The sequence below is a fragment of the Benincasa hispida genome, chromosome 6, assembly GCF_009727055.1.
Source record: "Benincasa hispida cultivar B227 chromosome 6, ASM972705v1, whole genome shotgun sequence".
Classification (NCBI taxonomy): domain Eukaryota; kingdom Viridiplantae; phylum Streptophyta; class Magnoliopsida; order Cucurbitales; family Cucurbitaceae; genus Benincasa; species Benincasa hispida.
In genome coordinates this window covers 12,488,632-12,560,720 of record NC_052354.1, presented here as the reverse complement: position 1 = coordinate 12,560,720, position 72,089 = coordinate 12,488,632, and the positions used below count along the sequence as shown (strand labels likewise).

At 35.5% G+C, this 72,089-nt stretch overlaps 2 protein-coding genes across 10 annotated transcripts; one reads left to right on the top strand and one right to left on the bottom strand.

Annotated features, from left to right (window-relative positions):
• Positions 1 to 18,553: 18,553 nt before the first annotated feature.
• LOC120080577 (ABC transporter B family member 26, chloroplastic-like) lies at positions 18,554 to 44,939 on the bottom strand. Of its 7 annotated transcripts, none has more exons than XM_039035290.1 (19): positions 44,345 to 44,935; positions 43,547 to 43,674; positions 43,174 to 43,216; positions 35,740 to 35,784; positions 29,912 to 30,037; positions 29,724 to 29,827; positions 24,291 to 24,345; positions 24,117 to 24,187; positions 23,750 to 23,852; positions 22,522 to 22,732; positions 22,276 to 22,343; positions 21,936 to 21,992; positions 21,752 to 21,826; positions 21,118 to 21,192; positions 20,762 to 21,043; positions 20,581 to 20,645; positions 20,449 to 20,509; positions 19,794 to 19,904; positions 18,554 to 19,223 (listed from the first exon to the last, which is right to left on the bottom strand). In XM_039035290.1, the coding sequence occupies exons 1-18, from the start codon at positions 44,783 to 44,785 to the stop codon at positions 19,800 to 19,802; spliced, it is 2,115 nt and encodes a 704-aa protein (XP_038891218.1). In that variant the 5' UTR covers positions 44,786 to 44,935; the 3' UTR covers positions 18,554 to 19,223; positions 19,794 to 19,799. The 7 variants fall into 7 exon arrangements, 6 of the variants coding, with proteins under 6 accessions (XP_038891218.1, XP_038891220.1, XP_038891223.1 ...); XM_039035292.1 differs by having other exon boundaries at positions 29,915 to 30,037; positions 44,345 to 44,934; XM_039035295.1 differs by having other exon boundaries at positions 43,547 to 43,682; positions 44,345 to 44,524.
• Positions 44,940 to 45,944: 1,005 nt separating this feature from the next.
• On the top strand, positions 45,945 to 54,510 carry LOC120080576 (glycosylphosphatidylinositol anchor attachment 1 protein). 3 transcript variants are annotated; one of them, XM_039035286.1, is made up of 6 exons: positions 45,945 to 46,160; positions 46,267 to 46,358; positions 46,625 to 46,724; positions 51,797 to 52,655; positions 52,794 to 52,927; positions 53,358 to 54,510. In XM_039035286.1, the coding sequence occupies exons 1-6, from the start codon at positions 46,075 to 46,077 to the stop codon at positions 54,229 to 54,231; spliced, it is 2,145 nt and encodes a 714-aa protein (XP_038891214.1). In that variant the 5' UTR covers positions 45,945 to 46,074; the 3' UTR covers positions 54,232 to 54,510. The 3 variants fall into 3 exon arrangements, with proteins under 3 accessions (XP_038891214.1, XP_038891215.1, XP_038891216.1); XM_039035287.1 differs by having other exon boundaries at positions 46,004 to 46,160; positions 46,287 to 46,358; XM_039035288.1 differs by lacking the exons at positions 45,945 to 46,160; positions 46,267 to 46,358; positions 46,625 to 46,724 and adding an exon at positions 50,278 to 51,386.
• Positions 54,511 to 72,089: the final 17,579 nt, after the last annotated feature.

The window sequence follows — 72,089 nt, the reverse complement described above, 5'->3', positions numbered from 1 at the left end:
GAATCCTACATCCTGTACCTGATCAACATTTGATCGATGTACGATGCTGAGACAGGGCTAACTGTTTGTTCTTATGATCCCGAATGATCTAGATCTCGAGAACATACTGTGCCTCACCTAAAACTTTCATTTGGAACTGGGTAGTTAGCCATTTCTTAATGTCAGTCAGATACTCTACATCATTCCCAATGAGTAGGATATCATCAACATTCTGATCAAAGCCAAATGATTTGACAGTAGTGTCAAATTTGATGTTCCATGATCTAGATGCTTGTTTCAGCCTATAAATGAATCTATTAAGCTTGCAAACTTTTTGCTCTTGATCTAGAACTATAAACCCCTCTGGTTGAGTCATATAAATGGTCTCTTCAAGATTACCATTAAGAAAGGAATTCTTGACGTCCATTTGCTATATTTCATAATCATAAAATGTGGCTGTGGACAGGAGAATCTGGATAGACTTGAGCATGACAACAGGTGAGAAAGTTTCCTCATAGTCAACTCCCTCGATCTGGGTATAACCCTTTGCCACGAATTTAGCCTTAAAGGTTTGCACCGTTCCATCTACACCTCTCTTTCGCTTATAGATCCACTTACACCTAATAGGTCTTACCCATCAAGTGGATCAACAAGCTCTCAGACGTTATTGAAGTACATAGACTCCATTTCCTAGTTCATGGCTTTAACCCATTCATCTTTGTCAACATCCTTCATTGTTTTCTTAAAAGACAATGGATCCTCGTCCAAATCATTCGTAATGACGTTTTGGGCTTCAGTAAAACCCATGTAGCGATCTGGTTTGTTAATAACCCTCCCACTATATCGAGGCAATCTCAACTCTTGAGTTGGTTAACTAGACGTTCTAACCTCAACAACTATTGTTGATCTGTCAGCCTGTTTAACAACTCTTGTTGAATCCTCAGCAGTCCCAGTCTCACTAGAAATCTCTCGCAAAACGAGCTTGCTTCGTGGCTTATGATTTCTCATGTGGCCTTCTTCCAAGAAGATAGCATTTTTTGCAACAAATACTTTGTTCTCACTTGGAACATAGAAGTATCCACCTCCTGTTTCCTTGGGGTAGCCTACAAAAAGGCAAACCTTCGAATGCAGTTCCAACTTCTTTGGGTTAGTCACTAGCACATGTGCCGGACAACCCTAAATCCTGATGGCGTAAACTACCTTTACGACCTCTCTATAACTCAAAAGGTGTTTTAGAAACACTTTTTGAGGGAACATTGTTCAGGATATAGCATGCAGTCTCCACTGCAAAATCCTAAAACGAGTTTAGAAGATGAGTATAATTCATCATAGACCGAACCATGTCCAACAAGGTTCTGTTTCTCCTTTCTGATACACCATTCTGTTGAGGTGTACCAGGGGCCGAAAGTTAGGACGTAATTCCATGTTCTATCATATAGTTCTGGAATTGGAGGTCCATATACTCTCCACCACGATCAGATCGTAGTTTTTTTATCTTCTTACCTAACAAGTTTTCAACTTCAACCTTATATTCCTTGAAGTTGTCAAGGGCTTCAAACTTACGTTGGATTAGGTACAGATACCCTAACCTTGAATAATCATCTATGAAAGAGATGAAATATTCATACCCACCTCAAACTCTAACATTCATCGAACAATAGAGGCCTAAATGTATAAGCTCCAAGGCTTCCTTGGCTCTGTAACATTTTCCAGTAAAAGGTTAATTGGTTATCTTACCTTCAAGACACGATTCACATACTGGCAAGAAGTTTTCTTCTAAACTCTTTCGAAGTCCACTGTTCACCAACTTCTCAATCCTATTGAGGTTGATTTGACCTAATCTTAGATGCCAAAGATGGGCGTTTTCCTTAGGAGAAACCTTTGGTCTTTTAGCTGTTGTTGCCGTACTGAACATTTCAGTGTTAAACAAGGCTTTTATGACTAACGGCCTTAGTACATATAAGTTACTTTCCATTGAAACATAACCAATATCCACTCCATTCTTGAAATAAACACTTTACTCTCAGAAAAAGAGACGGTATACCCTTGTTCAATGAGGGTGGGCTCTGTGTGGACATGGTTTGAAGCAGAAGATGGAGAAAACAAAATCGTGCAAACGATTGAGCAAGTGGGAGATGGAAGAATCTATCGTATAGGTCGATGTTCAATCATTTAGGAAAAGCTAAGCAATTGTCTAGCAAAAGCTATGCGATCATTTAGCTCATCGCTTAACTGAGTGTCTATCACCTACAAACACTTCACGATCGTTTAGCTCATCCAAACTGTAGCTTAGTAAATCCAATTTACTTGACAACTTCTCGTGAGATTTTTGCGAGATTGGAAATCTCAAATCATCAATTTTGAAAATCTTACTAAAATTAGGAAAACATTTTTCCTTTTATCTCACGGTTACCATGAAACTACTAATAACCTCCCACTCAATTGGTTATTAGAGAAAAAGAGATAATTATCTAATAATTAATATTATTATAAATATAAATGATAACTACTTATCATACTATATTTATAACCTATAGTTTTAATATTTCATCTCATGAAACACATAAACCATAGCTTTTTTTCTATTTCATTGTACTTAACGTAAATCTCATTTAAATTAATCCTCCACTAGATGTATCTCATACCTCATACTGATCATATCATATATAATCGAATTACCTCTTCTCGATTTGAACATTTCAAATCAACACCAAGAACTGATCCTTAACTGAATCCATTGAGCTACCAAGGGGACCTTATGGATCTGTAGCTCGAAGCTCCAATGGTACGTGAATAATTGATAAAACTCTTTAGTCACAGGATCCACCATCTGTTAACTACCAGACACTCCACTAAAGATCGACAATTGAGCTCTCCTTATCATAGATATATTATGTGTCAATCTTAACCAATCAGCAGTGCAATAACCTTTCACAGATCGCTTGTAAGTACAGTTCGGCCAATAACCGTTATGCCCCTATAGTTACATTTAACTCCTTAATTACCTCCGATCCCTCTAATGAACATAAGTCATAGTCCTACTATGACTGAGTCTTCTCTTCCAAAGAGAAGTTGTGGCCACCATGCTTAAGCCCCGGAATCAGTCTTTAAGGGAGCAATCTCTCTACTTACCCCTGCTTCAGGGAAAGAGTGAATTCCATCTTGTGTATTGAGTTCCCAGCTCTCAAATCAGACAAGTCCCCAAAAAGGTAGGCATATTGAGTTGGCAATCTGGCCACTCTCACCTATACTAATCAAAGGATCGCCTTCAAAGGCAAGAGTTCCCAAAACATTCAGGATTGAGGTCGTGTCACCAATGGTCGTTTAGGTGAGATGTAAATCTCTAGTATCAACGATGTTATATACAGAGTCTAGTCATCTCGTGCTCCGATCTTATACAAACTCTTTATATATGATACCCCCGCTCGCATGCCTCTACATGAATGGTCAAGATCTCCCATCTGTAGTAGTTTACAACATTTGCAAACCTCTAAAAACTGGGTCATATCTGTAGTGTCACCAGGATCAGGTATCCCATCTTAATCCTTATACTACAGACCTATTTAGGTTATCATTTAAGTCATGATCCACTTATATATCACATATGCATGATTAAGTTTACATAAGATAACCATGGAACTTTGTTTATTGGATATTGGTAAAAACCAGAATGAAATAACAATTATTTTATTCATTAAACAATGTGTATCATTACAAACAACGAGACTCCGGGAGAATTAGGACACCAATCCAACAGTTATAGAGTCTATAAATTCTTAGTCTCGAGTCATCGTGTTGTTCCTGACATTTTTCTGGTGAAAACGAGGCCCATATTGGAGAAGAATCAAAGCATTTCACGTCTATACAGTGGCTACTATACAGTAGCACTGCAACATTGTGCCCAAGTGATGCGTTATTTTATTAAGTGGAAATATGGATGATATGCATTGATGGATTGCGTTGTGCACTCAAGTTTCCCCAGCGAAATTCAAGTGTAAATTTCTCTGAATTTTCTGGTAAGTCCAGGGTCGAACACAGGGACTTGTGAAAATAGCTACGTTGTTAATGTTATAAAAACTTTGTGGTAACCGAGTAAATAAATAAAGTGTGGGTGTGTTGTTGCGTTGATGAAAAAGAAGTAAATAAAGGCGGTGGATTTGAGAAAGATAGTTGCGTTGATAGATGCAATGAGTATGCGATGAACGGTTTTGAGAAGGTCTTTTAGCTATCGTTACTCGAGGAATGCGTCAAACTTGCGATCATGTTACAACCATGCACAGCAAGTCATTTCCCAATGTAAATGCGATGCTTCTAAGTTTAGGGCACATGTGTTGAATGCAAAATGTCCATAGAGCTTTCCCTAAGTCTCTACTCTTGTCTATGCGTTGATGCAAAATGCATGAAAGCAAGGTGACCGCATACATCTACCATATTCGCTAGTGATGCGATGTATTACTAACAAATAGTGCTCATTCCTAAGCGCCTATCTCCCATTTATGCGTTCTAATCTGGTTCTTCCAAACCTAGATTCTGACCTGACCTTCCCAAGTCTAGATCCTGTCTTTAGACTACCCTTCCGAGTATCTCTAATAGACAAATGAAGCATACATAAACAAGATAATCACCAAGATGAAGATTCCCTCGTTATGCTAGGTAACTACTTCTCAACCCATTCAGCTAATTTAGCTACTCATGCTTAAATAACAGAAAGTGAACAAATATAGAGAAAGACATTCCATTCTTATAACTGAGTTGAGTACAAAATGATAATAGAAAATAAGGGTAGAGAGCCTGTTAGCAATTCCTTGCTGACCGAGGCTTTTTACACTGAATCTCTATTCTGATCTACAAATGTTCCCGCTTCCGTAGGCGTTGGCCCACTCTCTGTCTTGGAGCTCCTGGTACTTTCTCAAGCTTGCCGGAACAATCTATCGGCACACCTTCTTCCTCGCATCCGCCTTAAAATGGAAGAAAACTAAGGACAGAGGTGTGAACTTGTAAAGTGATGAATTAATCGACTGCTTAACCCCTTCTCTGAAGAATGCACTTGATATTTATAGAGTTTCCATGGTGAAAGGCGGCTTCTCTCTCTCGGTTGTACAGATGGGACAGCTTTAATTCCTGACTGATGCGCCAGATAATTGTCACCGATAAAGCTTAATTTACTTTGTGACCGTTATCGACTGTCAACTTAATTTGGATTAGATTGCCATCAGCTTTCTATCCCATCGATCTTAATTATCCTTTCACCCTGATGCGCCCACCATGTTGCGCCGACCAAGTTGCGGTGATTCTTCTTGGGCGAATGTTTGTGAGCACGATCAATGCAAAGTCTTGCGGTGAAGTTGCGCTCGACCAATGTATTCCTATGGTCGCAATCTCTGCATTGCGTTAACACATATTCTGCACAAAAATATAAAGATCAACTGCTCTAATGCATTGGACGCGTGCGACCGCAATATTATAGAATTTATGCTTAATGGACGCAATTTAACATATTTCATCAACGCAATCAACATTGTTTAAGAACTTAGTACTATGATAACGTGCATTTCTGCTCGTTATCACCAAGGCGGACGAAGAATTTTTCCGTAGCATTGCAACGCTCCGAGACAGAAAAATTTTCCCGGTTCGCGTGCAGTTCAGTTCATAGTTCAGCTGGTTCGCATCTGGTTCGCGTGCGGTTTGGGTTTTAGGCGAACCGGTTCGTGTGGTTCAAGGTTCGGTTCACCTATTTTGAATCGATTAAGCTATTATTTATGTAATAGTTAGTTTTTTTATTAATTTAAAATTAATTTAAATGTTATATTAATTTTATTAATGCTTTAGGAGTCCAATCATGGTTTATAAATTGTTGTTTAAATTATATATTTAATTTATTGTTTAATTTTAATTATATATGTCATAATGTATGTCATATAGTAAAATCCCACCATAGGTTATGCATTATTCAAGTATCATTTATATTATAAATGTTATAATATATAGTTGCATGATTTTATTTTATACCATGCTCATGTATCATAGAATATAAGTGTTATACTATATGTTTGCATGCACAATAACATTGTCATGCATCATTTATATTATAAGAGTTATAATATATAGTTGGATGAATGTATGAATGTTATTTTATTTCATTACTTTAGTATATATAAATGTTATGTATGTTAAGTTATGAAATGGAGATTGCATGAAACATGTCATTACTTTAGACAATTTTATAAATGTTATAAATTTACAAAGTATGATATCAAATGCAATGAATTATTTTAATTTGTTTCATTTATTTTATAATCGTTATAAATAAATAAAATTAGAAATTAAAAACAATAATTTATAATTGCATGCAAACTTTGGTTCAAATCATTTGTTAAAATAGTTTAAAAATATGATTCACATAGACCTAAGATCACAAAATTTCTAATGAGATTAGGAATTAGTTTAATCTTTTTAATCAGTTTAATAAGATTAAATTGGTTTTAATAAAAAAAAAAATTAAAATTATAGCAAAGTATCTATAAAGGACCTTTGTCTAAGGCTAGTTCTGTCTAGGCTGGAGTATTTAAGCTGACGGAAACAGAACACCCCTAACTAGGAACTGACCTGGAAGGTGAATTAGATAGATTTGTTACAAGTATGCAATTGTTGATTAAAGTTTGTTAAAATGTTTAATGAACATTAATCAAAATTGTTTAACTATCCAAAGTATGTGCTACTGTTGGGCAAACTTAAACAATCACTTAGTAAAAATAATTAGTTGTATTTTTCCTAAGTTAAATAAGGTTTTTAAAATACTCAGTGGGAGGAAAAAAGATGCATACGATACGTCAATCTTCCACTCGTTTTTCTCCCTTAATCTTGATACCGTAAGACTCATGCTTGGCCTCGAGGTGCCCTTGGAGCGTTCCCCTTCAAATGGTGTTTGCATGAGTCGATATCAAGGTGAATGGAAAGAGTATTTATAGTAAGTGGGAGAGGGACATGTGTCAACATGTCCTCCAGTCTCCTTCATTAGTTTGCAATATGAGATCTTCTTGCATGGCCTCGAGGCACCCTGAGAGCATCCCCCTTCGGATGGTTCGTGCATTAGGTCAATATCAAGGTGAACTCTAGAAATGGATAGGATCGCTTTAGTTTTTGCCTCAATCGATTTTTCTCTTCGGTTGGCTCATTAGGGTGGAACTCTAGAGTCTAAAATGAAGGGTCACACTTACGAGAAATTGTTAAGCTAGTTAATGATTTCTTGACCAAATAAATGATGACTAATTATTATAGGAATAAGAGTTATTCTGGTGTAATAATTGATTGAGAGTGTCTCAGTTCGGTGAAGGGACAATTGACTACCCTTCGGTGGCTTTTGTCCTAAATCACTGAAGCATCATTGCAAAAATTAGATGTTAAATGGGGTTCATTTAATTTGTCCTAAAATTGATTGGATGTTTTAGAGTTATGTTAAGATCTAAAGTAGATCAATTTGTTTCTTTTTAGCAAAAATGTCAAAATGTATTTTTCTGTTATTTGCCTCTACTTGTTTGACCGATTTTAATTATACAACTTGGAAAGATTCTATTAAAACTTTTTTTCGTGGTTCACGACCTTAACATCGTCTTGACTAAGGATTGTCCTTAAGTTCCAACTCCTGATGCAATACTAAATATTCGTGATGCATACGAAATGTGAACGAAGGCTAATAATAAGGCCTAAGTTTACATTTTGGCAAACATACTTGATGCCTTAGCCAAAATATTTGAGAGTATGGTCATTGCATATCAGATCATGCAATCAATGCAAGAATTGTTTGAGCAAAATTTCTCACAATTCAAGCAAAGTAGGGTTGATAATGACAAAACTAGTAATACCAGCTCCCTCGATAAACTCCAGTCTGTATTGAATGTCAAGGGACAAATAGAGAAAGCAAATGTTTTCGTATCTAGTGAAGTTAATCAACGAGGATTGTCTTCTGAGATGAAGCTTGAAGTTCATGATATGGGTTTTGAAGCTAATCCCACTACTCTCCTGAAAAGGAAGAACTTTGAAGAAAATAAATATAATTTATTTGTCTTGGAGACGTGCTTAGTAGAGAATAATGATTTTGCCTGGATAGTTGATTCAGAAGCTACTAATCACATATGTTCTTCCTATCAGGGATTTAATTCCTGGAGACAATTGGTAGTTGGAGAAATGACTCTTAGAGTCGATATTGGTGAGGTTGTTTCAGTTGTTGCCGTAGGCAGACTTAAGTTATTTTTGGACAAGAAATTATATATATTATTGGATGACGTATATGTAGTTCCTAATATCAAGAGGAACTTAATTTCTATTTTTTGTCTAATTGAACAAAAGTATTCCTTATCTTTATCCGAAAATAAAGTGTTTATTTTTTAGAATGGAATGGAAATATCTTTGATTCAATGGAAAGTAACTTGTATGTACTAAGGTCGTTCGTTACAAAAGCCGTGCTAAATATTGAAATATTCAAAATGACAACAACTGTTAAAAGACCGATAATTTCTCCTAAAGAAAATACCCACCTTTGGCATCTAAGGTTAGGTCACATTAATCTCAATAGGATTGAGAGATTGGTGAAAAGTAGACTTCTAAATGGTTTAAAAGAAAACTCTTTACATGTATGTGAGTCATGCCTTGAAGACAAAATGACAAAACGACCTTTTATTAGAAAAGGTTATAGAGCCAAAGAGACCTTAGAGCTTATACATTTAGATCTCTGCGGTCCGATGAATGTAAGAGCACGGGGAGGGTATGAATATTTCATCTCTTTCATATATGATTATTCTAGATATGGGTATTTATACCTAATGCAACACAAGTCTGAAGCACTTGAAAAGTTCAAGGATTACAAGACTAAGGTTGAAAACTTGTTAGGTAAAAAGATAAAAACACTATAATCTAATCGTGATGGAGAGTATATGGACTTAAGATTCTAGAACTATATGATAGAGCATGGAATTACGTTCCAACTCTCATCCCCAGATACACCTCAACATAATGATGTATCGAAAAGGAGAAATAGAACCCTATTGAACATGGTTAGGTCTATGATGAGTTATGCCCATCTTCCTGATTCGTTCTGGGGATATGTAGTAAAGACTGTCGTTTACATTTAGAACAATGTTCTCTCAAAGAGTTTCTGAAACACCTTTTGAGTTATGGAGAGGTCGTATAGGTAGTTTATGCCACTCCAAAATTTGGGGATGTCCAGCCTATGTATTAATGACAAATCCCAAAAGGTTGGAACCTCATTCAAAAGTATGCCTATTTGTAGGCTACCCTAAGGAAATGAGAGGATGATACTTCTTTGAACCAATTGAGAATAAAGTGTTTGTATCAACAAACGCTACCTTCTTGGAAGAAGACCACATAAGAGACCATACACCACGAAGTAAAATAGTTCTTAAGTGAAATTTCTAATGAATCTACTGAGACTTTAACAAGGGTTGTTGAAGGGGCTAATACATCAACAAGAGTTGTTATGTTAGTTCATCTAGTCATATACATCCATCTCAAGAGTTGAGATTATCTCAACGTAGTGGGAAGGTTATGAACCCACTTGTATGCTACATAGGTTTAATACAAGCCCAAGACATTATAGCTGATGATGGTGTTGAGGATCCATTATCTTATAAACAAGCAATGGGAGATGTTGGCAAGAATGAATAGATTAAAGCCATGAATCAAGAAATGGAGTCTATATACTTCAATTTTGTCTAAGAGCTTGTAGATCAACTTGATGGGGTAAAACCTATAGGTTGTAAGTGAAAGAACTCTAAAACTAGAGGACCGGTGAGCGGAAGTGGATCGTTCCAAACTCCATTGTGAAAGAACATAAACATTTACAATCAAACAGAATAGTTTATGCATTAAAGATAAATTACAACATGCTTCTTAAATTAAATACAAAGGATTGAGTGACAATACCTTTGAAGAATTCTCACTTCACGTATTTCCCTCGATCAGTCACGAACGAAACAATCAACTCGAACGCAATGAGCAACTGGAAAATCCTCGATCACCAGCGAGTTAAACTCGATCCTCGAACAGAACTCGACATCACCACAAGATTACCTTGGTACTCTCGATGTGAGATTCCAGGAGCTGTAGGCTATATACGATTTTGGACAGAGGGATGGAGAAAGTAAACGATCGAATAGACGATCGAGTATGCGATGAACAATCGTATAAAGGAAGAAGTTTATCGTATAGACTTGATACTAGATCGCATAGAGGAATAAGTCTATCGTATAGACTTGATACTCGATCGTATAGCCTTTGTTAAGCTATTGTGTAGTAAAACTCCTTTTACTCGATAGTGAATTCTATGAGATGATTCGACTTAATGATTTGAAAAACTATTTTTCTTTTTATCTCACAATTAACATAAAACCGTGTATAACCACCCACCAAGGTCGGTTATTTAGAAAAAGAAATATTAATTATCATATAATCAATAAATTATAAATAAATACAATAACCAACTTATCATATAATATTTATAACCTATAATTTTAATATTGAATCATATGCAACATAAAAACCATAGTTCTTTTCCTATATTATGGCATTTAATATAAATCATATTTATATTAATTCCTCCAATCAAATAATAATGTATCAAATACATCATATCAATTATAACATATATAATTTAATTAATTTAATTATATCATATATAATCAAATTCCCTTTGTTAATTTGAACATTTCAAACTAACCCAAAAACTTATTCTCAACTTAAATCCATTGAGCTACCAAGGGGACCTTATGGACCTGTAGCTTGAAGCTCCAACGGTACGTAAATAACTGACTAAACTCTTTAATCATGATATCCACCATTCGTTAACTGTCGGGCACTCCACTAAAGACCGACAGTTGCACTCTTCACACTACAGATATATTTCTGTGTCCATTGGATATAACCAACCAACAGTGCGATGACCCTTCACAAATCGCTCGTAAATACAACTAGGCCAAATTACCGTTTTTCCCATGTAGTTACATCTAACTCCTTAAGTGCCACTTATTTCTCTAATGAACAATAAGTCATAGTCTCATTATGACTGAGTCCTCTCTTCCCAAGAGAGGGAATGGCCACTATGTTCAAGACTCGGAATCAGCCCTTAAGGGAGCAATTTATCTACTTACTCCTGCATCGGGGAAGGAGTGAATTCTCTCTTGTGAAGCTGAGTTCCCAGCTCCCCAATCAGACGAATCCCCAAAATGGTAGGCTTGTTAAGTTGACAATTTGGCCACTCTAACCCATACAAATTAAAGGACCACCTTCATGAGTAAGAATTCACAACTCATTCAGGATTCAGGTCATGTCACCTATGGTCATCCTAGTGAAATGTAAGTCTCTATTATCAACGGCGTTATATAAAGAGACTAATCATTTCGTGGTCCGGTCTTATACAAACTCTTTGTATAAGATACCTTTGCTCGCATGTCTCCACATGAATGATTAGGATCAAATCATTTGTAGCACTTTACAACACTTGTAACACCTACACAGCGAGTCATATCCGTAGTGTCGCCAGGATAAGGTACCCAACCTTATCCATCTACTACAGACCATTTAGGTTATTATTTAAACAATATCCACCTGTATGTCTCTACATACTTGTTTAAATTTACATAAAATAACCTCGGATCTTAATTTATTGGATTGAGTAAATGCTTATAAAATAATGCTTATTTTATTAATAACAATATGTTTATACAGAGTTTACAAACTATGAGATTACAAGGAGGTTTAGGACACCATTCCCAACAGTAAGTGGATCTACAAGAGAAAAAGAGGTATAGATGGAAATGTACAGACCTTTAAAGCTAGACTTGTGGCAAAGGGTTATACCCAAGTTGAGGGAATGAACTATGAAGAAACTTTCTCATCTGTTGTCATGTTAAAGTCTATAGAACTCTCCTGTCCATAACCACATATTATGACTATGAAATATGACAAATGGACGTCAAACTGCCTTTTCAAATGACAATTTTGAAGAGACCATCTATATGAATCAACTAGAAGGATTCGTTGAACAAGATCAAGTGCAAAGGGTTTTCAAGATTAATCGGTCCATTTATGGACTGAAACAAGTATCTTGATCTTGGAATATAAGATTTGATATTGCGATCAAATCTTATGGCTTTGGTCAGAATGTTGATGAACCTTGTGTTTATAAGAAAATCATCAACAGCTCAGTAGCTTTCCTTGTGTTGTATGTGGATGATATCCTACTTAGTGAGAATGATGTAGGTTTTCTGACTGATGTAAAGAAATGGTTGGCCTCCTAATTCCAAATGAAAGATTTGAGGGAGGCACGATTTGTTCTAGGATTCTAGATCATCAGGGAACAAAAGAACAAAAAATTAGCCTTGTCTCAGGCATCATATATTGACAAGATGTTTTTCAGATATTCGATGCACAATTCCAAGATAGGTTTATTACCTTCCAGGCATGGGATTATATTGTCTAAGGAACAATGTCCTAAGACTCCTCAAGAGGTTGAGGCAATGAGACGAACTCCCTATGTGTCGACTGTTGTTAGCCTTATGTATGCAATGTTATATACCAAACCTGACATTTGCTATGCAATAGAGATTGTCAGTAGATATCAATCTAATCTAGGATTAGATTATTGGACAGTGGTCAAAACAATCCTCAGGTACCTTCGGAGAACGAGGGACTATATGCATGTGTATGGAGATAAGGATTTGATTCTTACATGATACACAGGCTCTAACTTTCAGACTGATCGGGATTCTCAAAAATCCACATCAGGGTCAGTGTTTACTCTAAATGGAGGAGCTATAGTTTGACATAGCATCAAGTAAGGATGCATCGCAGACTCCACTATGAAAGTCGAATACGTAACTATTTGTGAAGCTATTAAAAAGGCTATTTGGCTTAAGAATTTTTTTATTGATTTGGAAGTTGTTCCAAATATGTCTTTACCCATCACACTTTATTGTGATAACAATGGTGCTGTGGTAAATTCTATGGAACCTAGGAGTCATCGAAGAGGCAAACACATTGAGCGAAAATATCACTTGATTTGGAAGATTGTGCATAGAGGTGATGTGATTGTCATGAAGATTGTTTCAAAGCACAACATTGTTGATCCATTTACAAAGGCTCTCATAGCTAAAGTGTTTGAGGGTCATCTAGAAAGTCTAGGTTTATAGGGTATGCGACATATTATTTAGGGCAAGTGGAAGATGTTACTGGGGTATAGTGTATACCCTAGTTTATTGTATTTTGTACTTTATTTGTACTATACATTTGGCTTCCTAAGCTTTAGGACAAGTAGGTGATTGTCGGGATTGGTGTCCTAAATCTCTCTTGTATTCTTGTAGTTTGTAAATTTTGTATAAACAAATTGTTATTATTGAAATAATTGTTGTTTTATGACTTTACTCACTCAATGCAATAAACAGAGGTCCTAGTTATTTTCTGTAATTTAAACATGTATGTAGAGATATGTAGGTGGATCATGTTTAAATGATAACATAAATGGTCTGTAGTAGATGGATAAGGTTGGGTATCTTATCCTGGTGACACTACGGTTACAACCCACTTTGTAGATATTACAAGTGTTGTAAAGTGCTACAAATGACCTGATCCTGATCATTTATGTGGAGACATGTAAGCGGGGGTATCCTATACAAGAAGTTTATATAAGATCAAACCACAAAATGAATAGTTTCATTATATAATGCCGTTGATAGTATAGACTTACATTTCACTAGGATGACCATAGGTGACATGACCTAAATCCTTGGTGAGTTGTGAACTCTTGCCTATGAAGGCAGTTCTTTGATTTGCATGAGTGAGTGTGTCCAGATCGTCGACTCAATATGCCTACCATTTTGGGATTCGTCTGATTGGAGAGTTGGGAACACAGCTACACAAGACAGAGTTCACCCACTCCCTAATGTCGAGGTAAGTAGATAAATTGCTCCCTTAAGGATTGATTTTGGGGCTTGAACAATGTGGCTACACCCTTTCTTTGAAAGATCCAATAAAAGGTCCTTGAGCGGAAAGCAGGATCGAACCCAAAATTCAAATTTTACAGAAAGATGATTTTACAATAAACATACAGTACCACTCCTGCACATTGTAGAGAGAAAAAATGGGGAGTTGTCAATTCCCTCCCTAAAGCTGTTTTGAAAAAATTAAAATTAATTTTAATAAAAAAACTTTTAATATATATATATATATATATATATATATATATATATATATATAATACATATGATACTACTTTATCATATAATATATATTAAACTATAAGTTATATCAAATATAACATATAACCCATAGTTTAATATTGTATCAAATACAATATAACCTATAGTTTAGTTCTCTCAACAACGATATTTAAATAAATCTCATTTATATTAAATTCAATTATATGAATCCAATTTACATAATTAATATTTGAATCATATTCAAATATTTAATTTCTCTCAAATAAACTTAATGTTTATAATGTATCAAATACATCATAAATAATTAGATTAAATTAATTATATCACATATAATTAATTCCCTCAATCAAATTGAACAAATTCAAATTCATCCAAAAGTTGATTTTCATTAATTCTCGTTGAGCTACAAAGGAGACCTCTTGGACTTGTAGCTTGAAGCTCCAACAGTACATGAATAATTAATTAAACTCTTTAATTAAATTCTTCACCATCCATTAACTGTCAGGCACTCCACTAAAAACCAACAGCTACAGCCTTCGCACTACAGATATATTTTTGTGGTCCATTGGATATAACCAATCAACAGTACAATGACCTTTCACAAACTGCTTATAAGTAAATTGGGCCAAAATTACCGTTTTGCCCCTATAGTTATATTCTAAACTCCTTAAGTACCACTAATTCCTCTAATGAACAATAAATCATAGTTTATGACCAAACCTCTCTCGGGCTAGGAGAGGGTGTGGCGCCACATTGTTCAAGCCCCAGAATCAGCCTTTAAAGGAGTAATTTATCTACTTACCCCGACATTGGGGAAAGAGTGAATTTCTTCTTGTATAGCCGTGTTCCCAACTCCCCAATCAGACGAATCCCCAAAATGGTAGGCTTATTGAGTCGACGATATGGTCATTCTCACCCATACGAATCAAAGAACCGCCTTCATAGGTAGGTGTTCACAACTCACTTGGGATTCAAGTCATGTTACCTATGGTCATCCAGGTGAAATGTAAGTCTCTATTATGAACGATGTTATATAATGAGACTAAACATTTCGTGGTCCGGTCTTATACAAAATCCTTTGTATAGCATATCTCCACTCACATGTCTCCACATGAATGATTATGATCAGATCATTTGTAGCATTTTACAACAATTGTAGCATCTACAAAGCGGGTCATGCTCGAAGTGTCACCAGGATAAGGTATCTGGCCTTATCCATCTACTACACACCATTTAGGTTATCACTTAAACATGTCCACCCGCATGTCTCTATATACATGTTTAAGTTACAAGATAACCTTGGATATTAGTTTATTGGTTTGTGGTTAATGCAACTAAATAAATGAAATAAAACATCACACATTTTATTACATCAATAAAATATTTGTACATTACAATTACAAACTATAGAACCCTACAAGATTTAGGGCATCAATCCCAACACTCTTGGCTTGATAGGGATTTGGTCATAGTTGAACTATGACTTATTGTTCATTAAAGGGATCAATGATATTTAAGGATTTAGATGTAACTACAAGGGTAAAACGGTAATTTTGGCCTAGTTATACTTACGAGCAATTTGTGAAGGGTCATCACACTATTGATAGTTATATCCAATGGATACAGAAATATATTTGTAGTGCGAAGAGTACAGCTGTCGGTCTTTAGTGAAATGACCGACAATTAATGGATATTGGGTAATTTAATTAAATGAGTTTAATTAATTATCCAAGTACCATTGGAGCTTCAATCTACAGGTCCATAAGGTCCTCTCTATAGCTCAATAGGATTATTGAGAATTAATTTTGGATTAATTTGAATTGTTCAAATTAATTGAGGAAATTAATTATATGTGATATAATTAATATAATGTATTCAATACATTATAATAGAAAGTTTATTTTGAGAGAAATTAAATATTTCAATATGATTCAAATACTAATTGCATGGATGAGATTCATATAATTGAATTTAATATGAATTGGATTTATATTAAATATCATGATTGATTGAGAAAATTCAAACTAATGATTATATTATGTTTGATACAATATAAAAGTTATAAGTTATGTGTTATATTGGATATAACATATAGTTTAATATATACTATATGATAAGTTGGTTATCATATATATATTAAATTTTATTTATTTATTAAATTATTTGAATTTAATAAATAATTCATTTAAAGAGAGAGTTATAACTTCCTCCCCTAATTTTCTCTAATTCAATCGTGTGGCCAAGAGAGGAAGGAGGAAGTTTTTTCTCGGTCATCTTCTTCTCCTTAACGAGAAGGTTACAAAGGTTTTTTGAGGTTGTGCGTTTTTTTTTCCTTTAGAGAAAAATCCTCTCTTCTAAAATCCTTTCCCCCCTCTTCCAAAAAAAGAGTCCACACTTCCTGTCAATTCTCTACCCGCTGCGGACCTCACGGTTCCCTTCAGTCTCCACATATATGTTTAATTCTCTACCCTAATTTTCTCTAATTCAATCGTGAGGCCAAGATGGGAAGGAGGAAGTTTTTTCACGATTGTCTTCTTCTCCTTCACAAGAAGGTTACAGAGGTTTTCTGAGCTGTGCGTTTTTTTTCCCCTGTAAGAGAAGATTCCTCTCTTTTAAAATCCTCTCCTCCCTCTTCCAAAAGAAGCAGAGCCCACACCTCCGGCCAATTCTCTATCCAAAAGAGAATACAGACGGCTCTACTTAGTGGTGTCCTCATCGAAGTATTCGTGATCCGATCGAGGAGGATTTACGCGAAGAAGTTGTTCTTCAAAGGTAAGAAAATTTCTTCCCTAATTCCTTCTGTGATAAGCATGTTGTAACAAAATTCTGATAATGCATAATTTTTCTGTTCTGTAATTTAATTATGTGAAAAAAATAATTGATATCAATCCTGCTTCCACTGCGGACCTCACGATTCCCTTCAGCCTCCACATACATGTTTAAGCTACAAAAGATAACCTTGGGTTTTAATTTACTGGTTTTATGGGTTAATACAACTAAATGTTAAATAAAATACCTCTTATTATATTAGACAAGTAAATTGTTTGTATAGTACAAATACAAACTACAAGACCACGAGATTTTGGGGCATCGACCCAACAAAATCGTCCTTCGAAAACGTGACAACCTTACCTCTAAGGAGAAGCTGATTGAGTTGGCTCTTTTCCTCTTCGCTTTCCTCAACAACATATGATGGACAAGTGGACTGTTGAATACGATATCAATGTCTATGAATTGCCCAAAAATTGTTCTCTTGAATGTCTTTAACTGTCGTCGGGTAAGCTTCTCCTTCACAATCTTGTTGACATTTGCAATGTGAGTCAAGCTCATTACTTACCTGAGAAACCGATTGACTTCACGTATTTTGAAACCTTTTGACATCTTAATTACTCTTGCATGAAACATTCAATCTATCCTTTAATAGATTTTTCAAACAAAAAAAAAATAGTAAACATAATATTTTGTTTAAGTTTCATTAGTCTCGCTCTCACTAGTAATGCTCTTGCTGGACACACACTGGCTTGTCTCGCTCTCGCCTATTATGCTCTCTCCGATCTCACTCACCTTCACTAAACCATGTTCCTTAACATCCCTGACCTTATCTGGGTCTAACTATAACTTGTCTTCATCCTCAATGCCACATAACACATCGAAATGCAAGAAACAACATAAACCATAAAGATACGACTGATTACTACACCTCGAGACAACCGACCGATTCCAATCCAAAACCTAAACAGACACAACATGCAACAAAAATATTAAATTCACATATCGAAGAAATTTGATTTGCCATCAACAGATGGTTGGTTTTGTAAGGAATGTTTGATGAATTTTAAATTGTTCAGATTATCGAAGATGGAATAAGTGACACAAGAAAACCGTTACATTTGAAAAAATTTCAATATAAGTATATAGAAGCAAGGAGATGGTAATTTCGTTATCTGATATGGTGATTATGTTAGCACAGGATCATTTGACATTATTTTTTAGAAAAGAGTTCATTTGGAATTTTGGGCCTAAATATTGGAGATCATCCATACAATTTTACCATAATTTTTGTACTTCTACAAAATGACTATTTTGGGCTTTTTGTGCAAAAGTTTTGTACACAATAAAATCCTTTTAATACAAATTTGTGGCTATAGTTAATAAATTTAGTAAACAAGTGTCGCGCTAAAATTTTAGTCGAAAAATTAGATAAAAGTGTCAATTAAAGAATCAAAATGGTCATTATATGATTGAAAGTATAAAGAATAGTAGTATTCAAACCAAATCCAAACTATTATGTATCAAAATAGAATCTTTCGGCCGTTTGTTTAATTCATATAAAGATTGAAACAATGCAGATATAAACATCGAAACCAACCGATTTGATTTTCACTTGAAAATGGGAGTAGTCATGGCCAAGTGGGAAATCATGACCAACATTTTCAATGAGTTTAGAGATTTTACAAAATTCAGTGTGCTAGAAGCCACTTTACAGAGATAACTTCATATCGAAGAAGATGAAGTTTCAAAAGAAAAGTTTCAAGATTATCACAAGTCTGTCTTCAGGGAAGAGAAAACTGCCTATTGGCAATTCTTGAGTAACTCTACTTGAGACATTGTGCTGCATTCGCATTGAATATCTCCAAAATCCAACATTCCATGGAGATAGACAAGATTGTTTTGCAATTTGGAACAACAAATTACACCTCAACTCGTTTTCATGCTCATACTTGGATGTTTCACCGGTTGATCATCTCGACCAATCTACAATGGCTGAGGGGACCATAGCGTTTGTCTGAGAAACCGAGCCATATGAGCAGGTATCGACTGACATCGGGATCACAGTGAGACATTGAGCAAGCAACTATCATCTCTTTTAAGGTAATGTAAAGTTGCCAAGGAGGACAAAGATGGACTCGTTTGAAGTTACACCACATAAGCTGTCAGTCAGCTTTCAGTACAAACCTTTGAGAGGATTTATGGGTCATATTCTCCTTTTTAAATGGAAAACAATGCCAATTTATGCTGCACATACCACAAAGTGATCAAGAATTTCAGTAAAGATGTTAGATCACCAATTGACCCAAAAGCTTAAGTTAATGGTAAAGGTAAATTTAATATCATATCATTTAACAATCTTCCTCACTTGTAAGCTTGAACTATTCAGAAAACCCAACAAGTGTGATAGGAAATGGTACTAGAGGAATATTAGGGGTATATTAGTAATTAGCTAAGAGTTTGTTAGGGAAGTTGACTATAAATATAGTGAGTGGGGAATGGAGAAGATAAGCAGCGAGTAAATCAGGGCTTGAGAGTTATTTCAAGATTGGGAGGGTCCAAGTACCTCGAACACTTGGTTATCTTGTATTATTTCAATATTTTCGGATTCTATCAAAGTGGTAAATTAATATTAATTGGGGAGGAAAGAAATAACATTGCAAGGATTTGAATACAGTACCTTCTTGCTCTGATATCATGTTAAATCACTGGTTGACTAGAAAACTTAAGTTGATGGGTGAAGGTAAATTACATATCATATCATTTAACACAAAGCAATTTAGTAGACAGCTGAATGGAAAAAGCATCAAACGTAACCTGGTATCAATCCAGATGTTCATCAGAGACTGAAGTAAACGCATTGTTATGTACTTTGACCAATCGAGCATAGTACCCATCTTTGCAGAGGAGTTCCTCGTGGTTACCAGTCTACCCATGGAAAAAAGAACTAGTCATGGTTCTCAAAGACTACGCAATATAAATAGCCACGATTGTGTAATCATCTCCTCACTTTGCCAACTTCAAAACTCAAATTTTAAGCAAATAAATTGGAGTTTTTATTATTGTGACCGTCCGTGTTAGGGGCTTTTTGGTAAACTTAAGATGTAATTCTTTTAATTTTACCTAATGAAAGGTCTCTGCTAGTGTTACCAAAAACAAAAGGGTCACTGGCTAACATAGATCACATCAATAGCATCCTCAGACTTATTTCTCTCTCATACTAAAGTTTAGAAAGTCAAAATAGCTGATGGTAGCTTATCTATCAATATTACAAAAGGGTACATTTCGTGTTAGAAATATGATTTCAAATTCATTTTCACATATTTCTTAAAATAAGATATCCATTTTAATATTTCTATAATGTACTTTAAAATATGGAAAACTGACCTCAACAAACCAACCTCTGTCCAATTATTTTTATATCCATTTTATTGACATAGCTTTAAGGTAGTTTCAAATATGGAAAACTGACCTCAATGACCTGACCTCTATCCATTACAAATATCTTGTCGGCAGCAACTACGGTAGAAAGCCTACAAAAGATTGGCCATATCACAAAAGACATCTTAAAGATGCAGCAGAAACCAAAATTGAAAATGTTTACCTATGAGCTATCACAATGACAGTTTTTTGTCCACCTTGATTATCTTTTAATGCAGAAATAGCCCCCTAAAATTAATGTACAAGGATGTATCAGAAAAGGCGACACACAATTAGCACACACCTCGATTTATTTATTTCATGTTAAGAGATGAAAGTTACTTAAGAGGTATGCTGATACCGACCTTAACATAATGTTCACTTTCAGAATCCAGAGCACTCGTGGCTTCATCCAGAATTAAAATAGCAGGGTTTCTAAGAATGGCCCTAGCTATAGCAATCCGTTGCTTTTGACCCCCACTAAGTAGATTATCATCAACAATGGTATCATAGCCATTGGGGAAAGATGAGATAAATTCATGAGCACATGCTTGCTTTGCAGCCAATTCTATATCCTCTTGTGTAGTATCCACAGGACAGCCATATCTTATATTTGACTTGATGTCCATGTGGAAGAGATTGGGTTCCTGTAAAAAAAGTTGAAGTTAAGGCATAGTATTTCAATCAAATTCCAATGCTTGAGCAGTTTATAAATTCTAACCTGTCCAACATATCCAACATTCTCTCTTAGCCACCTAATATCCAATTCCCTCAGAGGAGTACCATCAATAAAAATCTGCACTGTCGAGAAACTGAGTGAGTTGCCTAGGTGGTTTCTTCTTTATGCTATTTACTTTTCTTGTATGCATATAGTATGTAAATCTTGTAGTAATTTCTCTATTTTCCTTTCTATAAATATTGTATACGTTCCACAAAGTGAAAAATAAATGGATTGCTGAAAACAGGGTGCCAACGGTCCATAACCTTACCGAAAACATACAAATAGCAAATTAATAGCTTGAATCTTGTGACCATTTTAGTGTCTACAATAACAATAGTAAAAGATACACCTCCAAAGCCTAATCATCAAGCTTTCTGCTTATTGCTTATAACGTATAAGACCGAGTTTTTTTGTCTATTGAGTGAGAGAACTGAACACTTGTTCTTCTTACACAACTATGTTGTGTTGGACTCGTGCAGAGTAAACACATGACAAAAATTAAGTTCAATGCCTTGCCCAAAGAAATGTTAATCATTGTTCGCTTGGAGAAAAACATTCCAGAGATAAATGATGAGAACTTTCCTTAAAATAATTCATTAAATGAAAATTTCTAGGTACAGTTGTTGCAGCTCACCTGACCATTGGTTGGTTCATAAAGACGGAGCAAAAGATTGACTAGAGTGCTTTTTCCACAGCCACTAGGCCCAACCTTGGAGAACATAGGTGTGCAAAAACTTCTCATATAGTTTGCATTGATGAAGGGAAGTAGAGAGAGAGAGAGAGAGAGAGAGAGGTACCTAAGCACATAAATTTCTTACCAGTGCTACTACTTCATTAGCCCGTATGGTAATATTTATGTGTTCCAGAAGCATGTCCTGTCACATTTCACAAACAATGAAGTCATCTAAGAGTAATAATCAGGGACAGAAACCAAGGTTATATAGCTGTAGGGAAAAGAATTGAACAAATGAAACTATCATATAGGTATTTTAGATGTAAGATAGATGCACCATTCTGACCAGAACTATGAACCATTGCATCTTGAAACGTGACATTAACTGGGAAAAAGAGATGGACCATTGAAGGACCATAATGACGTACAGTTCACACCAGAACAGAAAATTACAACACTTCAACCTGAAATAAAAAGGTATTTACCCTTGGCTGATAATGAAAAGATACGTTCACAAACTGAATACATCCCGTTAACTCCTGCAACTTCACTCCTGTATAGATAATCATCTTAGCATAAAAAACCAAATTCTGTGCTACTTTGAGAACTGCAAAGTGCAATCAGTCCATACCATGACGTATGAAACAAACAGAACTGACGTACAAGGTACAACTGCTCATTATGAGAGGACAGTTCTGAAATGCCCTTCAAAAAGGAAGCAGAGTACTTGCCTTTGGATAAAAATTGCTCACTAGGCAGGAGATCCATTAATTGGAAGACTGTTTCACTTGCTGCAATTGAATATAGCAAAGATGATAGATTGTCTGTGATCCTCCATGTTGCATAAACCAACCACTCACAGTACAAGACATACTTTGTAAGCTGCTCCGCTGATGTCTGACCACTCAGAATGGATATTCCTCCTAGAAGTACAGCAAAAACCTGAACGCAGCATCTCAGAAACTGATTTCACTCATGGAAAATAGCACTTCAAGAACCTAAACTAACTACTCATAGAGATCAGTTAAAAAAAATAACTAAATCAAATGATGCATAGACTCGAGAGATTTTACTTAGGTAAAACTACAGATAACTTAATTACTAAGCTCGAGTGAGTTTGATTAAACTAAGAGTAATTTTGGAAAGGGAAATGCCCAACTAATCTGAATAGTTTCCACATACTTGAGCCCCAGTTACGTTAAACCAGAAAAAATTAAAACCCAATGCAAACATTATTTATAAATTATACGCATGCATTTACGTTACGTTAGAAAAATATTAAGTATTGGAATAAATATTTACCTCAAAAAAACTAATCATAATGGTATATTTAAATAGTTTGTAAACATAAATTAAAAACTCCATAGAATTTTTCTGAATAAAAATGAAAATTTTGCACAAATATTATTTGTTTTATATAATTCATGAAGTATAGTGATTTTTTGAAAAGAGAATTTAAGGGAAAGTGAAAGGGAGCCAGGGAGGGGTTTTTTTTTTTTTTTTTTTTAAATTTATAAATTAGTGGGTTCCATGAATTGCAATAGTTTTATAAGCTGTGATGATGACCTCTCTTGAAAAAATTGTCCAAAATAAGATGGAAAATTTTAAGTCATTCATAGATCTGCAGTCCATTTTGTTCTAAACATAAAATTGGAGTTTTCAAAGTGCGCTAATAAAGTGTTGATGTTGGTGAAGTAACCAAATTTTAGCAGCTGATCAAGTATTGTTATTAGACATCCTTCACAAACAATATCCAGAATCAACAACCTTCTGCTGACAGAAAAATTCTTCCCTAGATTCACAATCGCCTTTGTGGATATTCAATATGTCGGAGGCATTGCCAGACTTATCTTTGCATTTTATTAAAGAAAATGAATTGCTCGGCAAAGTATATTGAAGGGAAACTAAATTTCCTTGAAGACACAAGTAACTAATTTTCATAAACTAAACTATCCAGACCTGAGTTGACCTATACAGGGTACTGAAACTCATATTCCACAATCCACATGCTGCACTTTCTCGAGTATCTAAAAGAGCTAACTTGTCCAGCCATTGCTTGTATCTAACACCACAAAGATGAAGCAATAATCTTATCATGGCATATGGAGATAAATATAAGGATGCTCTGATGCATATGTGATGTTAATCTATCAGAGTTCAGCCTTTTCCAAGTTATCAGCAAAGAAAATCTGAGATTAAAGTTATAAAAGTACTTGTTTTTATCATGATATGGAATTGAGATACATATTTGAGCAGTCTCTGTGTTTAGCGGCACAGTAAAGCTGTGATGAGATCATGGCACTTAGAAAGAATTTAGAGATCGTACCTTCCAACTTCTTTTCTTTCAGTACTACAGATCCTGACGGTTTTCACCAGAGTGAGTGATTCACGTGCAACCTGCAGTCAATCTGGAAAATGAAGAATAATATGTGCAACGTAGAACTTCAACAAAGCAAAAGTGTCTTTCGAATCAACTTAAAAATCAGTCTTCAGCACATACTTCATGAGCACAAGCAGTGAATTCCTGGGTCAGCTTGGCTGTTCTCATTACATACCTACAGAACATGCTATCTTCAATAATCCATTGAAACAATAAAAGTATTGCATGCACACACAGGAAGAAAATGAAACTCATCGAAAAGACTGGAAATGCCATACTTTTTTCATTGTGGTTACAGTAACAAAGTACCATTCTTCTCCCAAAAAGATAATACAATGGGAAACAATTTAGCATTGTAAAACTCTTAGGTTTGAGAAAGAATCTGAATACTTTATTCATTCACCAAAGATATGAATATATACAAGTGTACAAGGCATAGAAAAAGAAAATATCACAAAAGGAAAATATCACAAAATATTTAAAAGAATGGAAAATCCTAATTATAGAATTATAACACTCCCCCTCAAGTTGGAGCATATATATTAATCATGTCCAACTTGTTACATAGATAATCTATACATCTTCCATCCAATGCTTTCGTGAAGATATCTCCTAATTGTTCTCCAGTCTTTACATATCCTGTAGATACCAACTCTTTTTGAATTTTCTCACGTACAAAATGGCAATCAACTTCAATATGTTTAGTCCTTTCATGAAATACTGGATTAGATGCAATATGAAGTGTTGCTTGATTATCACACCACAACTTTGTCGATGTGGTGATTTCAAATCCCAACTCAACAAGAAGTTCATATATCTAAATCAATTTACACACAGATTGTGCCATTGCTCTATATTCTGATTCTGCACTTGAACGTGACACCACATTTTGCTTCTTACTCTTCCAAAAAATCAAATTACCACCAACAAAAACACAATACCCTGAGGTTGATCTTCTGTCTTCTTTAGATCCTGCCCAATCAACGTCTGAGAAACATTCAATATTAGTATGACCATAATCCTTATATAATAAACCACTCTCGGGAGCAGCCTTCAAATAACAAAGAATCTGTTCCAATGCAGCCCAATGATCAACTGTAGGGCATGACATGTACTGACTCACAATACTTACTGAATAGGCTATGTCGGGTCAAGTCACTGTAAGGTGATTAAGTTTTCCCACTAACCTCCTATATCTTTCAGGATCTTTTAACAATTCTCCATCTTTTATGAGCTGTAAGTTGGACATCATTGGGGTACTACATGGCTTAGCCCCTAGCTTTCCTGTTTCAGTCAACAAGTCAAGTACATATTTTCTCTGTGATAATAGAATTCCTTTCTTGCTTCTTATTACCTCAATTCCTAAGGAGTATTTCAACCTGCTCAAATCTTTTGTATGGAATTGACTATGAAGAAAGGTCTTTAGAGACTGGATACCTGAAGCATCATCACCAGTAATCACAATACCATCCACATATACAACTAACAAGATGACACCACCCTCAGATCTCTTAAAAAAGACTGAATGATCTGACCTACTCTTCCGCATTCCAAAGCTTTCAATCACCTGACTAAATTTACCAAACCAAGCTCGTGGGCTCTGCTTTAATCCATACAAGGATTTACGAAGGCGACACACCATTCCATTCTCCCCCTGAGCAACAAACCCTGGTGGTTGCTCCATATACACCTCTTCTTGAAGATCACCATGAAGAAATGCATTTTTAATATCAAGCTGATGTAAAGGCCAATGATGGATTGAAGCTAATGAAATAAACAACCTCACAGATGCCATTTTTGCTATAGGAGAAAAAGTATCAGCATAGTCAACGCCATAAGTTTGTGTGTAGCCTTTCGCTACGAGGCGGGCTTTTAACCGAGCAACAGAACCATCAGGATTGACTTTAACTACAAACACTCATTTGCAACCGATAGCCTTCTTTCCTGCAGGGAGAGAAACTAAATCCCAAATACAATTATCATCTAACGCAATCATCTCCTCCACCATTGCGGCACACCAACCAGGATGAGACAAAGCCTCATGAACAATTTTAAGGATGGATACAAACTCCAAGGATGCAATGAATGAACATGTGGAAGGCGACAAATGGTTATATGAAACAAAAGAGGAAATAGGATGAGCACATGTACGTTTACCTTTACGAAGAGCAATCGGGAGATCATCACTCGTTTCTGGATCCACTGACGAAGAAGACTCTGGTACAGGGCATGGAACTGAAGGAGGTTGTCGTCGAGTATAGACCTTAACGATGGGTGGAACAGTAGAGGTAACCACAGGTAGAGATGAATCAGGAAGAGGATCGGAGGGAGAAGTAACTGTGTAGACAAGGAAATCATCCTCTACTTCCGTATGCTCCTCCTAACTCTTATTCGGAGAGAATGATGGTGATGAAAAAAATGGGGTATGTTCAAAAAACGTGATATCAGGAGAGACAAAATATTTATTTAGATTAGGACAATAACACCGATACCCCTTTTGGACACGGGAATAACCAAGGAAAACACATTTTAAGGACTTTGGATCCAGCTTGGTATACTGAGGCCGAACATCCCGAACAAAGCAGGTACAACCAAATATTTTAGGTGGAATGGGAAACAAATTTTGCTTGGGGCATAAAGTACGAAAAGGTATCTCACCCTTAAGAATGGAAGAAGGCATGCAATTTATTAAGAAACAAGCTGTGGAAACAGCATCAGCCCAAAAGGATTTTGGAACATGCATCTGAAACATCAAAGCACTGGCTGTCTCAAGGAGATGACGATTCTTTCGTTCTGCAACTCCATTTTGGGATGGAGTATCGACACAAGAAGATTGATGAAGAATGCCATGGACATCTAAATAAGACTTGAGTGTATGAGAGAAATATTCCTTAGCATTATCACTCCATAGGATTTTAAGAGCACCACTAAACTGAGTTTGGATTTCAGCATGGAAGTTACGAAAATAAGAAAGTAACTCAGAATGAATTTTCATTAAATATAACCACGTAACACGAGAATAGTCATCAACAAATGTAACAAAATACCGAAACCCTCCTTTGGACTCAACAGGACAAGGACCCCAAACATCAAAATGGACTAATTCAATAGGAGCACTAGCTCGTTTATTGACTCGAGGATACAAACTCAAACGATGAAATTTAGCAAATTGATATGACTCACAATCTAAAGAAGACAGATGTTGAAGTTGTGGACGAAGACTCTTCAACACAGAGATAGACGGATGACCCAAATGACAATGCTTTTAAAGAGAGACGACACACTCGAGCATGTGATGCCCATAGGTGTTTGTGATTCAAAGATGTAAAGACCTCCAACTTCACGCCCTTTACCAATAGTCTGTTTCGTCATAAGATCTTGAAATAAGCAATAACAGGGAAAAAATGCGACACAACAATGAAGATCACGAGTGAGTTTACTGACCGAAATCAAATTAAACGAGAAATGTGGTAAATTTAAAACTGATGACAAAGAAATTGATTCAGTAAGATGGACGGTTCCTGATCCTAAAACAGGAGTGGAGGTTCCATCAGCTATAGTGACATTAGGTAAAGAGGTAGATGTACAAAAGTTAGAGAATAAACTGGGGTTGCCTGTCATATGGTCTGTAGCGCCAGAGTCAATGACCCATTTTGACGTGGAGGAAAGAAGGCATTTAGAAATGTTACCTGTCTCTACGATGGCCGTAATGGGAGTAGAAGATGATGCCCTCAATGACTCTTGATACTGTTGAAATTTAGCAAACTCCTCTGCAGAAATCGTAATTGACTTGTCAAGATTATCAGGAGTAGAGGCGACATGTGCAGAGGGTGATGGCATCCTCTGACCCTTATTCAGTAATTTTTTGCATTCACGCTTCGTATGGCTAGGTTTATGACAATAATAGCAAACAATACCTCCTGGATTTGATCTTTGGTTATTTGGATGACCTTTGAAGCTATTTGATTCAACCCCCTTATTACCTCTATAATCATTTGTGCGCCCAATCAAAACACTGCTAGAATCAGATGATGTAACTGCCTGTGTCTTTTCAGTACGAAGTATTCGAGTGTAAGCTTCTTCCAACGAGGAGATATTTGAGCTTGACAACACATGATCTTTGGCCATCTCATATTTAGGTGCAAGGCCTACTAAAAAGCTCATGATAAACAACTTTTCACGTTAAGCCATTAGAACTTTTGGATCCGTGCTAATTGGCATCAAGGCATTGAATTCCGCACATGTATTTTTAACCTCCATAAAGTAGCTTGTAAGAGATTTTTCTCTTTGATCAGGTTGATATAGAGTCTTACAAACATCAAACACTCTATTAATATTCTCTTTTCTTGAATAAAGGAAATCCAGATATTCCAATAGTTCCTTGACTGATTCGCAGTGATTTACTAATTCAACAATTTCACGATCAATAGAATTCTTGATTTGTAGAAGTATCCTTGAATCGTCCGTCACCAAATCTTCTTATTAGCATCAATCGGTGGCTCTTCTGTGATGTGATCATCCATCTCCATGCTCCTAATAAAGTGACGGACATTTGATCTGCATGAAAAGTAGTTGGATCCATTCAACTTGTGTTCAGTTACTTTTGACACCATAGGAACAACCTCAGACATGACTACTGGTTTCGGATCAGCCATTACCTCAAAAACAATAGACACCAGACAGCAGATAATCAAACCCTAATTTACCGAAGAGAGGTCTTTACAAGCAGTGAGAATATCTATATATCCCAAACAAACACACCACCAAAAAGAGTCAACCACACTGAAGAAGCCCACAGAAAACGAACAAAAAAAGGACGGCGCACGCGCCTAACGCGCCGGCGCATGGACGGACGGCAGATAAGAACGATCGGCGCGTGAGCCTCACGCACTGGTCAGATGGTAACCGAACTTTGAGGTTTTGTAGATCGGCGGCTGGGCTTCTCTTTGGACTGGGCGGTGTCGAAAAAAACAGCCTTTTTTTTTCCCGCAGCAGCGGCTAACGACGATGAACGAACCGAAGACCGCGATTGTGAGCCAAAAGTGTGAACTCACCTCTCCATAAAACCCTAAACGTACCACAAATGGGTTCTAAATTCTCAAACCCTAAGGTTCACAAAAACCCTAAGTTTATTTAGAGAGCTCTGATACCATGTAAAACTCTTAGGTTTGAGAAAAAATCTGAATACTTTATTCATTCACCAAAATTATGAATATATACAAGTGTACAAGGCATAGAAAAGAAAAATATCACAAAATATTTACAAGAATGAAAAATCCTAATTATAGAATTATAACAAGCATAAAACGGACACTAAATCAGAAGAAACAATTTTGAATCAAATAAATATAACATGTTCTAACATTTTTCAACTTAGTGTGTGCCCAAGGCTAAAGAAAGTACAATTTCAGACAAATATTTTCAAGCACTTCAGTCCTTAAAATTCCCCTACTCCAGGACGATGAATGCGGAGGAAAAGAATAAAACAAGCAAAAAACGTAACCGGCTTGTCCTATCTCTTACCATTTCCCAACAATAGGTCCAAGTGCTTACCGGCTATAAAGTAGAAAGATTGCTGATAGAACAGAACATATGACCAGCGTAGATATTGCAAGAGGCCAAGATAATGTCAGCAAATTGGCCAATGCACCAGTAGCCTGAAAGTAAACAAAAGAAATTTAAGTCAAGAACAAGAAGAACCTTACCAACTAAAACATTATTCAATAGTCAACAAGACCAACAACCTGAAGAGCATTTCGTGTAATCAAATTGATATTATTTCCAATAACATGAGCCAATTGTTGACAATCTGCTCCAAGTCTGCTTGTCAAATTACCAACCGTCTCTTTGTCAAAGAAGGATATATCCTACATGAAGGCAGCCTTCAATAAATTGGTCTAATTCCATGAAAAATTAAATCACCAAAACGATCTACCCAAGATGCGGCCATGCATGCTCAACAAGATATTGCTATTTGTCGAAAAAGGGTTGGTTGGCCCTAGGGGTTTATTTGTAATTCTCTTATGGGCCTAGGGCTTCCTGTCTATCTATTTATTTGAGGAGTCTTTCTGTATTTCAGTGTAACAAAATAATAAGATTTGATCGTGGTTTTTTCTCCCTGACCTAGGGCTTTTCACGTAAATTAGTGTGTTTTCTCTCTTCTTCTTCTTTTATTTTTATCATGGTATCAGAGCAAGGGGACGAAACTCTAGGCCACGAAACCCTAGCCACCATTGATGATCTCCTTCGACGACCAATTTTGAGATAGCTGACACGATTAAGGAAGCTGTCCAACAATACCTAGAGACCGCCTTACCTTGCCTTCTTCAACAAATGAGTGCCGCCGGAACGACAACCCAATCCGTCGACGGACAGATCGAATTGCGCCCAATCAAAGAGAATCAGCGTCCAGATCTGAGTGATGCCCAGCCACCCTTCAGCCGCAGACTCATCAATCTCCTAGCAGTCGATCGCGCACAACCTTCCTCGAATCCAGAACAGACGACGGCGACTAGATTTGTCAATCTTCCAGCAGCTTTCGCGCACAACCCAGTCGATCTCCCAACAGGCTTCGATCGACAGCCATAGGGTTCGAAGCCGCGGCGACCTTTCTGCTTCAACTAGTCGCGGCTTCGCCGGTGGGTTTTCTGACTAGCAACCTCCGGTGGTGGATCGGCCGGTCCTCTCTGACTGCAGTGACGCCGGTCCGGTCGCTTTTCTGGCGAACTCTCCGGCAGGTCTGACCGGGGCGTGTTCTAATGAGATTAAAAGCAGATTTCTTTTCCTCCAACACAGCTCGCGGATTTTGGGTCGGTGCTTGGTACAAACTCAAAAAATGTTCAACCGGAATCGTCCAATTTACAGCTAGGCTCCGAGAACCCGGTAAACTCTTTCCATTCTTTACCTGCTACAAATTTATTATCTTGATCAATAGGACACTCTACAGGTATTATTATTGGAGTAAAGTTGAATGGCGAAAATTATTTCTCCTGGTCTCAATCTATCCGAATGGCTCTGGAAGGAAGACAGAAATTTGGCTATCTAACTAGGAGATAGCCAAACCTGAACTCGACAGTCCCCACGAACGTATCTGGATAGCAGAAGATTCATTGCTACGATCAGTTCTGGTGAGTAGCATGGAACCCCAAATTGGCAGACTGTTACTTTACACAGCGACTGCCAAAGAGATCTGGGATGCAATACAGCAGTTGTATTCGCAGAAGCAGAATGCATCCCGCCTTTATACCTTACGCAAACAAGTCCATGAATGCATGCAAGGAGCTATGGACGTCACGTCATACTTCAACAAATTGTCCTTGTTATGGCCAGAAATGGACTTATGCCGTGAGATTGTCTGGAGATGTACATATGATGGAATGCAGTATTCCAAACTTAAGGAAGCTGATAGCTGTCTCTTATACACATCTAGATGTGTATAAGAGACAGGTCCTACACCGTCACTGATGGAGGTGTGCTCTGAAATATGCCTCGAAGAAGACAGGTCTAGGGCCATGAATATTTCAGTAGTTACATCTACTGAGGCTGTCTCTTATACACATCTAGATGTGTATAAGAGACAGGGTCTAGTGCCATGAATATTTCAGTAGTTACATCTACTGAGGCTGCTGCTTTTGCCACCAAGTCCTCCGGATCTGACAGTGACAAGAAACCTCCACCTGTTTGTGAGCATTGCAAAAAACCATGGCACACGAAAGACCAGTGTTGAAAGCTTCATGGCAAACCTCCAAATTACAAAGGACGTCAGTCACAGGACAAGGCTGGGCCTGGACGGGCTCTGGTTAGCGATTTGGCTAATGACAAGACCTCGACTCTGCCTCAAGCTGACAGTCAGAGTAACTTAAGTGTTGTTGGGGTCAATGCAATTGCACACTCAGGTACGATTCAGTCTTTTGGTTTTATTAACATTAATGGTAAACAGCCCTTGATTGTGAACTCTGGAGCAACAGATCATCTGACCGCGTCTTCTGATCATTTTATATCATATCACCCGAGTGCCGGCAATGAAAAGATTAGAATCGCAGATGGGTCTTTTGCCCCTGTCATAGGGAAAGGACATCTTTCTCCGTTTGATGGTTTGATATTGCATGATGTGCTGCATGTTCCTAAAATTTCGTATAACTTACTTTCTGTTAGTAAAATTACAAGGGACTTGAACTGTCAGACTGTTTTCTCACCGGACATTGTTTTGTTTCAGGATCTGAGCTTGGGGACGACGATTGGCACTGCCCGACACGATAGGGGGCTCTATTTCCTGACTGATGAAACTTCCTTTAACGATAGTTATAGGACTAGTTTTGTTTCTTTGAATCTCTAATGTTGAGATTGATTTTATGTTATGGCATTATCGTCTGGGACATCCCAATTTTCAATATATGAAGTATCTTTTTCCGCATTTATTTCATAATATTAATATATCATCCTTACAGTGCGATGTGTGTATTCGGGCTAAACAAAGTCGTGTTTCATTTCACTCTCAACCCTACAAGCCGTCCAAACCGTTCAGTCTTATCCATAGTGATGTCTGGGGTCCCTCATCAATCACTACCTCTACAGGCAAACGGTGGTTTGTCACCTTTATTGACGATCACACCAGATTGACCTGGGTCTTCCTTTTGACCGATAAGTCTGAGGTGTCCTCTGTTTTCCAACAATTTTATGCGACCGTAGAAACCCAGTTCAATACAAAAATTGTCATTTTACGAAGTGACAACGGGCGTGAATTCATTAATCACTCATTGGTATCTAAAGGAATTATCCATCGAAACTCGCCGTGCCTATACTCCCCGCAAAAACGGAGTAGCCGAGAGGAAAAATAGCGATCTAGTTGAGGTCGCTCGTTCCCTTATGATATCTACCTCTCTTCCTCCTATCTATGGACGATGCTATCCTCGCTGGCAGTCCCACCTTATCAACCGCATGCCTTCATACTCCTCTTGACTGTTTCAAAGAATTGTATCCCAACACCCGGTTAATTCCTAATGTACCTCTGCGGGTGTTTTGATGTGTTGTCTTTGTCCATACCCACGGTCCCAATCATACGAAATTCACTCCTCATGCCCAGAAATGTGTCTTTGTTGGGTATCCTCTCCATCAACGTGGGTACAAGTGTTATCATCCCTCGTCTCAAAAGTACTTTGTGTCTATGGATGTCACCTTTCTCGAGGATCAACCGTTTTTTCCCATTAGTCCTCTTCAGGGGGAGTGTCCTAGTGAAGAGGCTAACTGGTCCACGTACTCCATTCCCCTAGAGGTGTCGCTTCCCACTAATCAAGTCCCTTGGATAACTTACTATAGGAAAAATCTTAGGAAGGAAACAGTGCCGCCCGTCGCTTCTCCGGCTTCAGTTCATGAGTCTGACTCGGTCTCAGTTCCAAGTATGAATATTCCTGTTTGTGATACTGATGATTGTGTTGAGACTAATAATTGTAGAGTGGACAGAGATATAGAAATTGATGCAAATGATGAGAAAATAGAGGAAATTGAGGAGGATGGAGAAATTGATGGAGAAGACAACACTGAAGAAATAACTCTAGCAAACGAGAATAGTGGAAGGGAAGGTGATTGTGTGGGAAGTCCTTCTAACGAAAGATCCATAGATTAGATGGCTAGCTGCAGTAAGGAACGTGAAGAAGAGGAAAACCGTGATGCGTCTCTTGATCTTCCAATTGCCTTGAGAAAAGAGACTAGGTCATGTACAAAGTTCCCTATGCATAGTTACATGATATATAGTAACCTATCTCCTGAGTTCAAGGCTCTTACTACCAGTCTAGATACGGTAATGGTTCCAAGTAATATATGAGTGCCAATGGAAACTCCTGAGTAGAAGGCTGCAGTTATGGAAGAAATGAGAGCTCTAGAGAAAAATGGAACATGGGAACAGATTGCTCTTCCTGAGGGGCACAAGACGGTTGGAGGTAAATGGGTGTTTACTGTCAAGTACAAATCCGATGGCTCAATTGACAAATACAAGGCGAGACTGGTAGCCAAAGGCTTTACCCAGACCTTTGGTATTGATTACTCTGAGACATTCTCTCTTGTGGCCAAGCTCAATACGATCCGGGTACTATTATCTGTTGTTGTTAATAAAGATTGGCCTTTGCACCAATTGGATGTGAAGAATGCGTTTCTTAATGGAGAACTCGAAGAAGAAGTCTATATGAGCCCTCCACCCGGCTTCGAATACCAATTTAACCATCAGATTTGTAATTTGAAGAAATCACTTTATGGGTTGAAACAGTCGCCAAGAGCCTGATTTGACAGATTCACCACGTTTGTTAAAGCTCAAGGGTATGATCAGAGACACTCAGACCACACGTTGTTTACAAAAAGGTCGAGTTTAGGAAAGACCTCAGTACTTATTGTGTATGTAGATGACATTATTTTGACCCGTGACAATACTGATGAAATCATGAGACTTAAAACAAAGATGGTTGAAGAATTTGAAATTAAAGATTTAGGAAAATTGCGATACTTGGGATGGAGGTGGCTCGATCGAAAGAGGGTATCTCTGTCTCACAACGAAAGTATACTCTAGATCCTCAAAGAAACAGAGATGACTGGGTGTAAACCTATAGACACCCCTACAAAGTATAATGCCAAACTGAGTAATGTTAGTAATGGAGCTCCTATTAGCAAAGAGAGATATCAGCAATTAGTCAGAAAGTTGATATATTTATCTCACACAAGACCTGATATATCATATGCTATGAGTGTTGTTAGTCAGTTCATGCAAGCTCCCTATAAGAAACATATGATAGCCGTTGAACGCATCCTACGGTATTTAAAGGGCACTCCTGGTAAAGGTCTTCTGTTCAGCAAGTCTAGTAAACGTGGTATAAAAGCATATACAGATTCGGACTGGGCTGGATCTGCTGTTGATAGAAAGTCTATGTCTGGATATTGCATGTTTGTCTGGGGCAATCTAGTTACTTGGAGAAGTAAGAAACAGGGAGTGGTCGCCAGGAGTAGTGCAAAGCCGAGTACAGGGCCATGAGTTTGGGGATATGTGAAGAGATCTGGTTTAAGAAAGTATTAACAAATCTTCGACAAGACAGTGAGCTTCCAATGAAATTGTTCTGCGACAATAAAGCAGCAATGAGTATTGCCAACAATCCGGTCCAGCACGATAGAACCAAACACGTCGAGATTGACAGACATTTCGTTAAAGAAAGACTGGACAATGGGAGCATATGTATTCCCTACATCCCTTCAAATCAGCAGATTACAGATGTCCTAACAAAAGGGTTGTTAAGACGGAGTTTTGATTACTGTGTCAGCAAGTTGGGTCTGATCGATAGTTACGCCCCAACTTGAGGGGGAGTGTCGAAAAAGGGTTGGTTTGCCCTAGAGGTTTTATTTGTAATTCTCTTATGAGCCTATGGTTTCCTGTCTATCTATTTATTTTAGGAGTCTTTCTGTATTTCAGTATAACAAAATAATAAGATTTGATCGTAGTTTTTTCTCCCTGGCCTACGGTTTTCCACGTAAATTAGTGTGTTTTCTCTCTTCTTCTTTTATTTTTATCACTATTTCTAAACTAAAAAGAAACCTGAAAGAGAATAGCTGAGTGCAGAAGCTCCCTCAGACGTTTAACCTACAAATTAGTAGAAGAATTATTAAATAAAGTCGACTGTATATTGCTGCAAGAAGTATGTAAATAAAAATATGTAAATGTATAAGTCAAAAGAGTAAGACTTCGAAGAGAGACACATATATGAATAAACAACCTGTTACTACATCAGAAGCAATAATGGCCTACAGGCTACAGTTAGACCAAAATCTTTTAACTCATCCTAATCAAAGCTACATTATTAGGAAAGAAGCCAAATAGAAAAAGGAGAACGACAGTAAGAAAATTTTCAAATAATGTAATATGTAACAGTTGTATTAAAGAGAAATGGGAATGATCTACCTCCTTATAAAGGAAACGGGACGGAATTCATCTATAAGTTAACAAAGAGAAGACATTATGGTTTGTTGAAAGTAGGGTTTAACCCTAGGGGCATTCGTGTCTTTTTACTATACTCTAGGGTTTCCTACTTTTCCATTTATATGTGTAGCCTCTGTGTATCCAGTGTATCAGTTCTAATAATAAAATTCTATATCGTGGTTTTTTCTCCCTGTTCTAGGGTTTTCCACGTAAATCTGTGTGTGCGCTTTTTTTTTCTCTTTTCTCTTCTATTTTTCATCATGGTATCGGAGCATGGAGACAAAACTCGAGCCACTATTGAGGAAAACCTAACAGGAGAATCACAAGTGCCAACTGGCACCACAACCACTGACATAGCCATTGTTGTACAGAACGCTATAGATCGGTATTTCCAGATGGTCCTACCCCATCTTCATCAGCCAATTGGAGCAGTCCAACCCGGAGACCAGTCAACTGATTGGGACAGCCGCCAGACAGACCCACGTGGCAACCAACCTACCAGACGAACCCTACCAGACCCGCACAGCAACCCTCAACGATCGGACGACTGGGACGGCTACCGGACGAACCCTAGCAACACAGCTCAGACGAAAGGGAGCCAGGCAGTTAGCAGCTTCTAGTGTCGCGTCGAGCTGTCCACAAGCATTACTCAGCCAGTCGACAACTCCCAGCCAACCCGCCCGGTGTTCAACCTGTCAGAACCCTCTAGATCGGTCACAGCCGCACGCCGGTCGAAGAATTCTAGCTCGATCCATCCGGCACTCAACCTGTCGGAGCCCCCTGGACCAATTTTAACCGCGCGCACGTGGATCACCCCGGCCATAATCTAGTCGATTCCAGCCGCAGCACTTCGATCCCAACTGCCCAATCCCGACCAATTTCCACTGATCCCAACTGTACCATGCCCCCATTCCAGCCGAGCTCAGGTGGCAGACTCAGTCAAAAAGCTCCTGTGGGTAGCAGATTTGAGGTTGGGGAGTCGTCTCACACTACCTTCGAGGTCAAGGCAGTACAATCCAAGACCAATTTACTCAACTCCAACTTCAGATTAAACAGCAGAACAAGTATGTTCAGCAACATAGCTATTCTCGAAGAAGCGCTTGGAACGACCTCAAATGTCCAGTCAGACCTCCCTTAAAATCTACTTGTTTACTCTGGAAATTCGGTAACCTCTTTCCCTGCTTTACTTGCAGCAAATTTATTTTCTGGGGCAATGGGAAATTCTGTAGGCTTTATTGTAGTGGAGAAATTAAATGGTCATAATTACTTTTCATGGTCTCAATCCATTAAAATGGCCCTTGAGGGTCGTCATAAATTTGGATACCTAATGGGTGAAATACCGAAACCGAGACCAGGTGACCCTCAAGAACATATATGGAAGGGAGAGGATTCTTTATTTCGGTCTATTTTAGTAGGTAGTATGAAACCTCATATCGGAAAACGCCTATTGTATGCTACCACTGCGCGAGACATTTGGGAGGTTGTTCAGAAGCTGTACTCCAAATGACAGAATGCTTCCCGACTCTATACTTAACGTAAACAAGTTCACAATTGCAGGCAAGGAACGATGGATGTTACAACTTACTTCAACAAGTTATCTCTTCTTTGGCAAAAGATGGACTTATATCGCGAGATGGTCTGGAACTGTTCTTGTGGGGGAATCTTACATTATGAGTCTGAGAAAACCGACCGAGTCTATGATTTCCTTGCAGGGCTGAATTCTAAGTTTGACGTTGTACGGAATTGGATACTGGGACATCTTCCAACACCATCCCTTATGGAAGTTTGCTTCGAAATCCGCCTCAAGGAAGATAGGTCCAGTGCTATAAATAATACGTTGATTTCGCCAACTGATTCTGCTGCTTTTTAGACGTCAGGTTTTGTCAACGAAAAACAGAACAGCAAGCCCCCCCCCCCCCCCCCCCCCCCCCCCCCCCCGCCCCCCCCCCCCCCCCCCCCCCCCGATGTGTGAATGCTGCAAGAAGCCCTCGCACACTAAAGACCAGTGTTGGAAGCTGCATGGTCATCCACCTAATGGTAAATGACGCCAATCAGATTCTGGATGAGCACTAGCAAGTGAATCATCAAATAGAGGTCCTCAACCTTAAAATTAGGAGACTAGCCAAAATAGCTCTAGTACAGTGGGTGTGAGCGCGATTGCCCAGTCAAGTACAATTCAATCCTTGGCCTTGTTAGTATAATTGGTAGTAAGCCATGGATTCTAGATTCAGGGGCTACAGATCACTTAACTGGCTCCTCCGACCAGTTTATTTCTTACTATCCAAGTGCTGGAAATTAGAGAATCAGAATTACTGATGGATCTTTTGCTCCTATGGCTAGGAAAGGCCGTCTTTCCCCCTTTGAGTGTTTAACTCTACAAGATGTGCTGCATGTTCCTAAAATTTCTTATAATCTATTATCTGTTAGGAAGATTACAAGAGATTTGAAATGTCGAGTTACTTTCTCACCTGATGCTGTTGTTTTTCAGGATCTGAACTCGGGGATGACGATTGGCACTGCCCGGCATGATAGAAGGCTCCATTTCCTTATTACTAAAGATGCTTCTTCTAGGATATGTGATAGGACTAGTTTACTTTCATCATGTTTTTCTACTTCTGAAACTGATTACATGTTATGGCATTATCGTCTCGGACATCCTAGTTTTCATTATATGAAATATTTATTTCCCCATCCATTTCACAATGTTAATCTCTCTAACTTGACTTGTGATATGTGTATTCGGGCTAAACAACCTCATGTCTCGCTAAGCTCTCAGCCTTATAAGCCTTCCAAGCCATTCATCCTCTTCCATAGCGATGTTTAAGGTCCATCACCTGTTACTACTGCCACTGGCAAACGCTGGTTTGTAACCTTCATTGATGACCACACTAGACTAACTTGGGTTTTCCTTCTCACGGATAAGTCTAAAGTATCGTCGGTTTTCCAACAGTTTTATACTACTGTAGAAACCCAGTTTAACACAAAAATAGCTATCCTTCAAAGTGATAATGGTCGCGAGCTTTTTAATAATTCTTTCCGGGAATTTTTAGTCTCTAAGAGGATTGTCCATCAGAGTTCGTGTGCATATGAGTCCCCGACAAAATGGGGTAGCTGAACAGAAAAACCGTCACCTTATCGAGGTTGCTCGCTCCCTTATGTTGTCAACCTCACTTCCGTCCTTTTATAGGGAGATCCTGCTTTGACAACAACTCATTTGATAAACCGGATGCCTTCCCAGGTCTTAAAATTTCAAACCTCCCTAGAATGTTTCAAGGAGTCCTATCCCGATAATCGCCTTATCCCTGATATTCCACTTCGGGTGTTTGGGTGTGTTGTGTTTGTCCATACCCATGGTCCCAATCGTACCAAGTTTACCCCCATGCTCAGAAATGTGTCTTTGTGGGGTATCCTCTTCATCAGCGTGGTACATATGTTACCATCCTTCCTCATGAAAATATTTTGTCTCAATGGATGTGACCTTCTTAGAAGGTCAATCCTTCTTTCCCATTAGTCATCTTCAGGGGGAGAGTACTAATGGAGAGACTAATTGGGGTTCAAGTTCGTCAATATTACCTAAACTTGGGAGTGGAAGCATCCTTCCTGAACCTGTCATAAGTGTCAACAAACCCATTCTTCCTACTGAATAAGTCCCATGGATCACGTACTATAGAAAGAATCTTAGAAAGGAAATAGTGTCGCCTCTCACTTCTCCGGCTCCAGTCCATGAGTTAGAACCGGCATCAATTCCAAGTACTAATATTCCTACCCCTGATGATAGTAACATTTGTGTTGAAAATGATGCTTGTATTGAAGATGATGTAAGTAAAGACAAAGAAAATGGTGACAATATCGACAGTTGTACCAAGGACGCTATATACGATGAGGACGTTGATGCAAGTGATGATAGTTGTGAAAAACCCACTCCAGCAGATAACATTGTTGAAGGTGAAAGAGATCCCTTAGAAGATAAGACTCATGAGCAGAAGGCTGAATGCAATGGAGAATCAGAGGAGAAGAAAAGCTATGATGCCTCTCTTGATCTTCCCATTGCCTTGAGAAAGGTACGAGATCGTGCACGAAGTATCCACTACAGAGTTACTTATCTTACAGTAACCTATCTTCCGGGTTCAAGGCCCTTACTACAAGCATGGAGACAGTTACGATACCAAGCAGTATACATGCAGCAATGGAGATTTCTGAATGGAGAACTGCAGTTATGGAGGAAATGGGGGCGCTTGAGAAAAATAACACTTGGGACCGGGTTACTCTTCCAAGGGGACATAAGGCGGTCGGGTGCAAATGGGTGTTCACCGTTAAATACAAGCCTGATGGAACAATTGACAAGGCAAGATTGGTTGTCAGAGGTTTTACTCAGACCTTCGGAATAGATTACTCTGAGACTTTCTCCCCGGTAGCGAAGTTAAATATTGTTCGTGTTCTTCTCTCAGTTGTAGTTAACAAAGACTAGTCTCTCCACCAGTTTGATGTGAAGAATGCTTTTCTCAATGGAGAATTAAAAGAAGAAGTCTACATGAGTCCTCCCCCAGGGTTCGAGAAACAGTTTAATCACTGAGTATGTAAGGAAGTCCTTGTATGGGTTGAAACAGTCTCCAAGAGCCTGGATTGGTAGATTCACTACCTTTGTAAAATCACAAAGGTACAGTCAGAGACATCCAGATCACACCCTCTTTACAAAGAAATCAGTATCAAGGAAAATTACAGTTCTAATTGTGTATGTGGATGATATTGTCATATCAGGTGATGATGCTTCAGAAATTGCCAGGCTGAAGAGGAAGATGGCTGAGGAATTTGAAATTAAGGACCTCGGAAAGTTGAGGTACTTTCTCGGAATGGAAGTGGCTCGGTCGAAAGAAGAAATATCAGTTTCTCAACGAAAATATACTCTGGACTTACTTAAGGAGACAGGTATGACAGACTGTAAACCAGTTGATACCCCTGTGGAAGCTAATGCTAAACTCATTAACTTGAATAACAGTGTTCCGGTCAACAAGGAGAGATATCAGCGGCTTGTTGGGAAATTGATCTATCTTTCTCATACCAGACCAGACATATCTTATGCTGTCAGTATAGTCAGTCAGTTTATGCAAGCTCCTTACGAAGAACATATGAGAGCAGTGGAGCGCATCCTGAGATATTTGAAAACTTCTCCTAGTAAAGGGTTGATGTTCAGGAAGTCTGATAAATGGTGCATCAAGGCGTACACGGACGTTGATTGGGCAGGTTCTATGGTAGACAGAAAGTCGAAATCTAAGTATTGTACCTTCATGTGGGGTAACCTTATTACTTGGAGGAATAAGAAATAAGGTGTTGTTGCCAGAAGCAATGCTGAGGCAGAATACAGGACCATGAATCTAGGGATATGCGAAAAAATTTGGCTAAAAAAGGTCTTAACTGATATCGATCAAGATAATAATCGTCCGATGAAACTCTATTGTAATAATAAAGCAGCGATAAGTATCGCAAACAACCCGATGCAGCATGACAGAACAAAACATGTGGAAATTGATAGACATTTCATCAAGGAGAGACTTGACAGTGGCAACATTTGTATTCCCTATATTCCTTCCAGTCAACAGATAGCAGATGTTCTTACAAAAGGGCTTCCCAGACAGACCTTTGACTCCTGTATTAGCAAGTTGGGCCTCACTGATATCTACGCCCCAACTTGAAGGGGAGTGTTGAAAGTAGGGTTTAACCCTAGGGGCATTTGTGTCTTTTTACTGTATTCTAGTGTTTCCTACTTTCCTATTTATATGTGTAGCCTCTGTGTATCTAATGTATCAGTTTTAATAATAAAATTCTATATCGCGGTTTTTTCTCTCTGTTCTAGAGTTTTTCACGTAAATCTATGTGTGCCCCTTTTTTTCTCTTTTCTCTTCTATTTTTCATCATGGTTCATTGTTCACCGATGCTTAAATGAAAAATATCAAGACATGTAGCAATTAATCTAATTAAGCCATAATACTTTGATGGCTTTAATAAGGTGCTCCCATCTAGTGTTCACCTGTATTACCTTAGTTAAGAGGGGCAAAAGTCATGAAAAAAGAACGAGACATTTCCTCTGGCATGAAGTAAACAATGAGGGAGTAGCAACTTAATTGTTTCTTTTCCCATGAATGGAAACATTGGCAATCTTGGATAAACAACTAGGCTTTTTCCTACAAAATTCTTTTGTAATTCTAGTTTTTCCATGATTTTGAACAACTGGAAGACTCGTCTCAACCCCCTGCCCTTTGGTTGTACTCTCTTGTTTTTTTGGTGGAATATACACATCTGTTTCCTATTAAAATTATATTTTAAAAAAAAGGCTTTTTTTCTCACTACACGAAGACGGATATTTTTAAATGAACCAGAAGCTTTGCATAGAAGTATCACAAGCAAGTATGTCACCCAGGGGTTGTAAGCCAAAATCTATCTGCACAAAAAGCCCTTAGAATTGCATATTCCTTTTATGACATTTTAAGTTTTACGAAGGCCATCAAGTTATTTTCCTGAGAAGATGACTGGGGTAGGCTCTACCAATGACTAACTTGAGGACCTCTCCCATTTACTATAGTTGATCAAATTAGCTAGAAGGGTGGAATTAAAGAGTGTGTTAGTGTTACTTTGTCCTGGAACACTAACAAAAGATTTTCATTTAAAACAGGAGCCTGACTCCAGAATCAGGTAGAACAAAAAAGGAGCAAATCCAAAATTTTCTTCATTGTACTTTCACCCAGTCAATTTGGTATAAACTCCTTTGAGTTTTTTGATCTCTTGGGTGCCCTAGAGAAGCATACTGGAGCTCCTTTCCAGCTCTTGTATGCTATCATTTTCAAAGAAAGATTAAAGTTCTTGGTGGCCGATGTGGTGGACACTACCAATGTTGTTCATGAACTATTAAACTATAAGCCAAAGGGGGGAAGAAAACCATAAGAGATCTACAGATCTGAAGCAGAAGTGTCACAAGTGTACCTACTTAAAACACATAGTTACATCTGAGTTGAATAAAACTTATTTCTATGCATCAATGATGTAGAGAAGCCACCTCACCAAGATTATATTTGCAACTCCAAAGCAGCCACTTCGCAGTCCACTAACATTCATGTGAAGAATACAAATAAGCAGGCATATTAATTCCAGTCCTTGCATGAGGAACAAGAATACAAAATAAAACAAGAACCTCATCTAACGATATATTTGTTGAATCAGCCATGTCAATCAGTTAAAAAATACATGAAACAGTTTGAATTAAAACCTTAACGGTCAATATCAAAAACAATTGCATCCACAAATCGAGTAACAAACTAACTACCACAATTTGTGGAACTAGTTTATCAAATCACTCTCCCTTTTTCTATTCCCGTCATGCAGAAAACAGTTATGAGTACTGAGGTTCAACAATAGAAGAAGAAGAAGAACTAACCTGCATATCCCCGATGTAAAAGAAAGAATGACTAAGAGCCGGAATTTTATAGTGAACACAGCAGTCTTGCCATGGCTAGCAGAAAAAATAGATTCTGCCAATATGTTCGGCATGGAAATTTCAGAAATCTGCAAGACTTTGATCATATTATAAAAATTACAGAGATTGAATTAGGAAATCAAAGACCAAAAGGTCAAGCACTGAGAATAATTTGCATTAAGTCTATGAGCTTTCCAATTTGAACTTTCTACATCAATATGAAGGGGCAATATATTTTCTCCAATACAAACTCAAAATTTTCCGGAAATTATATAACTATCACTATCAGACAACATAAATATAGATACTAGTGATGGTGATCTAGAAGACTTCAAATTTATTAGTTCGAATTTTATGAGTTCCTATGATCTTTGGAATTGACATAGAGATTTCATCCGAATATTCGTAATTTTACCAGCTCACATTTTCACCTACTTCGACATTTAACATCTGGATTATAGAGTTAAGAATCCTCGAGAACCAATTCTATACACTGAGCTACTGTAAATAATAACAATGATCATATACTATATACAGTGCCTTGGGACGAGCGTGGACCTTTTAAAGAAAGAATATCATGCTCTGTAAGATACCATGAGTGCTAAAACGCGGGAATAAAATCTTCCTTGGTAGATTTTCTAATTATTGCGGTGTTCAACAGGTAAAAACATTCAATCTCAGATGCTCAAAGAAGCCTGGAAAAAGCATATTTAGATAAGCAGAAAAGGGAGTAATACAGAACTTAGTAATCGCACGTACCGCAGCCATTGTTAAAGCTCCAAAAGCAACAAGGAGAACCCATCGATTACTATCCCAAACCAATTTCCAAATCCGACGAAGAGTTAAATAAACAGTAACCGGCTTCGCAGCTCCAATTTCTACTTGCTTATGCTCATCTAAGTTCCACCAACTAGAACTACCACCAGAAAACAACGAACGTGAAATACGAATCAAATGTCCAAAAGACTTGAATTTCTCATCTCCATTTCCATCATTTTCGGGCACCATATATTGGAGCATCAAAGAAGAATTCCGCACTCGATAGCGAAAGCTTTTAAACTCTTTACTTCTAAGATTGCTAGAAATGATAATCGGGAACTGAAGCTTCGTCGTGAGCTTAAAACCAGACATCGGAGCAAACTCCGCCGGTGGAAAGTAGGGAGAGAAGGAGCTGCGAAGATTCTGGTAGGCGATGTCCATGAGAGTACGCCGGAAGTGTGCATTAGAAATTCCGATGGACTAAACCAACGTCCGTGGTGTACAATCAGCGGTTCTTTTACGGATCACCCAGTTTTTGGGCGAAATTAAATTTGCCACCATTTTCAAATGAGGGTTTTTAATGTTTGCGGATGGGTGAAATTATCCAAATGAATTCACTTAGAAAAGTTTGTCTCGATCTTTAGTTTTCTTGTCTTTTCTGACATTGTTTTCTTTTCTCGCTCATATATTACTCTCATTTGTTGTCTTGCTTTCGCTCTCGCATGTTCGATTTTGTCAAAATTAGTCGAAACTGCTCTCCTCTCTCACGGTCGAAATGACTATTGTAGACTTGTCAGAACCTTCTCTCACTCTCGCACTCTCTTTATTTTCCATTGTCTTGTTTCTCTCACACTAAGGTTTTGTGAAATTATCAAAATGAACCTGAGTACACAAAGAAGTCCATCTCGCTCTCTCTCGTTCTCTCGCTCCCTTTCCTCGCTTCCTTTCCTCACTCGCAAATTGATCCTCTCTTATTGTCTCACTCACTTGTTATCACACGCTCATTCTTTCTTCCTCTCTCAACCTCTCAAACTCTAGTTTTATCGAAGTTAGTTGGAGCTACTCTCCCCTCTCACGGGCGGAGCTGCTCCTATGGATTTGCTGGAGCATTCTCTCGCTCTAACACTATCGTTTTTTATGGCTCTCTTGTGTCTATCGCACTATAGTTTAGCTAAAGTTGGTTGAAACTATTCCTGTGTACTCAGTAGTGGGTAGTTTCGCCAAAGTTGATTGTGCTAGTAAAGTTGTGGTCGCATCGACGAAAAAAAAGGAAAGAGAAGAAAGAAAGAAATTTGAAAGAGAGAAAATCTGTAATTTTACTCGTCCAAAATATGGACATAATATCAATTAATGAAGAAAGAAAAAAATTTGAAAGAGAGGAAATCTGTAATTTTACTCGTTCAGAATATGGACATAATATCAATTAATGTCGTTTTTTAATAAGTGGAAAATTTTTTATTTTGGGCCGCAATTATCTCCATAATCAATTGAGAATCGAATCAAGAATCCAGCTGGTCCGAATAAACCGGTCGTCTTGCTTTTATACTCAACCGACCGTTTAGACCGGATACCGAATACTGCCCGGTTCATATGGTGGGTTGTCCGTCTTGGTTAACTGAGCTCACCTGACATTCTTCTCCTTCTCCTTCTCCTTCTCCTTCTTCTTCGTGGTTTCTCATTTTTGCAACAGATTCAGAGCAATTGGGCGACTGTGAAGATCGCCTCGTCCGATGGCTGAGACCGAGAAACCAAAAACGAAGGCGCGGCCGATTGTGCGTTTGGGGATTTTCCTAATTTCACACAGTATTTTCTTCAGGTACGCTGTTGTTGATTTTACATGGATTTGATTCTCAGTTTGTATCAGAATTTAGTGATTAATTAATGTCCTTGATCTTTTCTTTCCCTTTCTGGGTGTTTTCTAGCGTGATTTGCTTCTCTGCAGGGGTTTTAGCTCTTCTACTACTACCAATGTTCTCTATGAACACCTACATTTCCGAGAACGCTCTCATGCCAGGTCCGTTTGGTTTCTTTCTTAGCTTATCATTATCCATTTTTTTCAAGCATTTATTATTCTTCATTTTTATGCTTTCGCGATTTATCTCCTGGTGGGTTGAATGATTTAAGATAAATTACAAATTAAGATTCATTTGATGTTGCGATGTATCTGAAATTATAGGATCATAAAATTTATGCCTTCTTGTTTTCTTTGCGCTGATCTGTTCATTTTACCTTTATTTGGATAGATAGGACTCTTAACTGTGGTATTGTATTTTCCCACAGGTTCTGCAAATACCATGCTTTCGGGTTGGGAAGTCTCAGAGGCGAACAACTTAGTAAAGGATCTGAAGGGTTTGAATTCAAAGCCTGGCTCAGCGATCTTGTAAGTACTTACTACACTGGTTTTATCCTTTTTATGTCTCCTTTAAAACTATAATGGAAAACTTTTAATGCTTAACTTGTAGTGCTTATGATTTTGAGTATTACCACTTCACAGTGTAATTTTTTCGTGATTTATGTCTTGTATGCCCTGACATGAAAATGGTTTTGTGCATATGCATGCTTTAAATGAGTCTAAGCTTTTTGAATCGGTGAACTATTTGTATAATTGCAAGAATTTAAGTCAATGAAGGGTAGGCTAACCTTCAAGTTCACTTGTATGCTATAGTTCACATATCAATTCACTAAATATTTAAATATGTTTTTTTTTTCTTATAGGAAAATCAACTTTCATTGAGAGAAAAATGAAAGAATACAAGGGTGTACAAAAAAACCAACTCCCGAAAGCAACCCCCTAAAGAAGGGGTTTCCAACTAAGCATGATGTTGCCTATAGAGTAATTACAAGAAAACTTCGAAACCGAAGCCAAGAGCGACACGTGAAACCTCACTAAAGACCAAATCTCACTAGGGTCCTTTTCCTGACCTAATATCCCACAACATTGCACACACCCCCGCAAATCACAACAAACGGCCCTTCTTTCTGAAAGGCGTATGGAGGAGAAACTCCTCGATTGTCGTGTCAATATTTCTTTGGCCAAATATCTGGACATCAAACTCCTACAGAAAGCAAATCCACACAAACCTCGTAAATTGACAATCCCAGAGAAGGTGATCTAGGTTCTTCTCCACCTTCCGACAGAGAATACAATAGAAAGGACCCATAAGCGAGGACCCCTTCTCAGCGATCCTATCCAAAGTGTTCATACGACCAAGCAAAACTTGCTAGGTAAAAAATTTAATTTTCTTTGGTATCTTAATCCTCCAGACCATACCATAAACCGAATCACTAACAGGAGAAGGATCCAACAACGACCTAAAGAAAGATTTACAGGAGAAGTCCTTGAGAGGATTAGGCTTCCAGACACGAATATCCTTTCTTCCCTCCCCAAAAGTTGCACTCATCCAACAACGAAAGAATAGAGGCAATCTCCGTCATCTTCCTATCGGATAAATGATGGCGAAAACCAAAAGAAAATGACACCGTGCTCCCCGACCAACACCAGAAAGTCCAGACGATTTTTGAAAGAAGACAAGTGATAAAGATGAGGGAATGCAAAACAAAGAGGACTATCCCCGACTCATTGATCTTCCCAAAAGTAAGTATCATGACCGTCCCCACAATTCAGCGAACGAAAATGGAGAACAAGGCAAGCTCTAACACGATATCTTTCCAAGGGTTCCGGTGTGTGCCTTTCTCCCTCTTTACCATCCAGACAAAGGGATGAGTTTTTTATTTGCAATCAATGACTTTATGCCACTAGGATTCGGGTTCAAGGGCAAAACACCACAACCACTTAGCCAACAGAGCTTTGTTTCGAAGTCGTAAATTCCTAATCTCTAACCCCTTTGGTGCACAGGGCGCCCCACAACCTCCCAGCAAACCAAATGAGATCCTTTACCTTCATCCACACCTTCCCACAGGAAGTCTCTCATGTATTTCTCTATACTTTTGTAGACCGAGCTTGGAGTCCTAAACAGGGAAAGATAATAAACAGGGATGCCACTCAGGATAGAACTGATCAGTATAAATCTCCTCGCCTTGGAGAAGTAGCCTTTCTAACAAAGAACTCAACCTTGTCCGGATCTTCTCAGTAATGGGATCCCAAAACAACAAAGTTCTCGGGTTACCTCCCAGAGGGAGACCAAGATAACGAGAAGGAAAAATCCCAACCTTGCAACCAACCTTTCTAGCCCACCTATCAAGCTCGTCCTGTTCACAGTTAATATCCAGGATTTGACATTTGCTCGTGTTAATTTTAAGCCCTTACATAGCTTCAAAAAATAAGGATTGAAAAGGAGTTCTCATTACCCGAATAGAACAAGATTGTATCATCAGCGAATTGAAGATGGGACAAAGCGACCTCCTTATACCTGATCTTGAAAGGCTCAACCATGTTTCTTTCCACCCCCCTAGAGATAAGACGACTTATAACATCCACCACAATAACAAACAAGAAGGGGGATAAGGGGTCCCCTTGTCTCAACCTCTAGAAGTCTGAATCGATCCCTTAAGTTCCATTTAATAAGGATAGAGTAGTGTACATTCCTAACACAGTCCCACATCCACATTCTCCATCTGAACCCAAAATCTTTCTTCTCCAACACTTTATCCAAAAAGTCCCAATCGATGTGATCATAAACCTTTTCAAAGTCGAGTTTGAAAATGACACCCTTTCTCTTATTAGCCCTGTGGGAAAAGACAATACCACAAAGGTTTCCACCATAGACTGCAAAATGCTCCAAACCAACTCTGCCTTGAGCAAATCCCAATTATCTTGGAAAAAAGCCATAGAAAACTCAGTTGGACCCAGGGATTTTCTTCTATCACTTCTGAAGACCGCCCTCCTAATCTCTTCCAAGGTAAAAGGGGTCACCAACTCCTCATCCTCGGCAGTCGAAATGGGACTTCAATCAATACCTCTAACAAATGGTTTGGCCCCACCCTCAGGACAATACAGCTTAGAGAAAGCCAATAAGATCTTATCCTCAATCTCTTTGTCGTTTCTAGTGCACTCCCCATTCTCCAAAATCAACTGACCTATATAATTCTTATCCCTTCTACCACTACCACTCTATGGAAAAAGGTAGTATTGCTATCCCCTTCCTTTACCCACTTGATCTTAGCCTTTTGGCCCTAACTGACTCTTTCCTAATCACTTTAGCAAGCTCCCTTTTTAAGAAAAACCTCTCCTCCCTCAAAATACTATCCAAATGGCCGTCCACTTCAATCTCCTCAATCCTTCCTAGGATCTCTTTCTTTCTTATCGAATTATCCCCAAACACTTCTTTGTTCCAAGTCTTAAGCTTCCCTCTTAGAGCTTTTAGCTTCCCATAAGACGGTACCCTTCCCACTTCCTATGGCTCGGCGTGTTCCACCAAGCAGACATATTAGTCTTAAAACAGGGGTGTTCCAACCACATATTTTCAAAGCGAAAAGGACTCGGTCCCCATCTCTAATCTCTTGTAGCCATAACGATAGGTCAGTGGTTTGAGGTTATCCTAGGTCCCTTTAATTGCCTCGGACTAATAAATTTATCAAAAACCTACCAATTCTCATCACTTGCCTACAGTTAGCCCACGTAAAATTACCATTAATCGGCAGGGGGGGTCGTCACACAATCTGCTATCCGCAATGAAGGTATTAAAGGCTCTCATGGAACTGGTAATTTTGCCTCCAGACGCTTTTTCCTCAAGGGAGCGAGTGACATTAAAGTCCCATGCAACACACCATCTAGGACCACAATACCCATAGAGATTCCCTAATTTCTGTCTCTTATACACATCTAGATGTGTATAAGAGACAGATCCTAATCTCTTCCCAAAAAGCAACCCTCCCCCTAGGTCTTGAGGGGCCATATACCCCAGAAACTCAGAAATCTTCACCTTCTCTATCAAGGAACGAGATAGATAAGAAGTTTCCCCTGACCACCTTCCCGACCAAGTAAGAACTAGTGCTCTACATCACCAGAATACCACTTGAAGAACCAATCGACTCAAGAAACTCCCTCTCAACCCTCCTTCTCTTCCAAATACTTGCAATCCTCTCAAAACAAAACGAATCTCTTTTAGTTTCCATTAAAATCACAATATTCGGATTTTCTTGCCTAAGCATCTCCTTCACTAACCTCCTTTTAACTTTTCCTTCCAACCCCCTCACATCCAGGAGAATTTTCAACATTGGACCGAAATGTGGCCGTGCCTCCTTAAGCGCTTTCTTGCTCCCATAATTGACAGAAATGTCTAACTTTTTCAGCTCCCTAGCCAATTTGTTGCTGCTTTCCTTCCTTCTCCCTTTACCCGCACCCACAACCTTTGAACCTTTCAAAACTCCTTCTCCGCCCTTCGCCTCAACCAGGTGAATATCCGCCGAAGCTAGAGCGGCCCAACTCTTACTCGTCTCACCTCCAAAAGCTGAGCCTACTTGACTGCCAAAGGGGACCATCCCTGGAATTAGAATCCCCAACAACTCCTCTGTTGGGTAAGAGCATACCTTCTCGCCCTGCCCCATCACCCGTGGCTTGGACCATCTGGTTAAATAATGGCCACTTTCCCATTGAACTTAGTGGCGAAGAGGGTATAACACACCCTGGATATGAAGGAGGATGTATAAAAATGGGATGGGAAAGAACACTCTCATGGCCCGTTGGGCTCCCCCTTCCCCTCCCGGAAAGTACGGAAACGAAGGAAGTTATAGTGAGAAACAACCTTTCCCCCTCCCTTAGCAAACCCCAACCTGGAATGAGGAAGAGATACCAAAGAAAGAGGACTCATCTGGCTTGAAGAGCTGGCCACGCTTACCACCGGATAAGAAAGAGAAGTGGCCCCACAATAATGTGATAACGGCAGACCCTATCGTCCGTCAAGTTCACCCTTCCTCCTTCCCAAGACAAAAACAGCGGGCCAGAAGCTAAATATTTAAATATGTTGTCTAACTTTGGCTTTCAATATGAAGTTCTGAATGACTTCAATATTAGCGTCCTACATTTACAAGCTTAAGAGGTTAGGAGAAACAGGCAAGCTGGGAACAGTCCTTGCCTGGAAAGGTATTAAAAAAATAGTTTTAAAATTCTCATACGCTCTAAATATATCAAATGAATGATTTCGCCAGAAAAGTGGTATATGGTATTGTTCTCTGATATGTGTGATGTCTGCGCTAGTTTCATTTTATTTGACCATGTTGTCTGTGCATGTGGATTGGCATGTTATTACGTTTGTCAAGAGAGGTATGGGTGCATAGAGGTGATAAACTAAACTGCATGTAATTTTTTTCACTACTTATATTCCAGTGTCCTTCATAGTTATTTAGTTATCTTCCCGTAGAACTTATCAACAGCGTCTTTTTCACATTTGCATAAGCATTATCTTCTTCTTTCCCTTCCCTCTGTTACCACTCCAAGTCTATTTTTCTACTCACCTAATGATAAACTAATTTGATTTTCTGTTCATTTTTCAGTGGAAGCCAGCAGATTTTAGCACAATATATATCAAAATTGGGAGCAGATGTTAATTACCACAGGTTCCACCCGCAATCTAGCCAGTTCCATCCACTGCACTTTTTCTCTAGCCCTGATTCAGGGATCGTTCGGGGCAATGTTAGCTGCATGACACAGGGTATTAACACTGTTGGCATAATAAGAGCACCACAAGCAGATGGAAAGGAAGCCATTGTTTTGGTGACACCTTACAATCCTGTTAAGACCAGTCTTCATGATACTTTGTCCCTTGGCATTGCTTATTCAATATTTTCTTTGCTTACACAAGTAACTTGGTTGGCCAAAGACATTGTATGGCTCGTCGCGGATTCACGATATGGGGAATATGATGCAGTTTCAGCTTGGCTTAGAGACTATCACGCTCCTGTATTTGGTCGATCCAGCGTGATTGACACAGATGCTTGTACTGAAACAAATGTCCTTTATGAAGTTGAAGCAAACCATGCGACAGAAAAAATAAATCTAGATGATTTTAAACGTGCTGGAACGATGGCTGCAGCCCTTGTTATTAAGGTTTCAAATAGAAGCGAACACTTTGAGGATAGTCTCAGTGTCTATGCTGAAGCGTCTAACGGTCAGATGCCGAACCTGGACCTCATCAATATTGTGAATTATCTAGCAGTACATAGGCAAGGTTTTCGGATTAAGATTGAGAAATTTTGGCCTCTACTAGATTGCAAATGGCTCAAGGTTTTGGGCGAAGTTTTTGAGTCAATAGGAAAGATTATCAGAAGCTTGAACTCTGAGTGGAAATTTGGCATGCCAGCTTCTGACTATGTTGATGGCACGGCCACACTTGCAAGTTCGTTGTACTACCAGGTGGTTTACACTTCCGGTTCATTTTCTAGGAGACTGTTGTTTATGATTTCATTTAATGAAATGAGGAAGGTTGTTTTCATTTATGTTAATAATTGAGATTATTTTCCCTTAAATTATCCATGTTCTTCTTGCCATTAGGCTGTGGGTATTCCTACTGGTTCCCATGGGGCTTTTCGAGATTACCAAATTGATGCAATTACTGTGGAGATGTCCCCCAAATTTTCTTCTGCTGTCAAGGTCAGGCGTGATGAATTCATACTGCGAGGTGGCCGGTCAGTGCTCATTTTTGCCTCAAGGATTTTATAACGTGTCCTCTCACCTCTAAACTTTTAATGGCTCACTACATGAATAAATGTTTAAAACCAATGGTTTCTTGAATGGGGTTAGGTCAACATCAAATATTACTTTTCTACCCTTTTCTTATCATACATTATTTTTTTCCATTTTTATCTTCGTGTTGCTTTGTCAATCTTCCATGTTTAAATTCTAATTTGTAAATAATTTTACTGGGGATAAGAGAATACTTTTTCTTTGCGAAAACGAATTTTGATTGACTGATAGTTTTTTTTTTAATGAATAGAATATACGTGTTAAATTCATTCAAGTGAATTATCGCCCAGCTTATTGGTAATTCTGCATGCTGGAAACGAAATTTTCCTGTTCCTTTTGATTTGGCTAAGGACTTTGTAGTTGGTTGTGCAGGTTAATTGAAGGAGTTGTACGGTCAGTAAACAACCTCCTGGAGAAGTTCCATCAGTCATTCTTTCTATACCTTATGGTATCCACCAGCAAATTTGTATCAGTTGGTGTATATATGATTGCATTTGCACTCCTTGTTGCTCCACTACCAGCAGTTGCGGCCGCTCTCTATTCCTATGCCAATAACATGAATCTAACCTTGGAAAAGGTCGAACCTCCAGCTCCAGCAAATCCTGACAATGAGCTTATTGTCTCTTTAAGATCATGGAAATGGCTTAATGCCGCAAAAAGAGTTTTTGTTGTTCATCTATGGGGTGCTGTTGTTTCCTTACTTCCGTACTTCATCTGCCAAATACCTGGTTACAGTCCTACGGCAAACTCTATTATCTGGGCGTTGCTTTCGCTGCTCGCGCTTCTAATTTTGTCTGTGATATTAGGCTCTCCTCTTGGTTCCACTAAATCTTATGAACAGCGGATTCAAGAGTGGGCTTTCCTGAAAGCAATGACCACCTCAACGGCCTTTATTAGTTTGTGCCTAATGTCAGTAATTAACTTTGCTACTGCAGAACTTGGAGCCTTTTTGGTGGTGTCCATGTGCTTGTTGGCACATCCCCTGAAGCTTGATTTAATGGCTGGAAGCTTTAAAGCTCTTTCAAGGGCAGCCTGTAACATTGTTCTGGGATTCATAGCTTTTCCACCTGTTACTTTCTTCTTGTTTAAAGCTGCTTTGCAAGGTTTTGACAATCTACATATTGGCGACTTCTGGAACTGGATGGAGACCCTCTGGGCATGGAACAGTGCTACTTTTCTCTACTTAGGTATGGTTCATCTTCCATGCTGGGTATTATGTACACAAATTTTACTTCATCCATGTTGAGTACCTTATTTAGTTTTTTCCGTGACATTTGATTAGACCAGCCAATTAATAGATTCTTAGAGTACCTAAATTTTGTATTTGATCTGTAGGCTGAACAGTTAATTCATTGAACTTTTACTTAGTCCCTGAGAAATAGGTTTCAACTGTATTGGAACAAGTTACACGTTCATCTCTGTATGGTAGCTTCTGTAAGCAGGCCTTAAAGCCTACTTTGTGTTACTGTTGTTTAAACTTTATACTTGTAGGATTAATACAGTAAACTTTTACCTTCTTGGAAAATGCTTTTGGCTGTCCCCCCCAGTTTGTTGGTATCTTATACCACACATAGACATAGAGAATGAGAGAATTTGACAAAAATTAGCAGCTGAGGTTTATTTTAATCTTCGAGCCATAGTGTTTCATCATGTCTGAAATGAAGATGAATATTACGGACGAGGTGGGGTTTTGTTTCAAGCTTTGGGATTTTGTTCCTCTCCTGATTCTTCAAGGGATTAGGTCCTTGGTAAATGTTCTCTTTTCTTGTTTCGTATTTATGTTCCCCCCCCACGCGAATGAATTTTATGGCATAATTTCTGTTTGTAGGTGGACTTGAATGTTTTTTTTTTTTAGAACTCAACAATTTTGGAGGTGGACGATTAAACCATTAACTTTAGAATGGTAATTGATGTCAGTTCATGGAGCTATGCTCAGATTGACATTGGAGTTGAACGTTTGATACCGTATATGTAGCTAAAAATTTATAAGTTCTCATTATCATCTCCTCTTCTTTCATGAATTTGTTTAAGATTTCTCATTAGCTAACATGTTTGCCCCCATGATATTTGGCCCCAAGTTTTTTTAAAAAATAATATACTTAGTTAATTTTTAAAAAATACAGTAAATGAAGGAAAATAATGAATAAACATTGATTTAAGAGTTAATTTTAATATATATATTGCTAACATCTTAGGTCCAAAATCCATGAAAATAATTTGATGTTCTTGTAGAGAAAAATCATTGATCGACCGATTGTGTATGAATGATAAAAATGAGAATAAATATGGTTTAAGTGTAAGTATACATTGTCAATGAAATATAAATCTTGGAGTATTCCAAGAGTTGAATCCCACAAAACTAGTTCGATTTTAATTCTTCTAAGGCAATGCAACCAATATAATCAAAAGTAGTCAAGTGTGTGAATAGATGGTGAATAGATTGAATGTTTGATTAAAAACAATAAACAAGAATAGATGAACAGGGGTACAACAATGTTTCAACCAACGGGGTAATGTGCCTTGAGCAATGTGGTTGCATTATACCTAGATAGTGACTTAGTCATGGACAAAAAACACCTATTTAGTTTTGTGTCAAGTTTCTTTAGGAGCTCTAAGCAACTAAATGTCTCTATTTCTATGATTAGTTGGATCTTAGATTAATTTCATACAATTTTTTTATCCTATGGTGTACCCTATTTTTAAGGCTACGTGACAGTCCCATTTATAGGTTCTTAGTTCTATTGTGACATCTGTTGATATCCTAATCTTCTTAGTATTAAGACTTTACTAGATCGTTAAATTAAGTAGCCAATTTAACTTAATAATTCTTTATCTATAAACTCAATAAAGGAAATGTATAGTAAGGATGAATGGATTTTATTAGATCAAGCCATTGATTACAATTTTTTATCTATTGTGACATCAGGTATGAAACATAAGTTTCAAGGCATAAAATCTGAGTGTATATATCCACATAATTGAACCCTTTAGAGAATTTAGCTCATGATTAAGTATAAATGAATGGATTTTATTAGATCAATTACCATGATTACAAGATAAATATTCAACGAATCAAAAGAAAGGAAAATAGAAAAATGCAAAGATAAACTAAAAGAATGGCTGGAAAATACAATATGAGAACTCCTTGAAGCAATCTCTCCCTCTCCTAATCTCTCCCCAGCGTGCATTCTCCTTTTTTATTATTTAAATGATGGATTATGGATTTAAAAAGTATAAATGGATTAATCAATGAATTCTCCTTTTTTATTATGGATTTACAATTATATCTTTGAGATTTAAGTTTTGTTTCAATTTAGTCTCTAAATTTTAAGTTTTACCCTTTGAATACAATTTTTCATTAAATACTCACTTTTAATCTTTGACGTTAGTGTATATTAATTAATCTAAAATAATTATGAAATGAAAATTTAAGTCTAATTTTAATAGTGATGAAAATTAGTGAAACTTAATTAACTATAATTCTTTTAAATATTTTAAATTAGTCAATGGACATCAACGTCAAAGATTTCAGTGAGTATTTAGTGAAAAATTAAGGATAAAAACATAAATATTAAAACCCGGGGATCAAATTAAAATGGAACTCAAATTTTAAGAATAAAATTATAGTGCATTTTAAAATCTAGGGATTAAATTGAAACTAAACTCCAAATTTAAGGGACTATATGTAATATTTTAAAATCTAGAAACTAAATAGAAACTAGATTCAAAACTTAAAGACCAAAAAATATTTTTTTTCCCAACTTTATTTTGATGTCATATTGTATTATATAATACAAGAGGATGATATCTATATCATTAAATATGTTATACTCCAACTTAATTTCAAATTAAATGGTTAAAATTTCAATCTCTTTTGACCAATATGGAAGAAGATAAGATATATTCTTTTCCACCATGGATCCATATGTTGAGTTGACCTTGATTCTTAAAAATTGTAAAAATTGTTTGATTGTTTAAAAATGACATATAATAATATCACTTGTAGATGACAGATGTTCATTTTAAACTCAATGACTTTGACATCCATGTAATGTCAATTTCAAGCATATATTTTGCACTAATTTTCAGTATATTAATTTAGTTAAATTTTGTAAGTTTTCTATTTTAAAAAGTATTTTAGGACATTAATATTTCTAAAATTGTCATTTAAATCCACACCCTTGGATATCAAGCCACTCTTCCTAATAAATAAATAATTACATGCAGGTGAAAATAAAAGCTATCCTATCTCATCTTTAGGGGTTTTTTTCTCCTAAAAAAAAAAAAAAGCTTCTTTTCTAGTAAAAGAAAATTGAGAGGTAGAGATTCATTCGTCCAACTTCTCGATTAATGATATATCTTTTCATTTGACCGGAGAATTTATATGTTAGTCAATAGGTCTTACATTCTCGCTTTTAACTTAGGTTACACTTGTAAAAATATCTTTTACAAATCTCATTTTCATTTTCACGTATCTCTCTCACATATTTAGCGTACAAACTTTGTGAGTGAAATAAATGAGTACTTTCAAAATAATTATTCTATAAAAAATATTCAACCAATGAGTCTTATATTATAATACTCCTATTTAATCTTTTTTTTTTAGATTCATAGTTCTATTTTTACTAAAAAGATCATGGTTATCTCATCGTCTACAAATGTGACGAAAAAGGTGGATAGAACATTTCATTAATTTTCTACATTTTTTTTTTTATCACAATACAATCTTCTTATGCCGACGCAACATATTACAATAAATTTTGTCTAAGTTTTGTTTTTTTTCCTATATTTTTTATACCGACGCAAATGGTTGCGTCGGTATAAAAAATATAGGAAAAAAAACAAAACTTAGACAAAATTTATTGTAATATTTATTGGACGGAATTTCAAACAATTAAATTTGACTCACAACCATTCCTAAATAATTTTTGCATGTTTCATGTTTCAGCTACTTTTTTTTTGTCATGCATCCAATATTTTGAGACTCGCTTTATTAGTCAATAACTTTGACTACTACTAATGTTTGAGTTATTATATAGTTATTATTGTTTCCCCTTTTGGCAATGGTTTTTCCTTTTTTTACTTCGGAGCACGAAATGTTCTTTTTCTCCTTGTCTGCATAAATGTTTATAGGAATTTGAGTAAATTAGGCCTTGTTTGTTGAGCATTGGCCATTTGATAATTACTTGATTTTTGTTTTTAAAAATTAAGTTGTTACTTTTATCTTCAAATTTCTTCGTTTACTTTTTATCAACGATTTAAAAAATTAAGCCAAATTTAGAAAACTAAAAAAAATAGCTTTTAAATATCTTTTTGGATTTTGGCTAAGAATTCAACCATTGTACTTAAAAAAGATACAAATCATTATAAGAAATGAAGAGGTAATATGCTTGATTTTCAAAATCCAAAAATAAAAAACGAAATGATTATTAAAATGGGGCCTTGATTTTTAATTTTTGTTTGCCTATAAACACTTATTTCATCTCTAAATTTCTTGTTTTATTATCTATTTTTTACCAAAGTTTTTAAAAACCAAACCAAATTTTTAAAACTAAAAAAAATTGTTTATGAAAACTTGTTTTTGTGTTTGGTTTTTTATTTAGAATTCAACTCTTGTATTTAAAAAATATGCAAATCACAAAAAAGAAATTGGGAGGAACTAAATTTAATTTTCAAAAAGCAAGAACACAAAACCAAAATAAGTTTTTAAAAACATGGCGTTTTTAAATGCATTCCTAAAAAGTAGGTAACAAAATAAATAAATTAATAAGTCAAAATAGTGTTTTATAAACTTAATTTGTTAAAATAAAATTATTTTTAAAAAAATTGAAATATAGAAAATAGATTGAAATGAACCTAATATAGTTTAAGTTAAAAACCTTTGATTCTAATCCTCACTTTTATTTAGGAGGCATTTCAATTGAAGGAAATGAGATGAGAATAAGGGTGGGAATGGGCAAGAGATACCCTCATTGATATCCCCTTGTTTAATACAAGTTTAGAAGTTTACGAAGAAACTCCGTTTACAGAGAATCTTTGAGCGAAAGTGGATCATCCAAATCTCACTATGATTGAATGCATACATTTATAGTCATACAAAAACAAATTGTACATAAAACTTAAATTACAGCATGCTTTCGAAATAAAAACAATGGATCAAGAGACTAAAATATCGATACAACTAAGTATACAAACTACAGTCATAGAGATGGATGATGTCCGAAATGCACCTAAATATTAATAATTAAATTAAACGTCTTGCACTTAGTTTGCACCTAAACCTAAGAAAATGTGAAAATGCCTTCTTTTTAGCTAAAATTGGTAACCCTCAGAGACAATGTCTTACCTTTCCCTTCCCCTCATTTTGTTTCATTTCCAAACTTATTTTTAATTTGCTTCCAATTGCCTAATCCATCATAGTCTTTTGTAATGAATGGGAATAACAGAGCAAAATTTGAACCACCCCTTGTCAAGAAATTACTTTTACAGTACTGAAAGCAGATGCAAAAGCACTTTGCATGGGAGTTGGCTGTGAAAGACATTGGTTGGGCAACCAACAATGTTGTGCTGAACAATACCAACAATAAAAAAATGTGTTCATTTTTTCATTTTTTTTTTATTTGAATAGGGTGGAAAAGAAAATATTAAAATAAATATATTTTTTCCGAGTCATGTGCCATGTCAGCCCATTTATTATTTTTTTTCTCTTTAGTTTAATTGTTATTTAGTAGAGGGATTATTTAAACCTATTCTTTAAAACTCGAGGATTAAATTAGCCAATTTGAAATATTATAGACTAAATGCAGCTTCAAAATTTAGAGATAAAAAAAGTTATTAAAATTAATTAATTTAATGTTTTTATAAAAAAAAAATTATTTATTTAAATTAATTAATATATGAAAATCAAATTTATCATTTGAAAAAAATATATTAAAATTTAAATTATAGTACTTGAATTTAAGAATAGTTTCATAATAATTAATTAATTAATTTTTGAATTATAAATTAATTTTTTTAGAAACGAATATATATATATATTAATAAATTGTAAAGAATTGATGCATTAAGGGCTTATTAGCTAAATGGCAGTTGGCAGGCCGGTTGCTTCTCGTGAACTATTAATTCATCAATACATAGCTAATTAATTATCATTACATCAGATTATTTTAAATACAATTAAATTATCATTGATTAATTAAAATCATTAATTTTTAATCACAAAATATCATATTAATTTTTTAAGCTAATTTTGATTGTTTTATTAATTAATAAATTATAATTATATAAATTCATCAAATTGTCCATCAAATTGCATAGTCATGTAACTTTAATTTGATTATTAAATAATTATTTTTCTCAAAACTTCAAATTAAATTTATTCTTTATCATTTAATTTATTAAAATTTTGTAAAGGTGTCAAGATTAATTTTATAAATAAAAAAATTATGATAACATCTTCATGTATATCCAAATACAATCATCATTGATTCTAAGTAATCTTATTCTCATGTTTTTTTTTTATTTTTTTTATTTTCAAGCATCTTTAATTCTTAAGAATTTATAAAACCTTAAACCAAACAACCCCTTATAATTTTAAAACTTTTTGATTTGATATTTGTAGTTTTTTCCTTTTTTTTTTACTCAACCTTATACTTAAATATAATCATGCAAAAGGGAAAAAAAAGACAGGTTCAATAAAATTAAAACTTTAAAAACGAAAAAGAAAAATCTAAATCACATATACCAACTTCATAAATTTAATTAATATATGAAAAATATATAAAAAAAAATAAGTTAACGTATTTTTAAATATAGTAAAGTATTATTATTTATCAGTGTTAACAATGATAAATATCTATCATGGATGACTGATAACGGATAGATGTCATACATCAGTGATATTTTACTATAATTAAAAATATTTTTAAAAAATTGTGATGTAAAATAATGAACCTTTAATATTAATATTGTTGTTTTTAAAACTTATTAGAGAAATATTGTTGTTTTGAAACTTATTAGAGAAATATTATTGTTTTGGGAATTCGAGGCTAGAGGTCGACGTTGAGAACTCGACGAACAAAGAAAAACTTGGAAACAATACATAAGCCGAAACTTCAACCCTCGACAAGGGAAATCTCGTGAATCTCGCTTAGGTTGTCGAAGGTTGAAGTTTCGACAAACATCCACCCTCGAGATTGCAGGTTTATTACTTTTCTTTTTCCCTCATAGAGGAAATAAAGTAATGAGATGGTATACTATATGTATCTATGTACTCGAGCTGCTTCTAACAACCTATGCATTTTGTTATTATTTTGAATTAGACGGAGACTTGTGGGATTGACGTGAGGGGGTGGGGATGGCTGGGAGTGAACTCCAGGCGAATATGAAGCGCATGGATACAAGTTATGCTTTGGAATGAAAGACAATTCCGAATTAGCTTTGTCTACGAAAAAAAAAGTAGATCCATAATAAAAAAAGTGTTTGTGATTGTTCCAGAAGAAATGAAAGTTAGTAATCATTAATGGAAAAATAACAACAATAACCGAGAGAGCGAGATATTGAGAGAGAGCGAGAGCGATACTGAGAGCGCGAGATCTTAGGAGAGAGCGAGAGTGAGAGAGCAAGATCTTAGGAGAGAGCGAGAGTTTTCACTTTATTTGAACTTTCCATAGAAATATATATAAAAAAAAGAGGAAAAAGAGCTGTCTCTTATACACATCTAGATGTGTATAAGAGACAGGAATATATTAGATTATTATACTATAATTGAATAATCATTAGACAACAAATTGAATATATTAGATTATTATACTATAATTGAATAATCATTAGACAATAAATTGAATAAATTGAATATATTAGATTATTATACTATAAATTGAATATATTAGATTATTATAATGTAAAACTTTATTGATTACAAAAAAAAATGAATATACAGTAGATTATTATTAAAAAAAATTGAATATACAATAAATTATAATAAAAAAATTGAATATACAATAAAATAAATATATAATTAAAAAATTATTTATTATTCAATCTCTAACTATCTGGAGCTCGTTTTAGTAACGAAAGACACTTCCTTCAATTATGTCCTAACTGATTACAAAATCCACATCGTTGTCGAGTAGCTGGTTCTGTCCAATCCATCTCGTTGTGATAACGTGAACTTTTCGGGTGTCAGTTTATGTTTATCGTATCGAGTGTCAGTTTCAAATTCAAAAGTTCAACAAAGCAATTGAAGATATCAAAGGAATAAATCGGGGTTGTCTAAGTTTTTTTGACAACATTAGTTTACAGCAATGGACTTGCACATGATGGAGGATTCAGATATGGGTTGATGACAACAAATCTATCAGAGTGCATAAATGGAGTCTTCAAAGGAGCTCGAATGTTGCCTATAAATGCACTTGCTCAGATAACATTCTTCAAATGCGTGAAATATTTCGAGAAAAAAAGAGTAGAAATAAGGGATGCATTGGAGCGTCAAGATAAACCCAGGACCTGTTGATCCCGATGTTTTGTACGACCAGTCCATTCATCGATCATATGTTGTATGGCGAGATCGTACTACTGGAGAAATATCTTGCAGACTTCGAGAGACATGATTTATTCAGTTGGACTGACATCTGATCACAGCCTTGGACGAGAGATGGAGGCCCGAGACGCATACATTCTATATGTCTGTTAGATAGTGCACTATCACTCTACAAGACATATAAGTGTTGTTAGGGTTACCTGTTGATGGTGAGTCGATCACCAGAGTGATGTACGATGAGTAGTTAGAAGTTTGTCAACTGTACTTCAGTGCGACCCCACTTGCCGACAAGATTAAAGGATCGAGGTTAAGTTTAATATGGTTAGGAACACAATTTCGTGAGCTCACAGACGATGCAGACGAGAAAACCGTATATGCGCAAACATATATACTACAAATGATGGGTGGAAGTCTGTTTTCAGATAAATCAAGTCATTTTGTTCACTTGATGTTCCTGCCACTGTTAGCTAACCTCCATGATGCGAGGCGGTATTCGTGGGGTGGAGCATGCTTGGCATGGTTGTATAGACAACTATGCAAAGCAACAAGGCCTAAAGTTCGAGAGATAGTTAGGCTTCTCATACTTTTGCAACTATGGGCTTGGGTGTGATTTCCAACAATGGTTCCACAGCTACATCATGTTAATGACGCTCAGTTAGTTGGACGAGCCTATGGTTCTCAGTATATTATTTTAATTCAATTTAATTTTTATATCACTGATTTAGTTAATTTAAATTCTAAATTATCAATTTAAAAATTTAGGTGAAAAGACAAAATTTGTGTAACTAGAACAGCCACACATGTAGTCAACCAGTATAGATACATGTTTGATCTGCTTCAACCTGAACAGGTACATTACACTAAACCTAATTGATTATTTTATTCACATTTTTATTATATTTGTCTTTAATATTCTCTAATATAATATTTTGTGTTTCAGGTTATTTGGGAGCCGTACAAAATTATTGTGCATACTTTGCCTAATTTTTGTACGAATGGTCAAAACATATGAGCAAAACATATGGCGGATGATGAGTCCTCTCATATGTTTCACATTGGTGAGTGGCATCTTCCTGATAGGATGATGAGACAATTTGGTTTTCAACAGGATATCCCATCGCCTTGTAATACTGAACCTGTATTGCATGATATTGACCTAAGGACTGGAGATTGGTCTGAAAAAATTGCACATTTGGTAATGCAATGGCACTATCGTGCAAGGTTTATTGCAATGAGGGTTTCTCTTAAACAGTTTGACATAGATGTCACTCCATAATATATTTATTGGTATAATAATATCACAAGGCGCTACGTCAATCGTACGGAAGCAGCTGTGGGTCATCTGGTAAATGAATGAATATTATCTAATTTTTTAATTTAAATTTATTTTAAATATTATCTGATTGTTTTATAATTCACAGAGATCCAACAATAGTAGACTCTGTGAGGTTGCGAATGATCCGAACCAGGTTCTTGCTATATGTAGTGACAACCAAAGCTATATGGAGGAAATTCATTATATGTACGATATACCTATTGTTCCTCCACCAGCTCCTAGACGTAGAAGACCTGTTCGGGAAGAGGATGAGTTTGATGAGGTTGCACATAATATGGAAGAGTTGCCCCCTATAACGCAGACACAGAGTCAAACTAATTATGTTAGTTCGATGATGATGATGCCAGCATTTGGTTCAGGACATTATGACTCAGAGGCTGGTCCTTCGTTTTCATTCGTGCATGGACAGGTCAAGGTTGTGGAGAGCATAATGAATATTTATATTATGAAGAGCCTGCAGAGGCACCAGAGCAACATCAAGAAGAATCTGAGCAACCTCAAGTTCAAAGTCGACGACGACAACCAGCTCGAAATCGACGACGTCCGCCTTGTGGGACACATTGATTTTTGTAATTATTTTTATATACATGAGATATTTAATTTACATTTATTTATGAGTTATTGTTTTTTTTAATTTATTCCTTTTAGAGTTTAAATAAAATAATAATAAAAAATAATAAATTTTTTTAGAATTTTTTTTATAAAATAGAAAATTAAAAAAAAAAAAGAAAGGATTAGAAAGAAGAAGGTGGAATGGTATAAATAAAAAGGAAAAAAAAAGGAAAATTGTACGGTATTCTCGCTCTCTATCAAAATCTCGCTCTCGCTCAAAATCTCGCACTCTCAAACTCTCGCTGTCTCTCATAATCTCGCTCTCAAATTTGATTGGAAGTTCAGTGGCAAAAAGAAGGAGATTCATTAGCCTCATTTAGTATTGAGATGACAGAATCATTTTGAAAACAACAATATTTTCCTAAAAGAAAAAGAAGGTCGAGGGTTCAAAATTCGACCTATTCTAGGTTTCGAATTTTCAACCCTCGACTTATTTAAAACAACAATATTTTTACAAATAGTTTGAAAACAACAATATTTTTCTAAATAGTTTCTAAAAGTACAATATCCTTTTAATTTTCTCATAAAATAATTACTTTAATATTTATTTTAAAAACAGAAAATTTATTTTAGTACACAATACACCGAAGAAAAAAATGAGGCCCGTTAGAGAGGAACACGTGGGAGGTGACGAAGACGCACGTGGAAGTGGAAATACTAATGGTTATTAACCGCCGCACCCCCCGCTTTTCGCGGGCTTAAAATTTCCTTTTGGCGCCAAAACGACAGTGTTTCAACAGAAAACTCCAAAAAAAAATAATAAAATAAATAATATTGTATTTCCCGCCAAATTTTCCGGGCAGCTCGGGCAAGCACCCAAGGGTAAAGACCAATAACGCGTAAAATTCAAAATTTTCAAATAATAATAATAATATTTTATTTTTATTTTGACTTTAAAAAAAAGTTAGGTCATCCAGATAGGCCTAAAAAAGCCCAAAAGGATGAAAAGCCGATGATTGAATGATGTGTCTGTTTTTCCTAAAGACACACCACTCAATCCTAGAGAGAGATGAGAGAGATTTTTAAAATTTTGAAAAAAATTGCAAAAAGACCCCTTTTAAAATATAATTACAATTATATCTTTAAACTTTCGATATTAAAATATGAGCACTCAAAGTATACCAGTGTTAAAATTGAACTTTCGAACTTACATAGTATAAATTGTAACAATGATATAAATTAGAGTATTTAATTTTTATCATTCATAGGTTCAATTTCTAGAACTATTGTAAGTTTGATAGTCCATTTTTAATACTTGTATAAATTTGAGAGTTTAATTTTTAATATTGAAAGTTTGAATATGTAATTACACTACCATCATATTTTAGGGGTGACTTTGCAATTTTTTCTAATTATTTTTTAATTAAAATATCGTTTTAATTCTTATATTTTGAAATTAGTTTTATTTTCATTCTCATATTTTCAACTTCAATTTTAGTCTATTTATTTTTCATAAATCTTAAATGAATAAGTTAATATTTTGTAAAAAATCTTTAGATAATAATAATAATGATGCCATGTAAGAAAATACACTTAACATAAATATATTTTCAAAATTGACAACAAAAAGCTAATTGATAATATTTTTTTTGTAAAATAATCAACAAATAAGTAACACTTTGTCAAGATTTAAGGTTGGAAAAGACCAATAGATAACAATTTTTTTAAGAAAAGTCAACAAATAGCTACCATTTAAATTAAATTAAAGGTTTATAAAAAATATATAGACTAAAATTGAATTAATAAAAATATTATTTTAAATTTAGTAAAAAAAGATTAATTATAAGAGGAAAAAAATAAGAATATTTCTCTTATAGAAATAAAAATATTATTCTAAGTTTAGTAAAAAAGATTAATTATAAGAGGAAAAAAATGAGAACATTTGTCTTAAATATCCTTGGATTCCTTTGAATGGCCATGTGTGTATGTCTACCAAACCAAACACTCTTTCTCTCTCTTACATTGGATTCCATTTTGTTGACTACAAAAACAACAATAAAAATTAAAGGGATATTCAATTTTAGTGACAATTAATACACACCCAAATCCCAACTTCCTTACAATAATATCTCTTCTTTATAAATTATATGCTCAGTTATTTATAATTCAACTATCTCCTCTTTATTATCATTTATTCTAAACTATTTATTTTCCATAAATATATGTGTATTAGCTTTTATTTTTCTTCCTCTGTGCAGTGCTATTAAATATGATTTATTAGACATCATCATTTAGGTTATTCTGGTTTGGTACTAGATTTCAAAATAATATAGTTTGAAGAGCAAAATATATACTTTTTTGGGGAAAAAATGATTGAAAAACTAAAATATTCAATATTAATTGACAAAAATAAAGAAAGTTGAAATATGATTTAAACTAGTATTTTTTTTATATATTTTTTGCAAAAAAAAAAATGTCATTACCATTTATATTTAGTAATTATGTGATTTCACTATTTTAATTTTAATTCATTATTGTTCTACGGTTAAAAGACTTTTTTTTTTTTTTTAATCTCTAAACTTTCATTAACCTTTAGTTTTTTACTAATAAATTTATATAATCTAGTCCCTAATTTTAAAATTTGTAACAATTTAATTTCTATTATAAAACTTCCTTCAAAATTAAGTTTCGACTTTTATTGTGTATAACGACATAGTCTTCATAATTTATAAATAAAAATATTAATTTTCAATCAATTTATCGATTTATATGTGTAAAAAAAATCATTAAAATCTTAATAATATTTTTCACAATAAAGACTAAATTGTTACATATAAATCATAGACTAAATTGTTACTTATTAAAGTTTAATCACTAAATTAGTTACAAATTTAAAAAATTATTTACTAAAATTTAGGAATTAAATTATTATTTTCATGAAAAATATAAAAATCAAAATATAACCTTATTTGATTTAATGGATTTGATTCACATTATTTTAATACAAAAGTTGCATGAATTGAAAGATGAATTTTGTACTCATGTATGAAAAATACTTTTAATCAATTAATGGTTCACTTCTTTTTGAGGTGGGTGGGGGGAAATATTCAATTTCAAATCATATAACATGTGCTTATTACCCGATTTAAACACAACTCAAATGCAAATTATTATTATTATTATATCAATATTTTGGATGTCTTAGTGTTTAGTCTACCAAACTATTCGAATTGGAATATTTCTTTCATCTACTAATTCTTAATCAATTATAATATTCTCTCTCAAACGAATCATGTTAGTATGTTATTTAGTATGATTCTCTCTTAAATGAACCAAATGAATATTTTGTTGTAAAAAAGTTACAAAAACTATCTCTATCGAGTATTTGTATTTATGCATACCGTCACATTCTTGAACTTTTATTTTGTAATATATCAATAGAATGAAGTTATGAGGGTAGGAGTTTAATTGTAACAATTCTTTACGGTTAAAGGACAACGACGTAGTATTATTGTGGGTGTGATTTTTGCAATTTTAACCTTATTAGCAATGTCTGTGGAAAAGTCTCATGTGGGGATTGAGCTATGAAAAGTATTGCCTTGATTCCTTCCAACATAAATATCAAACCTTTCTACTAATTATATTTAAGGTCATATTTATTACACGGAAAACATAATCCATCAATGATGATTTGAAAAGTGGGCTTATTTGATTATTTTTAGGAAAATTGGACGAAATAACAAGATTCCAAATTTCATTTAAATTTTTGGCAAAATCAAGAAATAATAAGATTTTTGGCAAAACGTGTGCCACTCACGTGAGATCATTTTTTATAATATTTACCCTTCGTGTGGTCTTCCGTAAAAAACATTGAATACAGTGTAATTACTATAGCGTGAATCAATCCAGAATGAAAATACAATGTAATTGAGCCAGTTATCAGTTTCAAACCCTATGGATGTTAGAGAAAAAAGTGGCACATTTTTTGCCTGATTTGAAATTTGAATTGACTGATTTTCTTCAGATTTTATTTCTATAACCACTCTTTGAATCCATTAAAAAAATCAATTTATCTTTATCTCTCCGTTCAAATTTCAATTTATTGTAATTACATTATCGTTTTATTTTTCTATTAATTTATTAGATTGTTACTAACATATTTAATTTCAATTGAATGATTCATCCTAATTCTTCAATCTTTTATCACTTTTAACACTTATCATATTATTATAGTTTTGTTTATATCCACTTTCACCAATCAACTAAACTACGACGTATATGACACCTGAAGTGAGTTCATATGTGCATATGGTTACACATACAATGTAGTAGACTAATAGTAATATGGAGCTACTAATCTATATTTACACATATAATGTAATTGTGGTGTAAACTTGTGAGATTTTAACCATCATTTTTTTTGTGATACATTATTATAATAGAATTTGTATCTTTCTGATTTTTCTCCATGAATATCTATCTAATCTATCTTTTGTTATCATATTCGATTTTATCTTCTTTTTTTTCGATTTATTTATACATTTTCTTATCAAATTCGGTTTTATCTTATTCTTTTTTGATTTGTTTATACATCTTGTCATCAAATTCATATCCTTTATTTTTTTCGAATTGACTCAGTTTTATCTAATTCTTTTTTAGTTTTTTTTAATACATTTAGATATTTGTGTTCTTATCACCGTTTATCTATTTTTTTTTATTTCATGCATTTTTCGTTTATATTATTAATATTTATATAATTTATATTTTTTAAAATGTAATACGATAATATAATAATATGTCATTGGTATATAAACTGCAATATTTCAAGATCTTGTGAATTTAAATTAATTATCTCACATTATTGGATTTTATTTCTTTTTAATTTTTATTTTGGTGTCAAAACTGATATAATTGAGAAAATAATCAATTTAAATTTATTTGATATGAAATTTGAAATATTTGCATTTATGTTTATAAAAATTTTAAAATTTGCAAATTTTAAATTTAAGAGGGAAAAGTATAAGAGTCAACCTAATTAGATTATATATATATATATATTTCATTTTTTAAAAACCCAATAATATTTCATTTTTGTATATAGTGTTTAAAAACCAATAAATTTTGGTAGAGTTTGAAATGTCTAGATTTTGTTTTAGATTTCAATTTTAATATAATTCAAATCAATAAAAAATAAAAATAAAAAATAAACATTAAGAGAAAGGGAAAAAAAGGAAAAAATGTAACCCTATAGAACTTCTTTCTCTCTTCCCACTTTTATTGTTCTACTATTATCGTAGTCGCATACCATACCACAATAGGTTCAAGTGTTCTTTTTTCTCACTTTTTTTGTTAGTTCATGGATCTCTAATAGACAGTCATACAATTCCCATCTATGATTTTCTTTCCTCCAATCGTTTCTTCTTCTATGTGATAGTATATATTATGGTTGCCCGACCAAAAGGAAAATTGAAGGAAGAGATATTATGGTTGCATGAAGAAGATTTTCAAATCTTTGATTTCTTTTTGGGAGGAAAATCGAAGGAAGAGGAGATTTGAAGTCTTTTGAACGATTTTGTAACTTTCCAGCTTCAACTTATGAACAATAAGTATTTATTTGTAAGTGAGGGCACTTTTAACAATTTGTCATTAGTATGTTTAATTATTTAATTCGATTGTGTCATTTTCACAATTTTGAAAACTTTTTGCTATTTTCCAAATGAAACATCTAAATTTGTTAATTTTTTTGTCAACCCTTATTTTTATTATTGTTTACTAGTGTTTTGTAATCATGATGAAATGTGAATCCCACTATGAAATATGTAATCAATAAACATTGTCAATCCAATTACATTTAGTTATTGGGTGGGACCTATACTCTCTTTTTTCATCGTTTACCATTTTCGTTACGTTTCCCCGTGGAAGTAAATAACACCAATAAATTTTTTTTATTACATGTCATAAATACAATTAAAGGAATCTCGTTTTCTTTAAGATTGAGAATCATTACAATTAATACATAAATATAAATTCATTACAAAATTTTTTCTATTATAGATGAGTAAACGTGAGATTAGTTACTAGAAAAACAAAAACAAATTAATCTTTAATTATTTTATTCTTTTTCCTAGACCAGCCAGATGATCCAAAAGTTCTAAAAAAGTGAACTCTAGAACTATTAATTAATTAATTTTTTATCTTGTTTTATAATTAATTTCAGTAATAAAATTTAGAAACTTCTAGGAAGATTATCCAAAAGTTCTAAAACAGTGAATTCTAGAACTATTAATTTATTTGTTTTTTTTATTTTCTTTTACAATCAATTTTAGTAATAAAATTTAGAAACTTCTAGGAAGATTATCCAAAAGTTCTAAAATAGTAAATTCTAGAACAATTAATTAATAAATTTTTTATTTTGTTTTATAATAAATTTTAGCAGTAAAATTTAGAAACTAATTAAACAAAATAGTTCTGAAATATATGTCATTTACATTTAAAAGAAAATCTAACAATTTAAAAGGCTAATATAAAAAGACAAGACAAAATGTATCAAGTAGACAAGGCTCATGAAGCTTTCAATCACTCTTATTTAGGCTAAAATGGATTTCTTGATTACCTAGAATCTTTTGACAGGAAAATTTAGATATATTAATAAAGTTCAACTTTTTGTGATTTAAGGGTTTTTTTTTTTTTTTTTTTTTTAACAATCATCAGGTAGCTCTCTTGCTCATGTCTTAGCTTCTCATGCTCGTCGTCTCAAATGTTCAGAATCTAGCTTGAAGATCATCCTCCATGAGTGAATTATGTTTTAATTTCTATTTTGTCTAATTCTTAAGATCTCTGGTATTTTTTTACCGCTATATAAAAAAATTAACAAGAACACGATTTTTATAAAACAAGGTGTTCTTGTCAACTCTTAATTGGTCATGATACAAAAAATGGTACGATATCACAAACGTTTAGATTGGTTTGATAATTATCTAATTTTTTAACAGTAAATTTATGTGCATTATTCTTATTTATGTTTCTTTGTTTTATTATCACTTACAAAAAGAAAATGTACATCAAATGAAGTTTAAACGATTATCAAACAATATCCAAATTATTAAACTTTTATAGTGATTAAACTTTGATTTTTATTTTCAGAAACGATTTTTTTTCAAAAGTTATTTCAAATGACACATTATCGCTCTTAGAGTAAATTGCAAAACTACCTCTAAAGTATAGTGGTAGTTGCATTACACTCTCGAACTATGATCGTTGTAAAAATTTAGCCCTCAAACTTATACAAATGTTAAAATTTGTCCCTCAAATTTATAATATTTATAGAAATTGGACTTCTAGATGTTAAAAATTGAACCCTTAAATTTATACAATTGTTACAATTTTTATGATTATAAATTTGAGAGTATGGTTGCAACTAACATGATACTTCATGAACAATTTTTGTAATTTGTCTTATTAACCTAAGGTTACATACATCGAACACTTTTTAAATACCGTCGACGACGAGGACAAGTGGAGTATATATAGAAACTAAATAAGTAGGTGGGGTCACATTTGTGACCTATTTTCTCTCTCTAAAAATGGGAAGTGGGAGAAGAAAAAGAAAAGAGAGATGTGTGTTTGAATATAATCGAAAAATTGTCAGAAATATCATCTTTAAGTTTTTACCTTA

Excerpts from the sequence above, each read along its gene's own strand:
- LOC120080577 (XM_039035291.1), bottom strand. The coding sequence starts at position 44,785 with ATGGACATCGCCTACCAGAATCTTCGCAGCTCCTTCTCTCCCTACTTT. Across the intron at positions 29,828-29,911 it reads CACGAAATGCTCTTCAGGTT|GCTACTGGTGCATTGGCCAA; the intron begins GTTGGTCTTGTT and ends GTTTACTTTCAG. Across the intron at positions 20,510-20,580 it reads GTCATTGTGATAGCTCATAG|GCTTTCTACCGTAGTTGCTG; the intron begins GTAAACATTTTC and ends AATCTTTTGTAG.
- LOC120080576 (XM_039035286.1), top strand. The coding sequence starts at position 46,075 with ATGGCTGAGACCGAGAAACCAAAAACGAAGGCGCGGCCGATTGTGCGT. Across the intron at positions 46,725-51,796 it reads AAGCCTGGCTCAGCGATCTT|TGGAAGCCAGCAGATTTTAG; the intron begins GTAAGTACTTAC and ends TTCATTTTTCAG. Across the intron at positions 52,656-52,793 it reads CAAGTTCGTTGTACTACCAG|GCTGTGGGTATTCCTACTGG; the intron begins GTGGTTTACACT and ends TCTTGCCATTAG.